Source organism: Capricornis sumatraensis, chromosome 13, assembly GCF_032405125.1.
Source record: "Capricornis sumatraensis isolate serow.1 chromosome 13, serow.2, whole genome shotgun sequence".
Taxonomy (NCBI): domain Eukaryota; kingdom Metazoa; phylum Chordata; class Mammalia; order Artiodactyla; family Bovidae; genus Capricornis; species Capricornis sumatraensis.
In genome coordinates this window covers 37,576,876-37,648,964 of record NC_091081.1, presented here as the reverse complement: position 1 = coordinate 37,648,964, position 72,089 = coordinate 37,576,876, and the positions used below count along the sequence as shown (strand labels likewise).

Below are 72,089 nucleotides of genomic sequence, written 5' to 3'. Positions count from 1 at the left end.
ATCTCTCTCTTCTTTTCTCTGGAACCCCTCCTTCCATCTCTGCGTTGTGACCTGGAATCCCAAAATGCTTTTCATTTTGTAAAGCAATTGGCATTCTCCTTGTTTTCAACTTTCCTAAAGGTCGTCTTTTTGGAAGCAAATGGTGCAGTGAGGTGTTTTGTTAAATAAAACACCATCTCCCCTAGAGGAAAACATGAGGGGATAGAAATAGTTGCAGTTAACTGAGCAAGAGTTTGTGTGTGGAGGGGTGTGTGTGTGTGTGTGTGTGTGTGTGCATGCACCCACTGGGATTACACTCTATGTTTAAAGCCCTGTGATGCATATTTTAAAATATCATTTTCTAAACTTTCAGAAAAGATTTTTTAAACTACGGAAGGAACATAGTTTACTTTACAGTCTATAAAATGTCTTTATATATACATATCTTGAATATATATCAATATAAGTGTACAAATATTTAATATGCATACACAAATACACATATGCCTATATTTTACTCAAGCAATGTGTTTATTGGAATAGCTATATTCTAATATTTCCCATTCTATTTTATTATTTTAAAAAGCACTAGTCCTGACCCTCTAACTTGATTTCATGACCCCTAATGAGTCATTACCCGAAGTTTGAACAACATGGTTTTGAGATATTTTAAAGGATTCCCTGGTAGTCTAGTGGTAAAGAATCTGCCTGCCAATGCAGCAGACACAGGAGATGCATGTTTGATCCCTGGATGGAAAAGATCCCCTGGAGAAGGAAATGGCAACGCACTGCAGTATTCTTGCCTGGCAAACCCCATGGAGAGAAGAGCCTGATGGGCTACAGTCCATGGGGTCACAAAGAGAGAACACACCTTAGCGATTGAGCAGGCAGCCAAGATCTGTAAAACTGGGAATTCCACTCTTGAGCCCATAAAAACCACATTATACTTTGCCAATTTCCATGCTTTAATCTGACATGAATACAACTCCATACCTTTCATTTAGAAACTCATCCTACAGACACAGTCAGTCCTAAACGTGTGCACTCTACTTGTACTGCCCTAATAAATAACCTAAATCAGCATTTGATAACTTCAGTGAGAGCTCTTATTCTGGAATTTCTTAAAATAGTGTTTTAAAGATGTTTTAGTGTAACATGGTGGTAAATTTGGAAGTAGAGGCCATAGAAACACAATCCGTACCAACTCCCATTGTGACCTTTGTTAGCATCTTACGGCATTTCACTGCAGCCTTTCTTGCTATGCATATCCAAATTAGCTTTTTATTGTAGGGCCTTTTTTTAAAAACTGGAAAATCTGTTATTTTCCTTCAAATCTCAAGTAAGAATAAGAACCCACACATAGTACGTACATAGGGATTCCTATGTATGCAGAGGAGCTCAGTGGTACCAGCTCTCACACACATGTCCGCGCACACACATACTCACAGAATGAAAGAGAAAAAATTCACTGCTTAACTTTAATATTAAATCTCACTTTTCTCACATTTCTTATGTTTTCACACCTAGTGTCTGGCTAGTCTATTTTCTAGGCAACTCTCAGCAGAAAAAAAAAATGTGAAAGTGATAGCTGGATTGTAATGTGTGAAAAGCTCTCAGCACAGATTTGAATATATTTGGGAGGGGTCAGAGTATCTTAGGTTGTCGGAAAATGAAGAGATGTGTTTTAAATGACTTCCACGTACCAGCTTTTGAAAGTTTCTCCCAAAACCATTACAATGGCTCAGCTATAAAGTGGGGGGAATATTAATGTTATATCTGAGGACAATGTAAGTCAGACTTAGGTGAGATTTCTAGACTATCTAAAAATTGAGGCCTGAGTTGAATTTGCTCTGGGATTATGTAATGTTATAGCCACACATCCAGCATTTCTTTATATAATGAATAGAACCACTTACTAATGACCTACACTCCTGTTTTATAGAATAGTTTTCACCTTTACTTAATTTAATTATTTATTCTGTAATTAATGTATACTAATATATATTCTTTGTAATCTGGGGCATTTGTCTTCTTGACCTTTTATACTAGACATGGGAGAGGGATTTTATTTCTGGGGAGTGATGCTCACTGCTTGGAGGTCCTAAGACCTACACCTACAGTTAAGATTGAAGATTGTAATCGCAAGCTAATATAACATTGTTGCAAATATAAAATGATTAAAATTCCTACTTAAATTATCACTTTCTGATCTCTTCCATTTTTAATCTAAGCCTTGAAGCTTACCTTTCTGTGTAGGAGAGGATAGCATAATACACAAGAAAGTTAGATCTTTGATTAAGAGAGAGATGGAGAAAGAGAGAGGGCGGGGAAGAGGGAGGGAGGGGAGGAGGGAAGAAGGGAGGGGAGAGAGAGGGAAGGGAAAGAAGATGAAGATATGCTTAATTTTCTTTATTTTGATCTCCCTCTTTAACATATCACGAGGCAGGCTCGATGGCCTTGAATATAGAGTTTTAGAACAGTATACGTGTAAACAGGAAGAGAAAGGAGGAAAGAAGAAAGGCCATCTCTCTTGGGCCCAGGAATCGTAAGAAACAGAAATAGATGTAGAAAGAAGACAAGAGAAGGAAGACAGCTCTCTGCCCCAGGCTTTCAGCCAGAGCACAGATGTTTTTTAAAATTTGAAACAGTTTCAAAGTTAGGAATGACATGCTCACTTCTTGTTTGGGACCCTGTGATGTGTGCCCATGACCAGTGTGTAGCAGCTCGATAGGAGAGTGTGGCCAGACAGCAAGTCTGGTTTGACTGTTGAATTTCCCTCAGTCTCAGTGTGGCATAGACTTTGAGTTGAGAATCAGAAAGCCTTCCTTGAGCCACCATATACCTGTGCAGGGTCAAGGTGATCTCACAGTAGAAGCTGAGGTGGGAATATCCAGGTCTGGGGGACCACATGGAAGATGCACATTGAGAGTCAAGAGGAAGGAGACTGAGTGTTTAAAAATGTAGTGTCTTAATAGAAGATTTGAGATATAGTATCAGGAGACCATGGCCATTGACAAAACAGTTTGTTGCTCACAGTTCGCAAGAGGAAGGGGCATGCTGTGGCGCTGGCAGCCAGGTGGCCAGCAATGACGCAGGTCGGGAGGTGGGCTGGGGGTATGGGAGCTGTGGAGGGGAGAGGAGCAGAGAGGAACTGTGGTTAAGAATTTCTGTGTGTGTGATTTCTGTAGAAAGGAACAGGATGAAAAGCTTAGAATTGGCTAGTTTGAATGATTTCAGCAGTTTTTCATCGCAGAGGCTGTCTCTAGCTATTTAGTGCCTGGCCTTAGGGTGATTAGGACGGATGTACAGTGGCTTAGGGCTTCTCAGGTGGCTCAGTGGTATAGAAACCCCTGGCCAATGCAGGAGACATGGCTTTGATCCCTGGGTCAGGAAGACCCCCTAGAGAAGGAAATGGCAACCCCTGGGAAATCCCATGGACAGAGGAGCCTGGAGGGCTATAGTCCACGTCTTTGCTAAGAATCAGACATGACTTAGTGAGTAAATAAGAACAACACAGTGGCCTGGAGTATGAGAGCCTAATAACGGAGCCCAATAAAGGTTGCAGCTGTGGTCTCTGGGTTGGTTGGATTGTATCTGAACATCCTGACTCCACAACCCCAAGAGGAGGACTCCCTCCCTAGGAGGGGAGAGGTGACAAGTGAGGCAGAAGGCCAAGGTAGGATGACTCAAACCTATAATCGAATTGTCTAAGAGAACGTGTTTTGGCATATGCATATAGGGCAGTTGTTAAAACGTCAAGTTTCCAGAGGCTAGAAATGTGGTTAATATGCTGAGTCAGCAGTAATATCCCACCAGGCCCTGGCCACATCAAGGAAGAAAGTCCACAAATTTACCACTGCAGGTATCAGCATGGAGACCAGCAGAATACCCACAGAGAGAGCTGATCAACCACAGCCCACATGTGTCCCAGACCAGCCATTCACAGTGGGGCCGGCAGGTGTGTAGAGGTCACTGTGAGTTGTGGCGGCCCCTCATCCTGCCTGTATGAGGTCATTCATTCACCCATTCATTCACTGGCTACTGTGAACCCAGAGGTCAGCTTGGAGAGCAGAGTGGTGTGTTCAAATAAGAAAAAGGGAAGGATTAAGATAGATTGAATGTATTCCTTAAAAGATGATACCTAATAAAGGGTTGCTTTGTTTATTAGGTTGGATAATATAATAAATAAGGTTAGACTATTCCTCAGTATATTGTCACTTAGGAGGGAGGCTGTATCAGTTAGAAACAACATGTGTGTGTTTTTGCTGGATAGTGGACGTGGTAATGTGTGAATTCGCATTCCCATTACAGTGACGGCATCTGTTTCTCCCAAGCCCTTGGAATATGAAGGTGGTTTGGGAACTGTGCTGGGAGGGAGCTGAACTAGAGGAAACTGAAATGTAGAACTAGAAAAGAGAAGTCTTTGCTCGTTCCTTTTCATAAAGGATCATTTTAGAGTTAGGCAGGTGATATTCATCCCTAACTCCTGTTGTGTTGTGGGTATCATGGTATGAGCTAAATCTCGTAAGTTCCTATGAGCTTGACAAATGCCTGGCCTTCTTTTTTAAGTAATTACAGGACCCCCGAAGGCCCTATACACTGAAAAGAGGCTTACAGACACTTGTTACATTATTAACTGAGCAACAGCCTCAGTTCAGTCTTTAGGAGTTATTCAGTCAGTTCAGTTCAGTTAAGTCGCTCAGTCGTGTCCAACTCTTTGCAAGCCCATGAATTGCAGCACGCCAGGCCTCCCTGTCCATCACCAACTCCCGGAATTCACTCAGATTCACGTCCATCGAGTCAGTGATGCCATCCAGTCATCTCATCCTCTGTCGTCCCCTTCTCCTCCTGCCCCCAATCCCTCTCATCATCAGAGTCTTTTCCAATGAGTCAACTCTGCATGAGGTGGCCAAAGTACTGGAGTTTCAGCTTCAGCATCAGTCCTATTAGCCACTTTATTATTTAGGCTGGCAAAAGCTGAAACCCTTTTACACAGTCAGATTAAAACACTTTACTTCTTTTCTTAATTACCTTCAGCTAGTTTTGAGGGCCTATTACGGGCTAGGGACCATATTAGACATTGAAATGCAAAGGTGAGACCTGCTCTCAAGGAGTTTATAGTACAATGAAATATACAGAAAAGACAATTATCAAAGATAACGGAAATGGCTCCTGGATTCTATGGGGTGCATTTTTGGAAACTTGGGAATGATTTTCTGGAGGAAGGGCTAATTTGATCTGCGTCATAAAGGCTAGTTGGACTTAACTAGGCAAAGAGTGAAAAGAAAAATGTGGAATGACCTAAAGAGAAAGCATTTAATTCATCTGGACAGGTGGAAGGAGTACTTCTGAAACGTGTAATGACGCCAGCACCAGCATAAACCAGTTTCCATTGGCACTAGCAGGGGTCCTCCACCTCCAGGATCAAATGCCTGATGCTCCGAGGTGGAGCTGATGTAATAATAATAATAGAAATAAAGTGCACAATAAGTGTAATGGGCTTGAATCATCCCCAAACCATCCCACCCCCCACTCCTGGTCCATGGAAAAATTGTCTTTCACAAAACTGGTACTTGGTACCAGAAATGTCAGGGGTTGCTGATATTGCCAAAGATATTCCCCAAATCTTGTGTGTGATTCACTCAAGCATATGTAATTTGGGAATGGATGGACCTAGGGTCATAGTTTAGCTTTGAGACATTAAAGAATTTATTCGGTATCTCTGAGACTGTTACTTCAACTGTAAAATGAGGATAAAAACTTCTTTTAAGAATTATTATGAAGAAAATTGAGATAAGTATGTGGGTATTATGCATTTCCTCCTTTTTCTTTACTTCAAACAATTGCTGGAATTTCTCAGCTTTTATGACATGTTGCCTAACTAAGAGATGTTACTAGGTTTTATCCCGCTTTTTAAGTTTAGAGCAATTAATGGGAAAAAAATTTTTTTTATTTCTATGATTGCCAAAGTAAACTTTAAGACCAAGGGAGTGATAAAGTTGTTTCCCAAGTGATTCTTAGCAGCTAAGACAAGAATGTGTTACCTCAGAGGATCAAGTCATCAAAGGACAGAAGAATTACTCTGGAAAAAGATCAGAAATGACATAATGGGCAGAACTTATACTTGGCATATTCTTGGCATTTTGTGAGCATGGAAGACAGTGACAATTAATTATGACATGCTATCTCCAAGCTGAAATGAGGCCTCAGAGTCCTTCTTAACACTGTGTTCATCAGGGAGAAGCCAAAGAAGGAGACTCCTTTGGGGAAAGAAAGAGATTTCCACCCAGAGGTGTACTCATCAGAGATTCCCTTCCCTCTCATGGAACTGTAGTCAGCTTCCGTGGAGCACCAGCCAAGGGGCCTTCTTCTCAGGTTGGTTCCTACGTTGAAACCTTGATCAGATAAGTAGTCGAAGCAGCTTAAGAAGAGCTTATATTATATTACGGGAATTTTTTTGTCATAGTTGTTTTGGATTTTTATACACTGAAGTCTATTTTTTTTCTACTGCCTGCTAAATAAAAATCTGACTTACAAATAAAAGGCTCAAACAAATGTAAGAAAATTACAAAAGTTACAAAGTTGTTATTATGTTGCAAATCAATTTGCTAGAAGAAAATATCCTAAGGCAAATTATGTTTTTCTTTCCTGTTGATCTATTCATTAAGGTAACAACCTTATAATTGCCTTTCTTATTCTTTGATGAGTGATTAGAACAGATGGCAAAGTTGTCATAGCCTGACACTAATTTATAACCTGTAGTTTCAGATGAATGTGAGTCAAAATAATCCAATGATGATTCCTCTGTTTCTCAGGGGGCAACCACTGAGAAATTTCATAAAGCCAGAAAGTGACAGAACCTTTTGCTAGTTGTTTAGAGTCTTCATGTTTTGAATCTTTAAGGTCACGAAGAAGTCTGAGCATCCAAGAGCCGATGCTTTCAAACTGTGGTGTTGGAGAAGACTCTTTAGAGTCTCTTGGACTGCAAAGAGATCAAACCAGTCAACCCTAAAGGAAATCAACCCTGAATATTCATTGGAAGGACTGATGCTAAAGCTGAAGCTGAAGCTCCAATAGTTTGGCCACCTGATGCAAAGAGCTGACTCATTGGAAAAGACCCTGATGCTGGGAAAGATTGAAGGCAAGAAGAAAAGGGGGTGACAGAGGATGAGATGGTTGGATTGTATCACTAACTCGATGGACATGAGTTTGAGCAAACTTCTGGAGATGGTGAAGGACAGGGAAGCCTGGTGTGCTGCAGTCCATGGGGTTGCAAAGAGTCAGACACGACTGAGCAAATGAACAACAAAGGTCACACAAAGAAAGCTTGTAGTTGTTATTCCCAAAGTGTTATTTAGTTGCTAAATCATGTCCTACTCTTTGTGACCCCCATGGACTGTGACCCCATCAGGCTCCTCTGTCCAAGGGATTCTCGAAGCAAGAATACTGGAGTAGGGTGCCATTTCCTTCTCCATGGGATCTTCCCAACCCAGGGATCCAACCCTCATCTCCTGCATTGGCAGGCAGATTCTTTACCAATGAGCCACCTGGGAATCCCTATTCCCAAGTTTATACATTGATATATGTTCCCATGAACAAATCAGGACCTTGGGCTACTCAGAGGAATTGCTGACATTATTTTCCTATATTTTTGTGGAATACATCATAATTTAATATTTTATATACTGAGAACAAGTGTAATATTCTTATATTCTAATATTCTGGTGATATACACAGTACATGACCGTGTTCCTAGAGTCATGGTTTGCCTGATCCCCAATTCGCCAGGTCTGAGATGCAGCACGATACTTTGTAACAGGTGCTGAACACAGCTCACATGCTTTGCGCAATGAAAGATTCAGCCCTGATCACATGTCTGTTCAGTGTCATAATCAAGCCAGGCACCTTGCCACAGAAAGACAGTATCTAGCCTCATAATTCAGATTAAATAAGATATGCAATTTACCTGGTAAAGTTGAAAAGATAAGTTTTATTTTTGAAGAATGTTGGAATATTTACAAAATAAATCTGATTATTACATCTTTCACACATACCAGTTGCAAGATGTTGATGTCCAATGGAAGACTATATCTGTGTATAAATAGCTAGGACTCATACCACTTATTGTTTATTAATTATATTTTAATTAGGCTTACAACTTTGTGTCAGAGTAGAAATAGTATTTAATTTTGCTAATTTGTTTTTTTCCCTGAAAATTATCCTTCCTGTTATTATACTACATCTTTTTCCTTGTTGGTGTATAGCTGTGGGAGTATTGGCAGAGGTTGATTTCCTTCTTTCCTTTCTTGTTTCCTTTCCTCCCATCTTCCTTCCTTCCATCTTCTTTCCTCCTTCTTTGCTTCCCTCCCTTCCTCTCTCTGCCTCCTTTTCCTTATCTCGCACTTTCCTTTCTCTCACTTTTCCTTTCTACCAACAGAGACTTATTTTGCCGCTGTTTCTTGGTGAGTCTACAAAGGTGAATAGGTTGACATGGATACAGGCTGCTGTAATGTTAAGCCATAAAGTGATGACTGCTTTGAAAGGGTTAACACAATGTGCTTTTGTGATTCTCAGTGTGGCAGAGTTGATTCAAAATAAGCTCCAAGCCAGTGTTATTTAGATTGTTGTCCTGGGGCCAGATTTTGTGCCCTGAGAGATAGATGACACTCCCTCCAACTTAATCATGGCTCAGAAGCAAGGCTGATGAGCTGGTGGCATGGGCCCCAGTGTGCACAGAGCAAATTTGAGTGGCTGTCCTCCCATGGAAGGGACAGCGGGCTGCTGGTGGTGGGAGTGGGGCAGCTTGGGAAGACCATAGAGACCACCATAATGCTGTGAAACAGGTCATGCACTAAAGGAGGCGGGATGCCAGACATTGCTTAATCTCTCAGACCCCGATTTTCTTCATCTCTCAGCAAGATATACTTTTCCTTCATATCACTTATCACAGCTCTATAGTTAATTGTGTGATATTTAATAGTGTTGGTTGCTTTCACTAAGCCATAAGCTCCATGTATACAGGAATTGAATGTGTTCTTGTTCACCTTGGGTATCCCACTTCCTAGAACAGTCTTATATATAGTAGGTAATCAATAAATACTTACTGAAAGCACAAATAAATGAACAATGGAAAATTATTCACCTCGAAGTGTTTTTCTGAGGATTAACACATTATAACTATTTTTGAATGAATGCGTAATATCAGATGCCTAGATGCTCCCTGGCTCAGAGTGTGTACTTAATAACTGGTATGAATTTCAGGTTAACTCCTGCATTTAAGGATAAATAAATACTTAAAATTTTTTTGATTACTTTTTGCCTTGTGTCATTCAGTGACATATCCATATCATGTCATAGAAGCCAAAATTTTCATGTGTTATCATTAGATCATATTTACTTTGAGAAACCAGGGAGAGTTTTAGGGGTATTTGGTCTTTGGCAGGTGCAGAAATTATCTGGATTAGAAGCAGAAATGCTTGTTTTATGAAGACATAGATTGACGTCAGATATTCCATAAATGAATCATTTTACATTTCTAGTTGAACAGCTTGCAGTAACGAAAGCCCTGATTCCAGTCGTATGGCTTAGCAAACAACTGGGAAATATGTGTTGTAATGCAACTTTGGGGCGTCAACTTCTATTTCCCAAATCCCAGGCACTTAGACTGAAAAATCAATTCATAGAACCATCACACAGAACACTGAAGCATTCTCTCACTGGCCCAGCAATCTTTCGGTAATGATGATTGCATAGAAAATTCTGCAGAGGACTGTCAGCTGAGCACTTTCAGCTGTCAGGACTCACAGCGGCTGGGCAATAAGTCCTTCCATCCAACAGCAGAGTCTTGGTCATTAGTGGAGGGTAGGGTGGCAGGATGGAGGGTAGTTGACTGGTGTTCCTGGTGGGTGGTGGTGACTTGGCAGAGTGGCTGGTGGCTGACAATGGGCGGGGTGCACTCAACCCCTAAGTCTCCACTTAGTGCTAAGAGAAATTAGAGTAGGTATGATTTGGAAAGCTGTAGATTGATGCATTCAGCCTCAAAGTAGCCATCTTTATCTTTACTCTCCTTCTTATGACTGTTACCATCACATCTTTTTCAACGATTGGGCCAGGATGGGAGCTGGCCTGAGTCTACACACCGCTTGCCCTGTCCTTTACTCTCCAGTCTTCTCTCACAGTTGGTTTCCTTTGCCGTGGCTCCCCCGCTCCACACCCTCTTAAGTACAAAGGATTCCCATGCAGAGATCTTTCCACATTCACCCCTTCTGGGGGAAAATATTATTTATTCAGGGACTCTTGATTCTGCTCAAGTCCCAAGAGAAAACCAAAGGCATAGTCAAATTACTGTAATTCTAGGAGAGTTTGTTTATGAACTCACTGTGTAGGTGTGAATGTAGTCTAAGAAAACCTCAAGGGATGGTGCAGGAAGATGGGGCTGGAACATGTGGAGCTGTAACCCCTCAGGCCTGAAGGGGCAGGGATGGGAGAGGCTGTTGAAACTCAGAGTGAAAAAGGGGAGTAGATGGAGGAGTGATGACCTTCTTTAAGAGGCATGATATGGCCTGAGATAACCTCATGGGGAGCGAACCCGGGGAATAAACACCCTGACCTTACCTTCCTCCTTCCAGTTTCCTGTTGATCGAACCCAAGGGGAAGCCAGAGGGAACCATGACCCACATTCATCTACGTGGGCTAGGATCCTGGAGCAAGCAGCCACATTTTACTGAGAGTCAACGAAAACTTGTTATAGTCTGGTTTTAGTGAACCACTGTGCAACATTAGGCTGCAGGCTCTCAGATAATACAGGATACAAATGATTGTTTAAACATAGGAGGAAGCTAGATTAGTAACGTACATTTTTACTCAGATTATTTTCAAAACCTAGATTCATGTCAAAATACTTATAAAACAATTTCTCTTCCACAACTGGCTTTCACAGAAAAAAAAAAATTGTGATTTTTTTTTTTTTACAAGAGAAATGACAAGTGTACAAGAGCACAAATCCAAATAAAACTTAAAAGCCAATTTTAATGCTGGGCATCAAAATAAACAGCGTGTATAAAATCTAAAGGCACAGTTGGCAATTTTTTACTTTTTCTTTATGAAGGCAGTGGTTTTCCAGTGGATAGAACCAGGTTTGGCTAGCAACATTTTTCAGTTGTTATTGTTATAACAAAAGCATTGTTATTCAACTATTTTCCAATATAAAATAAATTTTTTTAAAAAGTCAAAAAAATGGGGGTTGGGGGAAGAGACTAGGTCAACATTGACAGTCAAAAATCATGTTAATAACCTGTCTCCTTGACATAAGATGATGAAAGGGGCACTTTACCTCTGTGAACTTCCTTCCCAAATCTCATAACCCCAGTTTAATCTTGAGAAAAACATCAGATTCCAATAGAGAGGCATCCTACAATGTATATTGACTAATACTCAAAATTGTCAAGGTCATCAAAACAAGAAAAATGTAACCATCACAACCAAGAGAAGCCTAGAGAGACACAACAAGTATATGTAATGTGGTCCTGGGTCCAGGGTCCTAGATGGGGTCTTGGAACTGGAAAAAGGACATTAGGTTAAAACTAATGAAATCTGAATAAATGTGAATAGTATATCACTATATCAGTATTGTTTCATGTACCAATATTTGCTCATTGTGGGTATATTATAGTGTAACAGTGTTTAGTTTTATACAGTATGTCAATATAATGTAACAATGTATCAATTTGGCTCAATGTATTTATATTGCAATGATGTATTCCTGTTGGCTCATTAACTGTGACAAGTATATCACACTAATGCAAGATATTAACAAATAAGAGAAACTCTGTGGGAATATATGGGAATCTGTGACCACAACTGACTTAGCAGCTCCCTCCCTCTGTGAAATCTTCAAAGTTTATAGCCTGAAAGTTTTCTTTTGAAAACTCCACTGACAGTCTTATGAGGATTCTTTTGTGCGTGAGTTCTTCTCTTGGTGATTTCAAAATTCTTTCTTGTTCTTTGATCTTGGAAAATTTGGTTATAATGTTGTTGTTGCTCAGTCACTAAGTCATGTCCAACTCATTGTGACCTCATGGACTGCACCGCGCTAGGTGTCCCTGTCCTTCACCATCAACAATGATTTTGGAGCCCAAGAAATTAAAGTCTGTCACTGTCCATTGTTTTCCCATCTATTTGCCATGAAGTGATGGAAACAGATGCCATGATCTTTGTTTTTTGAATGTTGAGTTTTAAGCCAGCTTTTTCACTTTCCTTTTCACTTTCATCAAGAGGCTCTTAAGTTCCTCTTCGCTTTCTGCCATAAGGGTGTTGTCATCTACATATCTGAGGTTATTGATATTTCTCCCAGCAATCTTGATTCCAGCTTGTGCTTCATCCAGCTCGGCATTTCACACGATGTCCTCTGCATATAAGTTAAATAAGCAGGGTAACCATATACAGCCTTGACATACTCCTTTCCTAATTTGGAACCAATCTGTGTTCCATATTCAGTTCTAACTGCTGCCTCTTGACCTGCATACAGGTTTCTCAGGAGGCAGGTAAGACGGTCTGGTATTCCCATTCTCTTTTAAGAATTGTCCACAGTTTGTTGTGATCCACATAGTCATTCCCTAAACAGACTGTGTGGGCCTTAGAGGACTTTGATTTCTCCTTGACTCAGGGCTAAAGCAAGCTGAGTTTCAGCTCTACCAAAATTCAACTCTGGTTCTGGCTTCAACTATGTAGGCATTGTCTTCTGCAAGCAAAGAAGATGGTATAGCAGGCATGCCAAGACATTGGCTTCCTGCTGAGACATTTCACCTCTGCACTCGTTCGGAGTATTTATTCTAGGAAAAAGTGCTCTGTGGTTCTCTACTCTAGTGGAACTTCTGGGTAATCCTCACACCCTGTACAGGGCTCAGAGGATTGACCCCCATGTTACACACAGCCATTCCTCCAACAAGAGAGTTACAGGGTCACACTTGCTTTATTTTCTCCTCTTTACAATGCTGTTTAATAGGGCTCAGAAAAGAATAACCAAGAAAAGATGAAGAAGCTCCATGAGGAATGTACTGGGGTTGGACTAAATGTTCCATTACAGCATGAGAGATTTTAGTTAATCAGAGAAAAGTTGCAAATTACGAGTAAATCGCTTCTGGAACTTCCCTGGTGGTCCAGTGGTTAAGAGTCTGCATTGCAGTGCACGGGCACGTGGGCTTGATCCCTAGTCAAGGAACTAAGATCCCAAGTGCCACAGGGCAACCAGGCCCATGCACTGCAAACAGAGAGCAGCCCATGTGCTGTAACTAGAGGAGTCCACACACCACAACAAAGGATCTCACAAGCTGCAACTGAGAACCAACACAGCCAAATCAACAAATAAAAATTTAAAATCTTTTTCTAAAAAAGAGGAAAAGGCTTCTAATGACAGTCACAAGTTCTCCTTTCCCAGAATTCTCCAAGACAAAAGCAAAGTGCCTTAGATTTTGCTTGTTTCAGACTTTTCTCTACCCTAAAGTGGCAGAAAAACGGAGAAAATACATCCTGAGTACTTCCAACAAGCATGCCCTGAGTTTTGAATTCATGTCAAGGACAGTTCTAAGCACTGGAATCCAAAGGTAAATAAGTCATTGCTCTTAAAATCAAAAGGGGTCATAAAAATCAATCGATTAATCAGACAATGCTATCTCTTGAAGATAAATTCAAGCTGATTTGGGCCACAAAAGATAAGTTTTACTTCTACTTTAGAGTAAGAGTAGAAAAGTCATCATCAAAGATTGCAATATTTGAACTAGCATGTGAGAATTTGAACTAGCATGTGAGAATATGAATGATGCTACGTAAAGTAGCAAGCCATATAGACAGTAAATGATGGAAAAGTCAGTGGAGGGCGTTATCACTGGAGAGTAAAGACAGATTTCATTAACTCATCCTGGAGAGAAAGGCAGAATTTGGACGAATGAAAAGAGCAGAGATCTGTGATGTGGTTTTGAGTATTAACCTGAATACACTGGGAGAATAGATTTTTCCCTCTAGCACAGGTAATGGGGAGACACCTGAGGGAATTTATTCTTACGGTCTCTTTCCCATGTCCACATCATGGGATGGTGATGATCTAGAAATGTGAAAATAAGGAGAGAGATTGTTGAAACATAAAATTTTAATCTGCATACAGTTTACCCCAGTCTTGTCTAGAAAATATTTTATAGCAGAAATGGCCACAAATGAAAAATGTCAGACAAATGAGACTGTGGGCTTGTTGAGAGAACAAGCCATTATATATTATTAGATAAGAACAATGTTAGTGACTTTTGCATGTGCTGTGCTAGGCTGTGCTTATTTGCTCAGTTGTTTCTGACTCTTTGCAACCCCATGGACTGTAGCCCACCAGGCTCCTCTGCCCATGCGGGTTCTCCAGGCAAGAATACTGGAGTGGGTTGCTATGTCCTCCTTCAGGGGATCTTTATGACCCAGGGATCGAACCCAGGACTCCCATGTTGCAGGTGGATTCTTTACCATCTGAGCCACCAGGGAACCCCAAGAATACTGGAGTGGGTATTCTATCCCTTCTCCAGGGAATCTTCCCATCCCAGAAATCAAACCAGGGTCTCCTGAATTGCAGGCAGATTCTTTACCATACCTGTCACTAAAAGGTTTAAATTTGATCAATATTTCTTTGTATCCCATCACTATAAAATTGTATTTCTCTCTAAGCCTCTATTATAATCAGGGGAAAGATCCTTCTTGTAATAAAGAAAGATTTTTAAATAGTTCTCCAAATGGTTGACATATAATCTTTAGAATGTTTATTACAAGAAAATACATTTACTAGAATGTTGTCATATAAAATTGTGTACACTTGAGCTTTACTCATCACTTTTGCTATTTATTAATTTATTATGGTGTTACTAGCTTTGGTAAACTCTGTTACTGTTGTTCATTGTTCAGTGGCTAAGTCGTATGTGACTTATTGTGAACGCATGTACTGTAGTATACCAGAATCCCCTGTCTTCACTATTTCCTGGAGTTTGCTCAAACTCATGGTCATTGAGTCAGTGATGCCATCCAACCATCTCCTCCTCTGTCACCCCCTTCTCCTCCTGCCATCAATCTTTTCCTGGCACCAGGGTTTTTTCTAATGAGGTGGCTCTTCAAATCAGGTGACCAAAGTATTGGAGCATCACCTTCAGCATCAGCCTTCCAATGATTATTCAGGGTTGATTTCCTTTAGGATTGACTGGTTTGATCTCCCTGCTGTCCAAGGGCCTCTCAAGAGTCTTCTTCAGCACCACAGTTCGAAAGCATCAATTCTTTGGTGCTCAGCCTTCTTTATGGTCCAACTCTCACATCTGTACATGACTACTATAAAAACCATAGCTCTGTGGTAACTTTCTTAAAAATAGGCAGAGAGCTGAAGGCATTTATCCCCTTTGAAAATGAGTTCACAGGTCAAATCCAGTGTCTTTCAGACTAATTTTCAATCACAACTCAGAATTTGTAGTCAGAGTGGATTCCGAAGGCCTAGGAAGAGTAAATGACTAGGGTGTGTGATCAACTAACTGTGAGCAGAACATACTCTGAGAATGTTCTGCATGTGGTAACATGTTTCCAAGATTGTTATCCACGTGCTTAAGACAAAATGAGGGTTTCCCTAATAGCTTAGTCGGTAGAGAATCTGCCTGCAATACAGGAGACCCGGGTTTGATTCCTAGGTTGGGAAGATCAACCCAGGGGGAAGATCCCCTGGAGAAGGAAATGGCAACCCACTCCAGTATCCTTGCCTGGAAAATCTCATGAACAGAGAAGCCTGGCAGGCTACAGTCTGTGGGGTCACAAGAGTCAGACATGACTTAGTGACTAAACCACAACCACCAAGACAAAATGAACTGAGCTGGAACTTTTCAGTTCTGATCCTGACTGCTCACTCATCAATGTGGGTAAATCTTTGGATAAAACTTGGATAAATATTGTAATATCTTGAAAAGATTTCTGAAGTTCAGTGATGTTCTAAAATGCCATAATTCATTGATTATTTCATTTTCTTGGGGTGGATAGAATATATTTTCAGGGTGGTTTTTTGCTTTTGAGAGCAGCCCACTGATATGAAACTGAATGCAACTAACTAGTGCTTACAGAGAATGAGACCATGATTCTGTCACTATGCTCTAACAGATTGTTTTCAAATATATCTGATAGTTCAAAGAAAGTCATTAATTGACTCTCAGATTTGTACCATAATCTCTGATTCCTCAGGCAACAACACTGTGAGTTGCTCAATTTTAAACTGGGGTGGGCAAAAAAGATGCCTTTGGGAAATTTAGTATTGTCATTTTTATGAAATTAAACAAAAAATTTTTTTTGTGGTATTAAATTTACAAACTGAACGTTTCATGTTCAACTCCAAATGCATTTAGACTTGGTTTCAATAGATTCAGAGCCCACATGTGTCTCAGAGATAATTTAATACCATATTTCATTTAATGTTCGCTTACGCGGTCAGCTTTTGCCACACTTCCAAGTTAGCGTTCTAAATTGATTCAGAAGAATTAATCTTCAAACACTCTTGCCTCCTTCTGCCAGCTGGTCCCTTTGTAGGTTCTTTGGAAGATATAGGGCTGGTAAAGAATAAAGGTCTTACTTTGTTAAGTGGTTATCCTATCATCAGAAGATCAAAACAGACTGTAGTCAATTTTCAGACCAATCAATGGAAACTCCTTGGGTATAAATGGGCAATATGATAGCTATTTAAGAGTGAGAAAACTAAGGAATAATTTGTTTGGTTAAAGTTTCTTTACTTGTGAAAATGATTGTTTTTTCTTAGGCTATATAATCAAGATAATATTTTTAAACATGTTTGTAAGATAAATGTTTACTCTGCTGGAAAAAGAATCCTTCTAAATCATCGTGAGTAGAAGATGTTTAGCATTAAGCATTCAGCATGGGTGTTCTCTTTTCTCTTTATATAGTCAGAACTACCATGCTAGGTCATGTGGAAAAAAATGTTCAAGATTTTATTTGTGCTCTAAGTGGCTCCTTTGAAATGAGTTGAATATTTTTCTTTTTGTGGAAAAAAGTTAGAATGAAGAATAATTCATTAATTTGTCTCCAACAAACTCTTCCAGTCATACTGTTGCATATAATAAGATGTATTAACACTTGTACTCCAGTGACAAATGTTTCTTGGAGGAAGGATTGGGAAATTATGTAATAAGGGCAGGCTTAGGCAAATGTGCCTGTCCTCAATTCTTTAAAAATTTCCTAGGAGTCCTGTTTTGTTCCTATTAAATTGGAACAAAACATTTAATGTGTAAATTAATAAAATATGAGGAATAAATGAGGGAAAATGAGCTTTGAGGATAAATATTGCCTGTGTTAATTAGGTCCAGTCAGGAAAACAGAAACCAACTTAGGTATTTCAAGTAGAGAGGAATTGATGCAGGGAGTTGGCCACAATTACAGGTTGGAAGGATGGACAAGCAAATAATAAAAGGGCATGTTACCCAGACTTCAGGTGCCACCCCTGTTAACTGCTAATGCAATGGCTGCTGGTGGGACCCTGATGCTGAACTGCTGCTGTTAATTCCAGAGATACTAGCAGGAGGTAAGAAGAGCTGCGATGTCCTAGTTGGGCATCCAAAGATCCACCAAAAGGCATATGTACAGAGTGTGTTGGATGAGTGCTCTGATGATGGACTAGGGCATGATGGCTCCGAATTTCTTATAGATGAGAAATACTAAAGGAGGTAGACTCAGTGGTGACTGAGTTCAGTTCAGTCGCTCAGCTCAGTTCAGTTCAGTTCAGTCGCTCAGTCGTGTCCGACTCTTTGTGACTCCATGAACTGCAGCACGCCAGGCCTCCCAACTGGTGATGGAAGGATGGACAACTGTTGGCCTCCATCACCAAATCCTGGAGTCCACCCAACCCATGTCCATCAAGTCGATGATGCCATCCAACCATCTCATCTTCTGTCATCCCCTTCTCCTCCTGCCCTTAATCTTTCCCAGCATTAGGGCCTTTTCAAATGAGTCAGCTCTTTGCATCAGGTGGCCAAAGTATCAGAATTTCAGCTTCAGATCAGTCCTTCCAATGAAAACCCAGGACTGATCTCCTTTAGGATGGACTGGTTGGATCTCCTTGCATTCCAAGGGACTCTCAGGAGGCTTCTCCAACACCACAGTTCTAAAGCACCAATTCTTCAGCGCTCAGCTTTCTTTATAGTCCAACTGTTACATCCATACATGACCACTGGAAAAACCATAGCCTTGACTAGATGGACCTTTGTTGGCAAACTAATGTCTCTGCTTTTCAATATGCTGTCTAGGTTGGTCATAACTTTCCTTCCAAGGAGTAAGCGTCTTTTAATGTCATGGCTGCCATCACCTTCTGCAGTGATTTTGGAGCCCAAAAAAGTAAAGTCAGCCACTGTTTCCACTGTTTCCCCGTATATCTGCCATGAAGTGATGGGACCGGATGCCATGATCTTCGTTTTCTGAATGTTGAGCTTTAAGCCAACTTTTTCACCCTCCTCTTTCACGTTCATCAAGAGGCTTTTGAGTTCCTCTTCACTTTCTGCCATAAGGGTGGTGTCATCTGCATATCTGAGGTTATTGATATTTCTCCCGGCAATCTTGATTCCAGCTTGTGCTTCTTCCAGTCCAGCGTTTCTCATGATGTACTCTACATAGAAGTTAAATAAGCAGGGTGACAATATACAACCTTGATGTACTCCTTTTCCTATTTGGAACCAGTCTGTTGTTCCATGTCCAGTTCTAACTGTTGCTTTTTGACCTGCATATAGGTTTCTCAAGAGGCAGGTTAGGTGGTCTAGTATTCCCATCTCTCTCAGAATTTTCCACAGTTGATTGTGATCCACAAGTCAAAGGCTTTAGCATAGTCAATAAAGCAGAAATAGATGTTTTTCTGGAACTCTCTTGCTTTTTCCATGATCCAGTGGATGTTGGCAATTTGATCTCTGGTTTCTCTGCCTTTTCTAAATCCAGCTTGAACATCTGGAAGTTCATGGTTCACGTATTGCTGAAGGCTGGCTTGGAGAATTTTGAGCATTACTTTACTAGCGTGTGAGATGAGTGCAATTGTGCAGTAGTTTGAGCATTCTTTGGCATTGCCTTTCCTTGGGATTAGAATGAAACTGACCTTTTCCAGTCTTGTGGCCACTGATGAGTTGTGCAAATTTCCTGGCATACTGAGTGCAGCACTTTCAAGCATCATCTTTCAGGATTGAAATAGCTTAACTGGAATTCCATCACCTCCACTAGCTTTGTTCATAGTGATGCTTTCTAAGGCCCACTAGACTTCACATTCCAGGATGTCTGGCTCTAGGTGAGTGATCACACCATTGTGATTATCTTGGTCGTGAAGATCTTTTTTGTATAGTTCTCCTGTGTATTCTTGCCACCTCTTGTTAATCTCTTCTGCTTCTGTTAGGTGCATACCATTTCTGTCCTTTATCAAGCCCATCTTAGCATGAAATGTTCCCTTGGTATCTCCAGTTCTCTTGAAGAGATCTCTAGTCTTTCCCATTCTGTTTTTTTCCTCTATTTCTTTGCATTGATCACTGAGGAAGTTTTTCTTATCTCTCCTTGTTATTCTTTGGAACTCTGCATTCAAATGGGTATATCTTTCCTTTTCTCCTTTGCTTTTCACTTCTCGTCTTTTCGCAGCTATTTGTAAGGCCTCCTCAGACAACTATTTTGCTTTTTTGCATTTCTTTTTCTTGGGGATGGTCTTGATTCCTGTCTCCTGTACAGTGTCACAGACCTCCATCCATAGTTCATCAGGTACTCTGTCTATTAGATCTAGTCCCTTAAATCTATTTCCAAGACATAATACGTTTTTACTCAAACTGTTGAATCAAGGATGTTGTAGCCCACCTGAAGAATTTGGAAAATTGATTTGCCTACTATAATCAAGATGTTTTCTTTCACCAGTGTGGGACTGATATATTTCCTTTAGTTACAGAATGCTAGCCTTCTCATGAATCCAAAGTCTAATCTTTTCTTAGAGTTTCAATCTTTATATAATTCAAAGCATAACTTACTGGTTTATGAATTAGTCCTTATTCATCTGCTGCAGCTGTTCAGGAGAGAAGAAACTCCAATACATCCTTGGAGACAAACAAACACATCTCTGAAGTCCTCATAACTGACTGGGCAATCTGCCTGCTGGTCCCTTCTGCCTCTATAACCCTTTTCTATGAAAATCTCTCCTTCCTGGATTATTCCTTTTTCATTCCATGTATTGGTCCTGAAAAATTGGTGTGAACACCCCACATCCCTGCTCACACTTTGTAGAACTGGACCTAATACATCAGAAGTAAATGCTATGAAATGAACCCTTGCTTTCTTAATTTTTGGAGGTGGCCGAGAGACAGCTCTATGTAGAACAAAGGAATCAGCATTTAAACTGGCCTAATTAGTTGAGCCAAATAACTACTTGTTTATTTTTCCTTTCAATAAATTGGCCAGAACTTTTTTCTTCCCCTGTTTGTTACTTGAAAAGTATTTTTTATTGTAACCAGTGAATTGCTGGAAACTGGTTTGGAAACAGTTGCTTTATATGACAAGAGAACTACCTACCTGCCACTTAAACCTCCTACCATTTAAAATGTATTCAAATATTTTTGCATCTCACAATAAAGTCTTTTAAATTTTATTATTTATTTCCCATGTTTTATTATGTTCTTTTAAGTGTTCTTTTTAATTTTTCTCTATTTTATATTTTACAGCAAAATTGCCTTTTGGCCAGCAAGTTACATGGCAAAAATTCTTATGTCAAAGGTGCTTATGACAAAAGTACTGAGAACTACAGAGCTTGGCAGAAATCTACTTACTATGGAAGGCCAGGCATGGAGTCAGATGGAAAGTAGGGTAGTCTAATCAGAGGCTCAGTCAGACAAGTCTAAGGTAGTGATCCAGGAAGTTAGATTCTCGGCTGTGGTTTAAGCAAGCATTTGGCAAGTTATTTCCACACCAAAGAGGTAAGAGAAGCATGGTGATGGAGAATACATGTACAATCCCTAGTTGGTTTTTTTTTTTTTTTGGAGAAATTTATGTGAATAATTCACACTGAAGATAGTCCACTTCCAGCTAACTGAGACATGGCTATTGAGAGACAAAAGTTAAGAAGGCACACTGTTACATAGATGGTATTTTATGCTTTCTGAGTCTGTGCCTTGACCTGGGCTAAAATGTTATCATTGGAAATAAATTACTGCTGACATTTCATTTTTAGTCCCTACTCTGAAGTCTTACTCTATGTTCTTGAAACATCTTTGATTTGGCAAATAAAAATTGGCAGCAAGCTCTTGTAGAATTCCATTCCCTTGAGGTGAAGTGTGGTGTTGAAGACTCTTGTGAATCCCTTGGACTGCAAGGAGATCCAACCAGTCCATCCTAAAGGAGATCAGTCCTGGGTGTTCATTGGTAGGACTGATGTTGAAGCTGAAACTCCAATACTTTGGCCACCTGATGCAAAGAGCTGACTCATTGGAAAAGACCCTGATGCTGAGAAAGATTGAGGGCAGGAGGAGAAGGGGATGACAGAGGATGAGATGGTGGGATGACAGAGGATGAGATGGTTGGGTGACATCACTGACTCAATGGACATGAGTTTGGGTGAACTCCGGGGGTTGGTGATGGACAGGGAGGCCTGGTGTGCTGCAGTCCACGGGGTTGCAATGAGTTGGACACGACTGAGCGACTGAACTGAACTGAGCTAAGGTGAGGTTGACAGTGCCATTTAATACAAATCTTATTCTTCCATACAGGAGAGTTGTGAAGATTAATGAAGTCATTAAAAACATTTCTTTGATAGCATATGGTAGAAAACCTTTTTTAAAAAATATAATCATTTCTGGGTTGTGGTTTTATCAGTTATATCAGTGTCATATATAGGGACAGAATCTATTCTTAAATGAGAATCTATCACTCTCTATCATCTATCTATCTAGTCTTTATTTACTCTATAAAAAATGTCTTTCAAACGTATTTGCGTTTGGGTTAGAATAAGAAATGCATTTTATATCACATACTGGTGTATGCATGTGTGCATACCACACACATGTGTATATGCACAACTGTGGTATTTTCTAGACACCAAGGGATAAATAGAAAAACAACTCCTTGAGAGCTACTAACCTGGTTTCATGAATCTCTGATTATGTACAACCTGTAGCTTAAAAAACAATGTTAGTTCATATCCTAAAGACACAGATAAGCATTAAAAAATCTGTTCCTCCAAACCTTTTATAAAAATACTTTAAAGCAGAGCACAAGACTCAGAAAAGTGTTTAACTAGAGCAAAATTTTTTACGTTAGGGACCCAGAGATGGTAGTAAGTTCATCCTAATCCAGCACTGCTCTATGGAATTCTGATTGAAATTTCCTCTCTTGATCATTGTGAGTGATGTAGAAATTAACAGGCTAATTCCCATATCTAGTCTCTATGTTATTTTTGGACAAACCACAAGGACATTATTTTAAAATAAGTATTTAAAGAGATAGAAGTTATTTCATATGTTTTGCATCCATAAGCATATTTATACTTGAAGATAGCTGCGCATTCAGCCCTGCAGGCCTCACCCTCATTGCTTGATAGGACTCTAGCTGACAGTCCATTTTCTCAGTCACAATCTTGGGAGTATTTAGACATTTGCTTGTGTTGGCAATGGGACATTTCTCCAAGTCAAAAAAGAGAATCTCTCTGCCCATGTGTTTAGCTGTGTTAAAATGACGGGACAGATTTGTAAAAATAGCAAGATCTTATGTCTTAATGATCACCTACACAGAAATTAGCTACTAGCCTTGTTTCCCCAAGTTAGGGGGTCTGAACACTAGTACAGTGCATACTTTATGACATGCTTTTTGTAACTTAAATTCTGCCATGATTTTTAAGGAGTACCCTGTATTCAGAATCTCATAGTTTCATAAACCTTTCAGCAAGAATCTGTTAAGAGCAGCAACATGCTGTTTTGATTATGTCTCAGCTCATCCGTTTAAGGAGGCTGAAAAGTTGTTTCAGCAGATTTCCTGCAGGTGGATCTGATTACCTGGACTCCACTGTTTCAGTAAGATAAATGGAAAACTTAGATCTTCATGAAAGAAGGGCTGGAGGGAGAAATTCTGCAATGAATTGTCTCAAGAAGTAAAGAGTTCCCTCTCCCTAAAAATGTTTAATCAGAGACTTGGTGATGGCTGTGGGAGAGAATTTTTGGAGAGGATTCTGATGTAAGACTAAAAGGCTTATAGGCTTGTAAGTTCTTAACCAATTGAGAAATTTTAGAAGTCTAGATTATGTAAAAAGGCTGACATAGGATTTATTGAATTTTTAATGACATATACACGGGCTGGCATCCATGTAAGGCTGGCATCTGGTGTTCTAAGTTATCACTGGTAAAGTTTGAGTTCATCCTGACAGCAACTTCAGTAAAGCTTGTGCTGAATTTATTCCTCAGCTTGAAATCTTCAGTCACTGTTCTTTAGCCTATTCTTTCTTTTCATGGACTGTCAAGCTTTGGATTTGAAGGCAAGTCATTCAAGTTTAAAGACTGGGGAATCCAGATAGTCTCAGACATGAATGTTCTTTGACAAACTTCTAATGATTCTTAAGAATTTTAGAAGTACAGAATCCTCTCAGATCCTACCCAGGAAAGTGGAATATTAAATAGTATAGTCTCAGAGGATTCACCACAAATTAGGAATCCTTCTAAGGAAAAATGTATCCTCCCCAAAGTCTCACATTCTTATTTCTTAGGAGCTGGCAGAACACAACAATTGATCTTTAAGTTATTCTCACTCGGCACTGAATCTCTTTGTGTAAGTTAAACACGTTAACAGATATAAAACCCATAACAAGGACCTACTGTACAGCACAGGAAACTCTACTTAACAGTGTATAAATGGCCTGTATGGGAAAAAAAAAATCTAAAAAAGAGTAGGTATCTATATATGTATAACTGATTACTTTGCTGTACATGTGAAACTAACACAATATTGTAAATCAAATATATTTTAATAAAATTTTTTTAAAAAACCTCCATCACTTAAAAAAAAACCCCACATTAACAGCAAGTAATAAATACCACCCCCCCCAACAATAAAGGTGAATTATGTTTACATGAGAAAATCATCTCAGAATTGGTGACTCAGAGGTTAAAGTGTCTGCCTACAATACAGGAGACCCAGAGTAGATCCCTGGGTCAGGAAGATCCCCTGGAAAAGGAAATGGTAACCCACTCCAGTATTCTTGCCTGGAGAATCCTATGGACGGAGAAGCCTGGTAGGCTACAGTCCAGGGGGTCGCAAAGAGTCGGACACGACTGAGCGACTTCACTTTCATAAAACATAAAAGCAATGGATGAAGTCACTCTCAGAACTGTAAATAGAAATAGAATAAAAGAAAGTAAAAAGGCCAGTGGGCAATTACATAAAAATGAAAGACTGTTCACAAAAAAATACCATAAACAACATTTAAAGGAAAATGAGAAATTGGGGGAAAATAATTGCAATAAACATTTAGGATGAAAAAGGGTTTTAGAAGTCAGCAATAAAAACATTAAAAACCATTGTAACAAATGCTCAAAGTATATAAAATATTATTTTTATAGCAGTTATTGAGTAATTATGATGTGACAGACAAGGGGGGCCTTGGGACAGACAAACACTCTTGTTTTGAAGGAGCTTGCTGCTGCTAAGTCACTTCAGTCGAGTCTGACTCTGTGTGACCCCATGGATGGCAGCCCACCAGGCTCCCCCGTCCCTGGGATTCTCCAGGCAAGAACACTGGAGTGGGTTGCCATTTCCTCCTCCAATACATGAAAGTGAAAAGTGAAAGTGAAGTCGCTCAGTTGTGTCTGACTCTTCGTGATCCCATGGATTGCAGCCTACCAGGCTCTTCCGTCCATGGGATTTTCCAGGCAAGAGTACTGGAGTGGGGTGCCATTGCCTTCTCCTCAAGGAGCTTAATTGACAATAAATAAAGAGCAAATGGTCAATTAACATGTGAAAAAATGCCAAACTTCAGTTCATAATAAAAGAAATCACAAAACTGTTCAGAAACAACTTTGGCCTCTCATACTAAGAGAGATGAAAAATAATATTACTGAATATTATTGAGGAGATGGGAAACAGATGCTTTTATCTTTCGTAGTAGGACAGTCCATGGTGGCAAGTTTTTGGAAAGTACTTTTGCAACACGTGTTAAAAGTCTTCAAAAGTAAGTGCTTTTTTGATCTATTTATTTCTCTTCTATATCTGTTCCAAAACAGTAGTTGAAAACTCAAATACATACAAGTCCACTGCAGTATTAATTATTATCTCAAAAAACTAGGACTAACCTAAATTCTGTTTACAAATATATACTATGGTACAAATTGTGTTAAAATAACATACATACTTAGAAAATAATGTAGAAAAATTATCCTATATTTTATTTTTAGCTTTTGTATTTCTAAATTTTTTATGTATATTATTTTTCTAATGAAACATTATTATGATAAAATATTAGCAATAATTATCTTAGACTGCTGAATTTGGGGTGATTTTTATTTTCTTTTAAAGAAAATTATTTATTTATTTTTCAAGAATCTCTACAATGAATGCTTTTATATCTTTTATAAGTTTAGAGAAAAACTAAATTTTATTTAAAAACACATCTTGACTGGACGAATGTATTTAAATCCATCTTCAAATACCCATCAAATTATAAGAATTCTATGGAAGCAGGAAAGAAGTTACATAGAGAAAATACCAGGTAGAACTAGCTGTCTTTAGAAATTGTGGTTATTTGCTTGATTACATTTATGGGATTTTGATTTAAAAAGAAAAAGACAGAAATGAGTATTTTCCACTTGATACCTGATGTAATTGTATAATTTTGAAAAGGTCACTTGATCTTAAAATGTAGTAGACATTTTTGAAGTTTAGAAATTGGTTTACAGGGTGCAAGCTTTAAGTTAAGCACTTATATATTTATTAAATATTATTCTCATAGATTTGCAGTAAGCCATTTAAAGTCATATTAAATCTTTTAATCTTATTTTTAAAAAATATTTTTCACATTTAATCTTGAGGGGTACAAATTAATTGCTTTTTAGAAAACCCCTGCTAAGACCCAGCTAAAGATAAAATCTATTTTAACTGCAAGTATTTTAACTCACAAGTGATATGGCAGTGTTTTATTACTAGGTTCAGTTCAGTTCAGTCACTCAGTCATGTCTGACTCTTTGTGACCCCATGAATTGCAGCACGCAAGGCTCCCTGTCCATCACCAACTCCCAGAATTCACTCAAACTCATGTTCATCCAGTCGGTGATGCCATCCAGCCATCTCATCCTCAGTCGTCCCCTTGTCCTCCTGCCCCCAATCCCTCCCAACATCAGAGTCTTTTCCAATGAGCCAACTCTTTGCATGAGGTGGCTAAAATATTGGAGTTTCAGCTTTAGCATCATTCCTTCCAATGAACACCCAGGACTTCAGAATGGACTGGTTGGCTCTCCCTGCAGTCCAAGTGACGCTCAAGAGTCTTCTCCAACACCACAGTTCAAAAGCATCAATTTTTTGGTGCTCAGCCTTCTTCACAGTCCAACTTTCACATCTATACATGACCACTGGAAAAACCATAGCCTTGACTAGACGGACATTTGTTGGCAAAGTAATGTCTCTGCTTTTCAATATGTTATCTAGGTTGGTCATAACTTTCCTACCAAGGAGTAAGCGTCTTAATTTCATGGCTGCAATCACCATATGCAGTGATTTTGGAGCCCCAAAAAATAAAGTCTGACACTGTTTCCTCATCTATTTCCCATGAAGCGATGGGACTGGATGCCATGATCTTCATTTTCTGAACGTTGAGCTTTAAGCCAACTTTTTCACTCTCCTCTTTCACTTTCATCAAGAGGCTTTGTATTTCCTCTTCACTTTCTGCCATAAGGGTGGTGTCATCTGCATATCTGAGGTGATTGATATTTCTCCTGGCAATCTTGATTCCACCTTGTGTTTCTTCCAGTCCAGCGTTTCTCATGATGTACTCTGCATAGAAGTTAAATAAGCAGGGTGACAATATACAGCCTTGACGTACTCCTTTTCCTATTTGGAACCAGTCTGTTGTTCCATGTCCAATTCTAACTGTTGCTTCCTGACCTGCATATAGGTTTCTCAAGAAGCAGGTCAGGTGGTCTGGTATGCCCATCTCTCTCAGAATTGTCCACAGTTGATTGTGAGAGTCAAAGGCTTTGGCATAGTCAATAAAGCAGAAATAGATGTTTTTCTGAACTCTCTTGCTTTTTCGATAATCCAACGGATGTTATCAATTTGACCTCTGGTTCCTCTGCCTTTTCTAAAACCAGATTGAACATCTGGAATTTCACAGTTCATGTATTGCTGAAGCCTGGCTTGGAGAATTTTGAGCATTACTTTACTAGCATTACTACTTTCAAATAAAAAAATTGTATTCTTGCTGTTTCTTTACTATACACAGCATGTGGATGAACTTCCTGGGGTTGGCACTATTCTGCAGGTTACAACACATGGATGCCAGGGGCGGGGGGAATCACATTCTTGAATACACAAGACTTTGCATTTGGAACCCCCTCAGTTCTAGATTCTGCTGTATGTATCTCTTCTTATGATTCTAATTTGGATCCTTTCAGTGTAATAAAACTATAATAATAAAAAAAAGAAATGAAGAGGTTTAAAGAGCCATCTCAATCACAAAAGTCATCATATAGTTTTAGAAATCTTCCTACTTGTTAACAACTGGATATATTTCTTTCCATACTATGGCTATGGATATAGATAGAAATATACACACTTAACACATGCACACAGAGATACATACCCAGCATTCCTTCAAGTGTTTTCCTTTCTCATCAATTACTTCATTTATTTATTCCATCAGTTGAATGTTTCTTGAATACCTATGTGATAGATACTTCAGTTCAGTTCAGTCACTCAGGCGTATCCAACTCTTTGCAACCTCATGGACTGCAGCACACCAGGTTTCCCTGTCCATCACCAACTCCCAGAGCCTACTCAAACTCATGTCTATCATGTCAGTGATGCCATCCAACCATGCATCCTCTGTCATCCCCTTCTCCTCCTGCCTTCAATCTTTCCCAGCATCAGAGTCTTTTCTAATGAGTTGGTTCTTCATATCAGGTGGCCAAAGTATTGGACTTTCAGCTTCAGCATCAGATACTTAAGCACCATCAATACCAAAGATGAGTCAGACACATCTGAGAGGCTTACAGTGTCTGACAGATAGTGAAAGTTGCTCAGTTGTGTCCAACTCTTTTTGTCTCCATGGACTATACAGTGTATGAAATTTTCCAGGCCAGAATACTGGAGTGGGTAGCTGTTCCCTTCTCCAGGGGATCTTCCCAACTCAGGGATCAAACTCAGGTCTTCCAAATTGCAGGAGGATGTTTTTACCAGCTGAGCCACCAGGGAATCCCCACAGTGTCTGAAGACTTTACGAAATAGTGAGTAAGACAAAATCGTAAGTGTTATTGCTGGTTATGCTATAGTAAAGGGAGCCACAGAGTAGCAAGTACTAACAAGGGGATGAGTAATTTGGCTTCCTTGGGGCGAGCATATAAAGAAATAACACTTAAATTGGGTCTAAAGAGTGGGAGGTTTTGAGATAGAAGAGACTAGGATATTCTAGGTAGCAGGAATTATTCATGTTAAAAAACCTTGGATTTGTGAATACTTACCCTATCCATCTAGTCAAGGCTATGGTTTTTCCAGTGGTCATGTATGGATGTGAAAGTTGGACTGTGAAGAAAGCTGAGTGCCGAAGAATTGATGCTTTTGAACTGTGGTGCTGGAGAAGACTCTTGAGACTCCCTTGGACTGCAAGGAGATCCAACCAGTCCATTCTAAAGGAGATCAGCCCTGGGTGTTCTTTGGAAGGACTGATGCTAAAGCTGAAACTCCAATACTTTAGCCATCTCATGCGAAGAGTTGACTCACTGGAAAAGACTGATGCTGGGAGGGATTGGGGGCAGGAGGAGAAGGGGACAACAGAGGATGAGATGGCTGGATGGTATCATTGACTCACTAGACGTGAATTTGAGTGAACTCCGGGAGTTGGTGATGGATAGGGAGGCCTGGTGTGCTGCAATTCATGGGGTCGCAAAGAGTCAGACACGACTGAGCGACTGAACTGAACTGAACCCTATGTGTAGGCATTTCCTCTTATGGCACAAAGAGAAGAGGAATTAAAGAGCCTCTTGATGAAGGTGAAAGAGGAGAGTGAAAAAGCTGGCTTAAAATTCAACATTCACAAAATGAAGATCATGGCATCCAGTCCCATCACTTCATGGGAAATAGATGGGAAAACAATGGAAACAATGACAGACTTTATTTTCTTGGGTTCCAAAATCACTGTGGATGGTGACTGCAGCCATGAAATTGAAAGACACTTGCTCCTAGGAAGAAAAGCTATGGCAAACCTAAACAGCATATTAAAAAGCAGAGGCATTAACTTTGCTGACAAAGGTCTGTGTAGTCAAAGCTATGCTTTTTCCAGTAGTCATGTATGGATGTGAGAGCTAAACAATAAAAAAGCGTGAACCCGGAAGAATTGGTGCCTTTGAAATGTGATGTTGGAGAAGACTTTTGAGAGTCCTTTGGACAGCAAGGAGATCAAACCAGTCAATCCTTAAGGAAATGAACCCTGAATATTCATTGCAAGGAGTGAGGCTGAAGCTGAAGCTCCAATACTTTGGCCACCTGATGTGAAAAGCTGACTCATTGGAAAAGACCCTGATGCTGGGAAAGATTGAAGGCGGGAGGAGAAGGGGACGACAGAGGATGAAATGGTTGGATGGCATCACCAACTCAGTGGACATGAGTTTGAGCAAGCTCTGGGAGATGGTGAAGGACAGCGAAGCCTAAAGAGCTGCAGTCCATGGGGTTGTAAAGAGCAGAAAATGACTGAGTGACTGAACAACAACGTATGTAGGGCTGATCAAATGAATTCTAAGTGGGTAATGGCTGCTGGGGTTCAAAGGTGAAGGACCTCATACTCCAGGCTCCATTTAAGTCTCAATCACCTGTGGCCTGGCACAGGCCATTATCAACCCCTTCAAGGCCAAGGATCATTTTGTTATCTGCCTGATCAGTTATCCCAGGGCGGTCTGTTTGGGTATGCAAAGAAGGCCCCTCTGTGCATTAAGCAAACCTCCATTCTTGCTGAAGCAGTGCTTTGCTTAATTAAGCCCCTGTGTCTCTTCAGGTGTACTTCTTTCAGATTCTAATAGTAAACAACACCCAGATTGCTTCACAAGACCTCATTTGCAATGACCTAGGAAACCCAACTTTGCTAATCAGCAAGGAATAACTCCTCAGGCTGGCAACTGGGTCAAAATGTTAATTACTCCCCAGTTGTCACATTTTTTTTTTCTTTTTTCATTTGCTCTTTCACCTTTTCAGAGACTTTAATGGAGTTTGAATTTTCCTTACTGCTGAAACTACTATGGTGTTAAAAATAAGTTAGCCCTTTGCCTGTCTCCTGGGCACCTATGATCTCAGCCATCCTTGTCTTCTCTTTCCAAGTTAATTATATTCAGTGTGAGCTTGAATTTTCAGATCCATCTGTTTTCTTCATATCTGTAGACAATTTATTTATATCTACTCTTTTAAATAGAAAAGAGATGGAACAACAGTTTCCTCGTACTTTAAGCCTTTTGAGTTCTATGCCATAACCATTTCTTTTAGAATAAAATCAAGGGGAGAGAAATTATTTCACAGCTGCTCTGTGTCTAAGCACTGGTGAAAAACTTCCCAATACAGCTAAGGTCTGTGTCTGTGATTCTCTTCTCTAAGCACCTATCACGCTTTATAGTTAAGTATGTATTTATGTATTAGCATTTTTAATGCTAGCTGGCTCATAAACATTGCAAAGGCAGGAAAATATTTTGTTTGTCAATCTATGTCTAAAACAATGTATTACCTGGAATATGCTAGGTGCTCAATAAATATTTATAGAATGAAGGAAGAAAGGGAGGACTCAAGATTTCTAATAACTCTAACACTTCAGAGACTCACACTTGTTTTTATCACCAAGTACCATTTTATTAATTTTTACTTTCATGGATGCTGTTTCGGTTACCTATTGCTTCAGAACAAATTGCCCCAAAGGTGATGGTTTAAAATGTAAACAATTTCTTATTTTTCACTGTTCTGTGGCTTGGCTGGATGGTTCCTCTGTTGCCCTCTTCTGGGTCACTCACTGTAAATGCTGGACAGTCAGCTGGGCTGTCAGATCCAAGATGGTTCGGTTGTGTCTGGCAGTTGGTGTTAGCTACCAGCTGGGTTATCTCAGTTCTGTTCTGGGTAGCCTCTCATCCTCCACTAGGCTAGACTGGCTCTCGTACACAGTGTCTTGGTGCAGGATTCCAAGAGAGCAAATGTGGAAGTTTCAAGGCCTTTTGAGGCCTAGACTTTGGAAAACTTTTCCTCTAAGATTCAGTACAGGGATGTCCGCTCTGGCCACTTCTGTTTGATTTAGTACTAAAAGTCTAATTAGGCAAGAAAAAGGAATAAAAGACACCAACTTGGAAAGGAAGAAGTAAATTTTTTTCTGTTTGCAGATGACATGATCATATATGTAGAAAATCCTAGACTCAACAAAAAACTATTAGAACTAATAAATGAATTCAGTAAAGTCTCAGGAACATACAAAATCAATACCCAAAAATGAGTGAAATTTCAATGCGCTAACAACAAACTATCTGAAGAAATTAAGAAAACAATCTCATTTATAATACCAACTGAAAGAAAAAAATAGGAATAAACTTAACCAAGGAGGTGAAAGACTTGTATATTGTAAATTAAAAACATTGATGAAAGATATTAAATGAAACACCAGTAGAAACATATCCTGGGTTCATGAATTGGAAACAGTAATATTGTTAAAATATCCATATCACCCAAAGTGATCTATACATTCAGTGCAATTCCTACCAAAATCCCAATGACATTCTTTACAGAAATGGAAAAAACAACACTGAAATTCATATGGAAATACCAAAGATCCCCCATAGCTAAGGCACTCAATTAAGAACAAAGCTGGTGGCATCATAACTACTGATTTCAAAATATATTAAAGGCTATAATAGTCAAAACAATATGGTACTTGTACCAATGAAACAGAATAGAGAACCCAGAAATAGATCTATGCATTTATTGTCAACTGATATTTGACAAGGTGCTGAGAATACACAGTGGGGAAAGGACAACCTCTTCAATAAACAGTATTGGAAAAGCTGGATACCTACATGCAGGAAAATGAAACTGGGCTCTTATCTCACACCATATACAAGTATCGACTCAAAATGGATTATATATTTAAATCTAAGACCTGAAGCTGTAAAACTAGAAGAAGAAAACATGCGGGAAAATTATCTTGACATTGGTCTTGGCATTGGTTTCATGGATATGACATCAAAAGCACAGGCAATTGATGACTGATTAAATAAAAATGCTTCTGCAAAGCAAACAAAATAAAAACAAACAAAAAACCACCACCACCACAAAAAAACAAAGACAAACCAACAAACCCAATCAACAGAGTGAAGAAACAACCTATTAAATGAGAGAGAACATTTTCAAACCATGTATCTAATGGGAGGGTTAATGTCCAAGATATAGAAGGAATTCAAATAACTCAAAACAACCTGATTAAAAAATGAACAATGGACCTGAATAGACATTTCTGCAAAGAAGACATACAAATAATTAACAGATAGAGGATAAATTGCTCAACATCATTAGTCACCACGGAAATCCAAATCCAAATGACAGTGAGATACCACTTCACACCTGTTAAAATCGCTATTACCAAAATGATAAATGATAAATGTTGGCAAGAATGTGGTGAAAAGGGAACCCTTATACACTGTTGGTGGGAATGTTAATTGGTCCAGCCATTATGGACAGCAGTATGGTGATTCCTCAAAGTGAGATGGATGAACCTGGTGCCTCTTAATACAGAGTGAAAGAAGTCAGAAAAAAGAAAAACAAGTATCATGTATTAATACATATATATGGAATCTAGAAAAATGGTACTGATTAATGTAGTAGAGAGTGGACTTGTGGGCACAGTGGGGGAAGGTGAGGGTGGAATGAATTGAAAAAGTAGCATTGGCATATATACATGATCATGTGTAAAACAGATAATGGGAAGTTGCTGACTTACACAAGGAGCCAACCTGTTGCTCTGTGATGACCTAGAGGGGTGGGATGGGGAGAGGAGGGAGGCTCGGGAGGGAAGGGATATTTATATATAATTATGGCTGATTCACGTTGTATGGCAGAAACCAACACAAAATTGTAAAGCAATTTTCCACCAGTTAAAAAATAAACAAAATTTAAAAAAGAAATACAAAAAATAAAATTGTTATAAAGAAAAAATAGAATTGCCACATGATCTATCAGTCCCACTTCTGAGTACATATCCAAAAAAACGAAGTGTTCAGTATTAATTAAATTTGTTAGCAAAAGATAGATATTTGCTTTGAAGTTTTTCAGGGAGGTAGCAAATGTATTCAGTTTTGTAAGTTAAGGAAAGCACCCCACTTTATTTAAGATGCTACAGAAACAAATGCATTCTCAGTAGAAATCAGGCAGTACTTTAGAATTGTTTTTTGCTTTTGATTAGGGGGTGACTTTACACTTTTAAATAGGATTTTGATAGAAGAGTATACCTTTAAAGCTGTATCCCAGAATTGCATTCCTAATAATAGTGTGATGAAACCCAGGATAGCTTTTCATCCTCAAGAAACTCAAAGCTTTATTTTCAGGATGTAGTGTTAAGATTTTCTGTTGTTAAAGTAGCAAGTGCTTGTGGCTTTGTTGCTATAGAAATATAATTTATTTCAAAATTATTTACATTTTTTCCCTCAAACTTGTGCCTAAAAAAAGTAAAACATTTTATGAGGTGTTTAAATCAATTTTGATCCTTTTATATGATTTATTTATGTTTTTGGATTGAGTATTTATTAGCAGTGAGGAAATCACTTGATGGACAATTCTTTCATTGAATAATAGAGATGAGCACATGTAATCTTAGAAGAAAATGCGTCAAATGTTGATTGTCAATCTTGTTTTTTTCCCTCAACTTTGTGATGTGCATTTTCCCATGTTAATGTTTCTGATGGAGTGCAGTATACTAGTAATGTGAACATTTATTGTTGTATTTTAGTTTCCCAAAGGCACATCAATGGCACATTTTACAAATCCATTGAATTTTTAAATTTATTCTTGGCTGTGCTAGGACTTCACTGCTGTGTGGGCTTTTCTCTAGCTGCAGTGTGAGTGGAGGTTACTCTCTAGGTGTGGTGCACATGGGTTTCAGTAGTTGTGGTGTGTGGATTCAGTTGTTGCGGTTCCCAGTCTCTGGAGCACAGGCTCAAGAGTTGTAGCACACAGGCTTAGTTGCTCCACCGCATGTGGGATTGTCCCAAACTAGGAATAGAGCCAGTGTCTCCTGTATTGGCAGGGGGACTGTTCACCACTGAGCCACCAGGCATGCTCTTCCACTATAATTTAGAGTTGAGAAACTGCTGTAGATTGTTTTCTGGTTCACCCAGGAAGGTAGAGTTGATCTGCAGGAAACAGGAGACACTGGATATCCAGTCCTTGAGACTGGATGATGTCTTGCTGCTGCTGCTGCTGCAGCTAAGTCACTTCAGTCGTGTCCGACTCTGTGCGACCCCATAGATGGCAGCCCACCAGGCTCCCCCATCCCTGGGACTCTCCAGGCAAGAACACTGGAGTGGGTTGCCATTTCCTTCTCCAGTGCATGAAAGTGAAAAGTGAAAGTGAAGTTGCTCAGTCGTGTCTGACTCTTAGCAACCTCATGGACTGCAGCCTTTCAGGCTCCTCCGCCCATGGGATTTTCCAGGCAAGAGTACTGGAGTGGGGTGCCATTAAGCCATTACAAATTTTTTCATTTCATTGGAGCCTAACATGGGTGTAAATTGTTCTGTAAATGTTGTTGTTGTTTAGTTGTTAAGTCTATTGCAACCCCATGGACTGTAGCCAACCAAGTTCCTTTATACGTGAGATTTCCCAGGCAAGAATACTGGAGGGGGTTGCTATTTCCTTCTTCAGGGATATTCCTGACCCAGGGATCGAACCTGCCTCTCCTGTGTTGGCAGGAGGATTCTTTACTACTGAGCTTCTAGGGAAGCCCCTCTGTAAATGCATATTAAATGATAAATTTGCAAACACCAAAAATCAAAATACCAGTTTAGCCTAGTGTTTTGCATGGACTATAGCTGTGTATGAGCTAATAGCTGAAAGGGCAAATGAAACAATTTGCTACTATCCCTTGTGGGTGAAGTCAGAAAGGAGTTATAGCTGTAGGCTTAACCTTAGGTGAGGGAGGAGGCTACCTATAGAAGGAACCAAATTCTTGGCATAGAGAGGTGTAAACAAAAAATGGAATATTAAAAGAAAATACTGTTAAATTTTATATTTTGCTCTGGGCTTATTCCATTGAGCTCTTTGAAGTAAATGGAAAATTAATCTTTGCCTTCCTGACAAGAAGTCCAAAGCAATCAGGAAGACTTGGATATTTTTTAAAAAGTGTACAACTTCTAAAACATAATTCAATCCAGTCTTAATTCGCTCACTGAAGTCTCAGCAATTTGTTAAGCCCATTTGGTGTGGATTTTTTCTTACTAGTTCTATGAAAATCTCAGGGCTGGTTTCTCTCTGCTCACATTAGGTACAGGCCTCTGGGCACACACTGCTGCTGCTGCTGCTGCTGCTGCTGCGCCAAATTCAGTCGTGTCCAACTCTGTGTGACCCTATAGACGGCAGCTCAACAGGCTCCTCCGTCTCTGGGATTCTCCAGGCAAGAACACCGGAGCTGGTTGCCATTTCCTTCTCCAATGCTTGAAAGGAAAAGTGAAAGTGAAGTCACTCAGTCGTGTCCGACTCTTAGTGACCCCATGGACTGCAGCCTTCCAGGTATCTCCATCCGTGGGATTTCCACTGTTGCTGCTACTGCTGCTAAGTCGCTTCAGTAGTGTCCGACTCTGTGCAACCCCATAGATGGCAGCCCAACAGGCTCCCCTGTCCCTGGGATTCTCCAGGCAAGAACACTGGAGTGGGTTGCATTTCCTTCTCCAGTGCATGAAAGTGAAAAGTGAAAGTGAAGTCCAACTCTGCGACCCCATGGACTGCAGCCTACCAGGCTCCTCCGTCCTTGGGATTTTCCAGGCAAGAGTACTGGAGTGGGGTGCCATTGCCTTCTCCAGAGTGCACTGGACTGTGTTAAAAATAATTTGATCTAACTGAGGTTCATTTGATAGTCTCTAAAATATCTTTCAGGTCCAAGGTTCCATGATCACTGTGATATCATACTTTTAAGAGGTAGGATTAATATACAGTAATCCCTGGGATGGCAAATGTAATGCAAGTGCCTAGGTTTCTGAGAATCTGGTGTGATGAGTGCCTTCAGACAATTAGCCATATTCTATACAGTCAGCAAAAACAAGACCGGGAGCTGACTGTGGCTCAGTACATGAACTCCTTATTGCGAAATTCAGATTTAAATGGAAGAAAGTAGGGAAAACCACTAGACCATTCAGGTATGACCTAAATCAAATCCCTTATGTTTATACAGTGGAAGTGAGAAATAGATTTAAGGGACTAGATCTGATAGACAGAGTGCCTGATAAATTATGGACGGAGATTCATCACACTGTACAGGAGATAGGGATCAAGACCATCCCCATGGAAAAGAAATGCAAAAAAGCAAAATGGCTGCCTGAGGAGGCCTTACAAATAGCTGTGAAAAGAAGAGAAGCAAAAAGCAAAGGAGAAAAGGAAAGATATAAGCATCTGAATGCAGAGTTCCAAACAATAGCAAGGAGAGATAAGAAAGTCTTCCTCAACGATCAATGCAAGGAAATAGAGGGAAAAAAAAACAGAATGGGAAAGATTAGAGATCTTTTCAAGAAAATTAGAGATACCAAGGGAACATTTCATGCAAAGATGGGCTCAATAAAGGACAGAAATGGTATGGACCTAACAGAAGCAGAAGAGATTAACAAGAGGTGGCAAGAATACACAGAACTGTACAAAAAAAGCTTCACGACCCGGATAATCCCGATGGTGTGATCACTCACCTAGAGCCAGACATCCTGGAATGTGAAGTCAAGTGGGCCTTAGAAAGCATCACTACGAACAAAGCTAGTGGAGGTGATGGAATTCCAGTTGAGCTGTTTCAATCCTGAAAGATGATGCTGTGAAAGTGCTGCACTCAATATGCAAGCAAATTTGGAAAACTCAGCAGTGGCCACAGGACTGGAAAAGGTCAGTTTTCATTCTAATCCCAAAGAAAGGCAATGCCAAGGAATGCTCAAACTACCGCACAATTGCACTCATCTCACAAGCTAGTAATGTTCAAAATTCTCCAAGCCAGGCTTCAGTAACACGTGAACCGTGAACTTCCAGATGTTCAAGCTGGATGTGGAAAAGGCAGAGGAACCAGAGATCAAATTGCCAACATCCGCTGGATCATGGAGAAAGCAAGAGAGTTCCAGAAAAACGTCTATTTCTGCTTTATTGACTATGCCAAAGCCTTTGACTGTGTGGATCACAATAAACTGTGGAAAATTCTTCAAGAGATGGGCATACCAGACCCCCTGACCTTCCTCTTGAGAAACCTATATGCAGGTCAGGAAGCAACAGTTAGAACTGGACATGGAACAACAGATTGGTTCCAAATAGGAAAAGGAGTACGTCAAGGCTGTATATTGTCACCCTGCTTATTTAACTTCTATGCAGAGTGAAAGTGAAAGTGAAAGTGAAGTCGCTTAGTCGTGTCTGACTTTTTGCGACCCCATGGACTGTAGCCTACCAGGCTCCTCAGTCCATGTGATTTTCCAGGCAAGAATACTGGAGTGGGTTGCCATTTCCTTCTCCAGGGTACATCATGAGAAATGCTTGGCTGGAAGAAGCACAAGCTGGAATCAAGATTGCCGGGAGAAATATTAATAACCTCAGATATGCAGATGACACCACCCTTATGGCAGAAAGTGAAGAAGAACTAAAGAGCCTCTTGATGAAAGTGAAAGAGGAGAGTGGAAAAGTTGGCTTAAAGCTCAACATTCAGAAAACTAAGATCATGGCATCTGGTCTCATCACTTCATGGCAAATAGTTGGGGAAACAGTGGAAACAGTGGCAGACTTTTTTTTTTTGGGCTCCAAAATCACTGCATATGGTGATTGCAGCCATGAAATTAAAAGACGCTTACTCCTTGGAAGGAAAGTTATGACCAACCTAGATAGCATATTGAAAAGCAGAGACATTACTTTGCCAACAAAAGTCTGTCTAGTCAAGGCTATGGTTTTTCCAGTGGTCATGTATGGATGTGAGAGTTGGACTGTGAAAAAAGCTGAGAATCAGCAGAAAAAAGCTGATGCTTTTGAACTGTGGTGCTGGAGAAGACTCTTAAGAGTCTCTTGGACTGCAAGGAGATCCAACCAGTCCATTCTAAAGGAGATCAGTCCTGGGTATTCATTGGAAGGAATGATGCTAAAGCTGAAACTCCAATCCTTTGGCCACCTCATGCGAAGAGTTGACTCATTGGAAAAGACTCTGATGCTGGGAGGAATTGAGGGCAGGAGGAGAAGGGGACGACTGAGGATGAGATGGCTGGATGGCATCACAGACTCGATGGATGTGAGTTTGAGTGAACTCGGGATTTGGTGATGGACAGGGAGGCCTGGCGTGCTGCGATTCATGGGCTTGCAAAGAGTCAGACATGACTGAGTGGCTGAACTGAACAGAACTGATAACATATTTTACTAATTATTAAATCTTTACTAATTCTTCATTTTTTGTTCAGGAGAAACTATGTTAAGAAAATATGAAATATTTTTACACAAGAAAATATTAAGAATAGAAGTGACAAACTACAAATAAATTAATATACAAGCAATTTTTATTCACAAATTGATTTGTATTAATCAAAATTTAAATGTTTCACCTAAAATTGAATAAGTATGGAGGAGGGATACAATTATGAGTTTTTTTTTTACCTTTTTTTTCTAAGTCGCTTCAGTCGTGTCCGACTCTGTGTGACCCCATAGACGGCAGCCCACCAGGCTCCGCCATCCCTGGGATTCTCCAGGCAAAAACACTGAAGTGGGTTGCCATTTCCTTCTCCAGTGCATGAAAGTGAAGTGAAAGTGAAGTCGATCAGATGTGTCCAACTCTTAGCGACCCCATGGACTGCAGCCTACCAGGCTCCTCCGTCCATGGGATTTTCCAGGCAAGAGTACTGGAGTGGGGTGCCATTTCCTTCTCCAAGGTATGAGTTTACATAATGACAAATACCTAAATATTAATTAAATAAATGAAACTGATCATTGATTTCTCTTGAAAGGAAGCATGTAAACATATCATGAACACAAATACAAAATACACAGAAAAATCTCTGTCAGACAATCTCTGCCAATCTGCATGTATATGTTTATGCATAGAAAAGCTAAGTAAATGCACAAAAATAAATTTAATAGTCACGCTTTTTCTTTTATACTTTGATTAAGTGCTATTTAAATATAATCATAATAAATTTAAATTAAAATAATTCAGTGACCACTTTATATACTGGACTTATGTGAGGCATGTTGGTAATGTTATTAGAAAAATGTCTGTTGGTTTAAAGCCATTTACATTTTTAGAATCATATATTTTCCATATTAAAAAGACAACAGAGGTAAACTCTTCCATTGCTTTTCAGTTATCAAATAATAACTTCTGTTTATGGTGACAGACCCTGTTTATTTATAAGACCCATTGTGTTGGGTCTTCAGATGTCAGGGTTGTTCACTGAACCCTGACTGCTTAGAGAATCGAGAATGAAAGTTCCAGGCATTGTAGCCGTAGCACAGCTTTTGATGGAAACTATAAAAGAACACCCAGCCTTTGTGTGTGGCTCTCTAGATCTCAGTTACTGAACTGAAATAGCTCAGATATGGCCTGTCTCCATTTGTAGTTCTCACACTGTTTATACAGCCTTTCATCCAGATATGCGTTTGGATATTGCCTTGCTCCAGAATGGTCTCTAAAAGATCTAGAACCAAGTACATTGGGTTAAAAGTCATCTGTCTTGATAACTGAGATATAAAAGTGGAGATCAAGTTATTAAAAACCTGGTTTCCATGACTTTTATATAAAGGGCTGATTATTACTAAAAATTAGCATCAGTTTTAAATGGCCATGAAACAAGCAGTTTTAAGTATTTAGACAAAGGGGGTGGGCTTACAGATTCAGCCCCAAATAAAATAAAATATTTACCTTTGTTGAGAGTGTTGGCTTTAAAAGCATTTTTTCTTACTGTATCAAAGGGCATATTTTATACAAATCAAAAAAGGAAAATACAGACATAATGAATATCTATGAGATTAAAAGCTCATTGCTTTCTGCAGTCTTGACCAAATATTCACTCTAACCTAAAGAGAATGTGCCTGAGTGGGCTTAATACCTTGAAAAGTGAAAGTGAAAGTTACTCAGTTGTGTCCGACTCTTTGCAATCCCATGGACTGTAGCCTGCCAGGCTCCTGTCTCCATGGAATTTTCCAGGCAAGAATACTGGAGTGGGCTGCCATTTCTTTCTCCAGGGGATTTTCCTGACCTAGGAATCGAACTGGGGTCTCCTGCATTGCAGGAAGATTCTTTACTGTCTGAGCCACTAGGGAAGCCCAAATATAATGCAGATGCTGGTCTCTATCACTTGTAGATAAGAGAACAAAGCTAAATACAAAATAATATGCATAAACTTATTTCTTTAAGAATATGAACTGATTTCTTTCAGACTTAGTTCTTTTCCTGTAGGGGTGTAGGAAAATGCAAAAAACCTAATAACAATAAAACCCAATTATTGGCTCTTTTCAAGATGATGGGTACAGGTTGCCAAGGGATGCAGTAAGAAGAAACAGGTAGACTTGGATGTCAGTCTAGCTCTCATGTGCTGTGCAGTGTTACAACCACTGCTTAACCTTTCTGAGCCTGAGTAAAATGAGGTAATACTTAAGCTCACAGGTGTGTCACATGTAATCTTACACATCAGGGTTTCCCAGGTGGCGCTAGTGGTAAAGACCCTTCCTGTCAATGCAGGAGATACAAGAGATGTGGGTTTGATCCCTGAGTCGGGAAGATTCCCTAGAGGAAGGGGTTGCAACCTGCCCCAGTATTCTTGCCTGGAGGATCCCATGGACAGAGGAGCTTGGCAGGCTATAGTTCATAGGGTCGCAAAGAGTTGGATACAACTGAAGTGACTTAGCACAGATGCAGTCTTACTTGTTATATGTGTTCATTACATGCTTACGGTCATGCTAACAGATACGGCTGATTATTGAAGACATTAGATTAGACCACATGAAATTGACATTTTTATAGATTTTAAAAATGGCCAAATTTCAGGTCTCACTGTAAGGTGCTCCCCTCTTAGGAACCTCAAGGGCACTGGTGCAGTGAGGCCATAGTGTACACGGCAAGGTCAATTTCCTTGGTGAGTTTTCACCTGATGATCAGGGATGGCCATATCCATCAGTGACGAGTTTATAAGATACGGAAATAACATTCACAGGCATGGAACTCTGGTCTCTTTGACTATCACACTTCCTAATGTCTACACAGACATTTATTTTATATGTCACTAAGGTTATATTAAACTCACTGCATTTGAGTGGTTACAGCACTGTTTCTGAGTCACAGGGACACAAGAATCATGGACCACAAGCACACTGCTTAACCTGCTCTTTCTAATAATACCAATGACACAGGCAAGCCTGTCTAGACTTTTTTTTTCTATTTTTTTTTAAAAAATTTAATTGGAGAAGAATTGCTTTACAATATGGTGTTGGCTTCTGCCATACAACAACATGAGTCAGCCACAAGTACGCATATGTCCCTTCTCTCCTGAACCTCTCCCCCAACCCGCACCCCCATCCCACCCCGCTTGGTTTTCACAGACACCAGGCTGAGCTCCCTGCGCCCGTCCAGCAGCTTGCCACTAGCTAGCTCTTTTACACACAGCCGTACACATATGTCAGTGCTGTTCTCTCGGTTCGTCCTACCCTCTCCTTCCCCGGCTGTATCCAAAATCTGTTCTTTACATCTGCGTCTCTTCTCCTGCTGTGCAAACAGGTTCAACAGTACCCTAAAACACTAGGAATAAAACTACCATATGACCCAGCAATCTCACTACTGGGCAGATACCCTAAGAAAACCATAACTGAAAAAGACACATGTATGCCAGTGTTCATAGCAGCACTATTAACAATAGCTAGGACATAGAAGCAAAGGAGATGTTCATCAGCAGATGAATGGATGAAGCAGTTGTGGTACACAGATACAGTGGAATATTACTCAGTCGTAAAAAAGGATGCGTTTGAGTCAGTTCTAGTGAGGTGGATGAAGCTGGAGTCTGTTATACAGAGTGAAGTGAGTCAGAAAGAGAAAAACAAGTTTTGTATATTAACACATATTACAGAATCTAAAAAATGGTACTGTCTAGACTTTTATGATCCACGTACTCTCCTCAAAACTCTGTTTCAAGATGTTTTCCATATTGTTGATTTCCCTCTCAGTCACTCTCCTTTGCAACTGAGACAGGCATTTCTGGAAATTTCCACTCAGCAGGATGTAAAGAAAAGGGTTGATGCTACTGCTGGCATAGCTGAGACAAATGGAGAGGTGATATCTCAGATAGAAAGCCAGTGAGGGCTGCTCCACCTGTAAGTTCACCAGTTGCATCACGTGATAGGGGGCAGCACTCAGGATAAAGATCGCCGCCAGCACCATCATGGTCAGCTTCATCACTCTCTGCCTTGGAACACTGGGATTGTAGCTGTAGAGGAAAAGTTTGGAAAGACAGAACATAACCATAGAAATTATGGGCAATGATTTCCCAGAACTCGTTGGACAGTCCATAACAGCTCTGCAGTGAAATGCAAAGCTCGTTTTTCTTCCTACTTATTCAGAGTGCTATAAAAATACCCTTTTTCTTCCCATTAGAAATTTCCCTGATTTTCCAAAGCTGGAGAATTTTGAGAAACAAAATAAATAACATAGGACTTAATTATAATCCAGAGTATCAAATAAAGATGTATGAATCTACATTGATATAAATAATTGAATAATATGTGGGAGAAGAGACAAATCTTCTTTACAGAAAAATTCCAAATAATGTATATAGATATTCCCCTTTCCAGGAGTCCAAGGTTAATTCTCACCCTCCTTCTTTTTCCCTTTGAGGGTAGACTATACTTAATGACTCATTTTCAAATAATAGAATAGAGGAAGAGATAAATACTAACTTTGTATCAGAGAAGCCTGGCAAATACTACCTTACCAGGTGATCAAGATTAACATCAATAGAGCTGTCGTGTAGTTATCACATACCCCCTGACATGTTGTGAGGAGACTTCTCCTAAAATACATAACTAAAGTCTAATCGTGATACACTATCAGTCAAACCCAGATTGGGGGACATTCTGCAGGATACCTACTCAAGTGCTTACTTAAGATAATCAAGGTTATGAAAAACAAGGGAAGACCAGAGGAGACAGCTAAATGCAGTGTGATCTCCTGGATTGAGTCTTGGAGCAGAAAGAGGACTTTAATGGTAAAACTGGTGCAGTTCAATATAGAGTAGAGTTTAGTTAATAGTAACATACCAAGGGAGAAGGCAATGGCACCCCACTCCAGTACTCTTGCCTGGGAAATCCCATGGATGGAGGAGCCTGGTAGGCTGCAGTCTATGGGGTCGCTGAGTCGGATACGACTGAGCAACTTCACTTTCACTTTTCACTTTCATGCATTGGAGAAGGAAATGGCAACCCACTCCAGTGTTCTTGCCTGGAGAATCCCAGGGACGGGGGAGCCTGGTGGGCTGCCATCTATGGGGTTGCACAGAATCGGACACGACTGAAGCGATTTAGCAGCAGCAGCAACATACCAATGCCATTTTCTTTGTTTTGACAAATGCATCATGGTAAGATGTTAAAGGGGAAACTGGGTGAGGAATATATGGGAACTCTCTGTACTATTTTTGCAACTTTTCTGTAAATTTAAATTTATTCTAAAATTTAAAAATACTTAAAATTTCCTAATTTTGTCCTGTTCTGTCATATTTAGACATTTCATAGAGATTTCTCTGGGACATAACTGAAACAGATGAATAAGCCTGGAGAATATTATAAAATAAAAGCATGGTAGCTGAAAGTCATTCTAAGATAGTGATTCTTCTGCAGCTCATCAGAGTAGGCACCATTATTCCTCTAACTTATTGCATCTGAAGGATAACTGGACAGTATGAACTTTGTTTCATAAGATGCTCTTCACATTTCTGAGAAAAGTGTTAGGAGCAAAGTGATCTGATTTGGAGAACTGTTTTAAAAGAGTTTGAGTATCCTCTCCAGCTGTCAATGTTATAGTATTCCATATGCTTCCATTTCAACCTTTTCACCAACTTAGCTCCCCATGATACATTTAGAAACTATTTTTTTTTCCTGTAACTGTGGCTGCTTCCTGTTCCCATTCTAAATAGTCTACTTATAAAATAATATAATATATCCAAAGAATTTAAAGAAGTCAATAAAACTGTCATGGGCCAATAGACCACCTAAACCTCTGGTTCCAGGTTCTGCCACAAATTTTGACTAATGGTGGTAAAATTGTTCACATATTCTTTTTTTAAAAAAATCTTCACCATGTTATGTATCGTGTATGGGGAAACTCAGCAACTTGTCTTTTCAAAAGAAATACAATGATATATTCTAAAGACAAATTTTAATAATGATCTTTAGCCTAACATACAATCACTGACTCATTTGAACAACTTGTTATATACAATTTCAGTGGAAAATAATTCAGATTTATTCATGTAGCTTTAGAGATAAGTTTATTTAAAGGTGGACTTCCCCAGTGGTTCAGTGGTAAAGAATCCACCTGCCAATGCAGGAGATGTGGGTTTGATGCCTGGGTTGTGAAGATCTGGAGAAGGAAATGGCAACCTACTCCAGTATTCTTGCCTGGAAAATTTCATGGACAGAAGGAGCCTGGTGGGCTATAGTCCATGGGGTCACAAAAGAGCCAGACACAACTTAGTTACTAAATGGCAGACAACAACAAATAATTCAAGATCCTTCCTAAGTTTATTATCTTTAGGTAAGTTTTTGGCTTTGTTTAGTCCTAATTGACTTTATTCTAAGTATTCAAATATTAATGAAATCCTGCTTCTCTACACTAAAAACGTCACAAAAGTGAAAAGGCTATAAATTATACACAATATCTAGGATCTTTACATATGTACACAAGTCTGTAAAATATACAAAATAAAACATTTAAATAACAGTGCTGATGACAAACATACATTTTTATGAAACCATTGCATCATTAATTTCAATATTTATCACTGAGAGATCCTCAAATCTCAGAACATGACTTATTTTCATGAAATAAGTCTTCAGAATATGACTTATTTTCTGCTTTAGAACATGACTTATTTTCTGAAAATGCCTTATATAGACATTAATGCCCATATGTCTGAGCTTGGCATGTTTCAAGTGACTGTTGCTTAAGTTTCTTTTGTAGATATCTTAGATTTCTGAATTGTTCTTTTAACAAATAAGGCATACACTTACCATCTGGCATCCTTATTCTGTTGATATATGTCCCAAGTATAGCATAAAATTAAAATATAGAACATCAAAATCAAGGGCCAAGGGAAAAAGAAACTTGTTATCATCAAATACAGAGTATACCTATAAAATGAGAGAGAGGACATGACATGACTGTTACAGTCACAATGCTAGAACTGACTCTCATGGTTTATGATTCTCTGATTTTTCGGGGCCCAGAATAACAGTGCTTGGAGCAAAAGTTAAGGATCTCTGGGTCCTTTCACATCCAGAGGTGTGAAGTTATGCTTTTCATTATTCACAGACAACGACTCTTCCCTCACCAGCCCTTCTCAGCAGCCAACGCTACTGAGTACAGAACTAGTGAGCGTGCTTATTGTTATTATATTTAGTGTTATAAACAACAAGAGGCCATAAGTGGCATTTGTTCTGTAGCAGGCGCTGTTCTGGGTGTTTTACTTATTTTAACCCACTGAATCTGTGCATCCCCATGAATACAATGCCAGTACCATCTTCATGTTGCAGAAGAGGAAACTAAGGCACAAGTTACTAGCTGAGTCAATTAGGTGGCTTGCCTAAGGTGACTCACATGGTAAGTGGCAGAGGTGAGATTTGAACCCAGTGGTAACTGAGGCTCCAGATGGCCTCTCCATGGGCACTCAGGAGGTGGGTGTGCATGCTTACGTGCTCAGTCTTTCTTCCTCTTGTGACAGCATGCACTGTAGCCTGCCAGGCTCCTCTGTCCACGGGATTCTCCAGTCAAGATTACTGGAGTGGGCTGCCATTCCCTTCTCCAGGTGAATCTTCTCTACCCAAGGAGTGAACCCAGGTCTCCTGCAGATTCTTTATCTTCTGAGCCACCAGGGAAGCCCCAGGAGGACCTGTTGTCAAATCCGCTATTGCTTCCCTATTCTTCACCAGGGGGCGCTCTTGCGTGCACCACTCCGTTTCTGCATAGACACCAGGTGTCTTTGCTGGCAGAACTCTGGTGTCCTGTGCTGTCTGCTGTGCTTGGTTGCTCAGTCATGTCCAACTCTTTGTGACCGCATGGACTGTAGCCCTCCGGGCTCCTCTGTCCATACAGGCAAGAATAATGGAGTGGGTTGCCATGCCCTCCTCCAGGGGATCTTCCCGACCCAGGGATCAAACTCAGGTCTCCCACATTACAGGCAGATTCTTTACCGTCTGAGCCGCCAGGGAAGCCCAAGAACACTGGGAGTGGATAACCTATCCCTTCTCCAGGGGATCTTCCCGACCCAGGAATTGAATCCTGCATTGCAGGCAGATTCTTTACCAGCTGAGCTACCAGCGAAGCTCTGGAAGAAGGCAACCCGGATTGGGTGGGTGTGGACAGGGTGGCAGAGAAAGAGCTCTGGGACCACAGGGCTTCTGAACACAGCACACTAGTCCCAGCCTTTTGTTCATCTTGAGGACTTAATTCTGAGAGAAACAATAGAGTCTGAAACCTCAGAATATCCCTTACTATAACTAACATTAAGGAGCAGAAACAGCTGTAGGTGCAAAATAGTCTTTGTTTATTTGACATAGGCCGAAGTCTTGTAGTCGTATGGTGAGCTTCAGGTCCTGCCCTCCTTTTAGACAGGTGGGGCGCAGGTTAATCTATCAGCCCACCATAATTAAACATCACTTTACCTTGAGATGGGCTGATGGTTTCTGTCTGTGAGTGGAGCCAGTGCTGGTGTGAGAAATAGCAAATAAATAATCATGGTATTAATTTTACTGTTGCATTCCTCTGGAAATTTCTTGCTGCTGGTTTCTTGGCCTTGTCAGGCCTCTGGCTCCATCCCTCTCAGGCTGTGTCTGTGTGATGCAGAAATGACTTCTCTATTTGACAAGTGGCGGTATGGGAAAAAGGAATCTGCCAGGCTGACTTGCCATAATGTATGTAAAAAGCACCAGCACAATACCTGGCCCTTAGCAGGAGATCGAAACATTTCAGTTAGGGATTCCAAATGCTCTGTTGAAAGTTTCAGCTAGAAAAATTTTGACCTGGGTTCGATCCCTGGTGCAGGGAAATCCCACATACTTTGAAGCAACTAAGGCTGCTAGCCTCAACTACTGAGCCCTGTGCATCTAGAGCTCATGGTCCTCAATGAGAAGCCACCACAGTGAGAAGCCTGCGCACTGTACCTAGAGAGTAGCCCCCACTCTCTGCAACTAAAGAAAGCCCGTGTGCAGCAACAAAGACCCAGCACAGCCAAAAATAAATACATGAATCAATAAAAAATCAACACATAAGATGTGCCTGTGTTGGTTGCTGTATTGGTTTCCTAGAACTGCCTGTAACAAATTACCACACACTGGATGGCTTAAAAGGACAGAAATTTGTTTCTCAGTTCTAGAAGCTGGAAGTCTTAAATCAAGGTGATGGCAGAGCTGTTCCTTTTTGAGGTTTTGAGCATGTGATCTCCCAGCCTCCCTGGAGTTTTATGGTCATGCCTGGTGTTCCTGGCTTGCAGACACATCACTCCAGTCCCTGCCTCTGTCTTCACCTGCTTGCTCTCTGTGTGTCTCTGTAAATCTTCCTCTCCTTATCAGGCCTCAGTCATTGTATTTAGGGCCCACCCTAATCCAGTAAAACGTCATCTCAAATTGATCATATCTGCAAAGACCCCATTTCTATGTAAGATCATATCCACAAGTGCTGGGAATTAGCACTCAGATAGATCTTTTCCAGGGACCCAACCAAACTCCAGCTGCATGTTGACAAGGATTGAGTCTCAGAACTCTAGACGCTTTTGTGATGTCCACCTGTCCCTTGATTGCTATTTTCCCACTGAAACTGGCTTCCATGGATCTTTAAAATGCATATTTAAATATAGTTGCACCTGTTGAGGTTACATGATTAAGTGCAAAATTTTTTTCTAAAGGTTGGTGCTGCTGCTGCTGCTAAGTCGATTCAGTTGTGTCCGACTCAGTGTGACCCCGTAGACGGCAGCCCACCAGGCTCCCCCGTCCCTGGGATTCTCCAGGCAAGAACGCTGGAGTGGGTTGTCATTTCCTTCTCCAATGCATGAAAGTGAAAAGTGAAAGTGAAGTCGCCTAGTCGTGTCAGACGCTCAGCGACCCCATGGACTGCAGCCTTCCAGGCTCCTCCTTCCATGGGATTTCCCAGGCAAGAGTACTGGAGTGGGGTACCACTGCTTTCTCCGTTTTCTAAAGGTTACCCTATCCTTAAAAATCAAACTATCATCGACTTAATGGTGGGAAGCAGGGAACTTAAGTGGAGACACTGGCCCGGAGAGGCTCCCCAAGGACGCTCCCCAAGGAACATGTGTGGCTGCTCACATGTTCACAAGGAGGATGAAGCACTTCACAACTTAATTCAACTCTATTTTTCTTAAGTTTTAACAGCCTACCAGAGTACATCATGAGGGGATGTTAAATCAAAAGCACAACTCTCAGCGCTGTCTTTAAATTTGATGACCTTCGAGTAGACCCAGACAGGCAACACCAGAATGAAGGAAGCTACCCAGAGGCCCAGATTGATGCAGATTGTCTTGTACCTGGTTCTCTAGCTTGTCAGTTGAAATGGCTGGACAAGAGCCAAGTACCTGCAAAGCCAGTGGAGAAGGGTTTGGGAACAATCAATAAAAGCACTGAGCTCTAAGGATGAAAGGTTCATGACAAGAGTAAATTATTAGTATTATGATCCTCCCTGAAGCACACCTCTATCAGGGTGAAAGAAAGTTATATTTTTAAAGAGCTGGCCAGTACTTGTAGAGAAAACAATTCTTGACCCTGTAAGTCTGAATAAACCACTCACTGATACACAGCAGTCACTTCCATAAAGACCCTGAAAATGGTACATTGCTATGCAAACTTTTTTAGGTTTGCTGACCCTTTCATGTTTATTTACTTATTTGGCTGTACTGGGTTTTAGTTGTGGTCTTAGTTGTGGAACATGGGATGTGGCATGCAAGATCTTTAGTTACAGCATCCAAAATCCTCATTTGCAGCATGTGGGGTCTAGTTCCCTGACTAGGGATCGAACCCTGGCCCCCTGTGTTGGGAGCACGGAGTCTCAGCCACTGGGACCACCAGGGAAGTCCCACAACCCTTTTCTTTACAAAGGTGCTTCCCTTGTTGCAAGAGGCTCTGGAAAACTGTCTCTGAACGAGGGTAGGGAGATTCCCTCCAGATGGGAGTGGTCTACTTCCCAGGATGGTATACGGATATAGGACAGGAAGGAGGCTGGTGGGAGGATCCCCAGCAGCATGAGGTTCGGGCACCCAGGACAGACATCCTGCTTAGATGTCGTTAGAGTCAGGGCCAAAGGCTCTTAGAGGTTCAGGTCACAGAATTAACAGAATAATCAAACATGACTAGTACAGACAATGCAAATTCCTCAGAGAACTGAGGCTTGAGGCTGATGGGGGTGCGGAAATGGACTGATTTCATGGGGAAAGAGTTCTATTTTTCTTTTTTTCCCCCATTTTGATCCAGAAAAAAAGATAATCATTAATTAGACTTGAAAATCCTGATAGAACAAGCATGTTTGGTCCTCCGGCAAATCCAAGAATAATTTTTCAGAGACAAGCTAAAGCATGAAAAAGAGAGCTCAGATCCAAAGGAGGGGATTTGAGAAAGCACAGTTTTGAGGGGGCTGGGGGCTGTAGGAAAGCAGGATTAGTGGACGTACAATAAATGTGAAATGTGGTCTATGGTCCATTAATTTTCTCCAAGATTTTGTAGAGCTACTTAATGAAGATTTATGAAAATGGAAAAGTCTCTGTCTCCTCGCTTTTCAATTTTGCACTCAGTTAAGGGAGCCCTTGGCATGCAGGGACAGGCTTGTGGCCCCGGGTGCCTCAGTCACCCCCCTTCCCTACACTGCACCTGCGTTACCAGTCACCCGTCGCTAACGAGACGAAGTCCTCTTCCCTCCCTGCTGAAGAAGGGAATAGGCAGTGATTGTGCAGCAGCCCCGCCATCTTTCTGTCTGGGATTAAAGACAGTGGAGTCGTGGCATCAATGGGCTAGGGAATCGTCTCTGATGACCTTCCCAGCTGAAAACCCTTCAGTGACTTTTCTTTGCCTTTCAGATAAAATTCAGAATTCTCAGCATGACCCTTGAGGTCTTTTCCCACCTGGCCTTCCTGTCACTCAGGCTGAAGTTTGTGCTTGTCTCTGACCTTCCCTCAAGTTCTGTGTCTTTCAGTACCAGGTACCTGCTATTCAGCCCATCTGGCGGGACCTGCCTCTAGTTCCCCCTTTCCTCTGATCCCCATTAGATCTCCCTCTTGGAGAAGCTTCCCCTGGGTTCACTCTATACGAGGGCCCACGACTATAAATTTGGATATTAGGGGACTCTACTTTTCCTTCCTAGGATGTATCATTGTGCGGAAATAATAATACACATTTACCCATGTGACTTTTCACAGAATGTCTGCCTACACCTCCAGAATGGAAGCACCATGAAGGCAGGAGCCTTGGCTATTAGTTTAATGCTGCTGTATCTCATGTGTCTTACATGGTTCCTGGCATATGGTCCACGCTCAAGAAATATTTGTTAAATGAATGAATAGGGAATTTTGGCTTCTATTTACTGACTTGGTTGTTGTTCCAGAAAATTTAATTTAAAAAGTAACCACTAACAAAAGTCTAGGTAGCTTTCACCTGGAGGCAAATATTTTTAATATTTTGGGTGTCTAAAATTTTTTTCATATGGCTTTCAAGATAGGAACCCACTATTAAAATATTTCACATACTTGCAATTATTAACTAATCAGAGAAAGGAAAATGAAAGAGTTTGGGGAAACACTTCATATTTATGGTCTACTAAATTGGAGATCAAACCAGTCAATCCTAAAGGAAGTCAGCTGTGAATATCCATTGGAAGCACTGATGACTGAAGCTGAAGCTCCAACACTTTGGCCACCTGATGCAAAGAGCTGACTCATTGGAAAAGACACTGACGCTTGGGAAAAATTGAGGGCAGGAGGAGAAGAGGAGAGAGGACAAGATGGTTGCATAGCATCACTGACTCAATGGATATGAGTTTAAGCAAACTCCAGGAGATGGTTAAGGACAGGCAAGCCTGGCATGCTGCATTCCATAGGGTCACAAAGAGTTGGACATGGACTTAGGGACTGAACAAGCTGAAAATTAAAATAAATGTATAAATAATATCACATACTGATGCACTGACATTTAGCTTTGGAATTACAGAGAAAACTTCATTTCTGTTTTACAAAATCACACATTTTCTTGAATTTTTATGAATTTAGTAGAGTTAGAACTACAAGAAATTCCAGAGGCTGGGGAAAAAGTTCAGTGTTACAAAATCTTCATTTGTCTCCCTCTGGCTATATGATCCTCTGGGAGAAAGATAAAGGCCTGAGTGTCTTTATTTGAAAGTAAAATTTTAGCATTTTGTGGCCGTAAGGTTAAAAAAAAATACATGCTATTCAATTGTGTAAGATACACACACACACACATATACACACTAAGAAAAACCCTGTGAAGATTCTGTGGTCTGTTCTAAGGCAGACAATGTGCTTTCACTTTATTTGCAGTGAGAGGTTTGCAGAAGAGGTTTGGCTTCCCCCTCTTAAGAGAAAAAGCCAGTACTCTTCTTCCTTCATGGCACGTACGTGGCATGGAGAAGCTTTTCGTTCTCCCAAGAATGGGATTACAACAGTGAGGCTCGTATTTTAAGCTGCTTATCTGCAGCGGTTCCTGCCCAGCACAGGGCCCTGGCCCCGGTGTTGGAACCTTAAACTTACCAGGCTTTATTCCACACACTGTGAGCTTTGGTGGCATCAGCTGAACTAACCAGATATACCTACCTAGCATGTAGATTAAAAAATGTGATGTTAATTATAAGTTGAGAAATATACTCTACATATTCTGAGAATTCTTTTGTAGAAAAGCAGCAGGATTTAAAAAAATACATTAAACATTACCATCATTATTCATGCTTGAATAATAATGATCCAGCAAATTTGATTTATATGAACACTGCTATTCCTTTGTTCAGCCGTCTGATGAACTGCTCATCACTTCCCAACCCTAAAAGGCCCTGTTGGAAGGGTAAAAGAAGCAGAGCTCAAGAAAGAGTCCTCCATGGACTCAGAGGAATTTAAGACTAGCATTCATTCATTCATAATAGCGTTTGAGTGCCCATATGCCAGGCACTGTTACACAGACACTCGGAATGTACTGGTGATCAAAGACCCTGCTTTTGTGTAATTCACATTCGATGCATGGGGGAAGTTAGATAATAAACAACACACACTTATCTCTGTATACCAAAGAAATTAAAGTCTGTAATATGTTTAAAGCAAGAGAGAAATAAAAAGTAGAGCAGAGCAAGAGGGACTAAGTGTGCTGGGTTGGGACTGGGGTGGAAAGAAGGTGAATGGAGATTTTACATGGGTTTTTCTCTGAGTGGGCATATTACTGTTGTGCTTTTTACTGTTGTCTTCAGGATTTGTTTCTGTTTGGGGCATGCTGCTAAGACCTGGTGTGAAAGTCCATACTATCTAGATGCCACAGGGAACATCCTAATATCCTAGCTCACATACTCCCTAAAAGAAGCCAGAGGGTGAGGTAGTTGCCAGCTACCTGCCATCTCTAGAGTTGGACAGCCTGGTTCTGAACTGGTCTTCACCATTCACTGGCTCCATAAACATCTCACCATCACCATCATCTCCTTGAGTAACATTAGCTTACGAGCTTGGTAAACATGGCTATGACATGTTCTGGGATTGTTGTTCAGTTGCTAAGTCGGGTCCAACTCTTGGCAACCCCATGGACTGCAGCAGTCCAGGCTTCCCTCTCCTTCACTATCTCCCCAACTTTGCTCAAATTCATATCCATTGAGCTGGTGATACAATCTAATCATCTCATCCTCTGTTGTTCCCTTCTCCTTTTGCCTTCAATCAATGTTCCGGGATATGTCTGATGATGTAAAATGGCAGCATTTGCATTAATTGAGCCTAACAGTGAGTGCAAAGGATGGTCTTCTTGTAACTCTGACTTCTCTTCATAGCGGTAAAGGAGCCCTCTTGTTCATGTATTCTCTAAAGGTGCTAGGTGATAACAAGGGTATTGAGATGTGAAACTTACCAAAAAGAACCCTGAACAGGGAATGAGGAGAGCCACCTCAATTCTCAGCTCTGCCACTGACTCTGTGTGTTTAGCCCTTTCTTTTACTTCTCAGGACTTTGGCTTCCTTCTTGCAATAATGATGGGCAGGGGTTGGGGGAGTGAATTCATTCTGGTTTCTGGTATGTCATGAGTTTGTGGGCTTTTTTCTTGCAGTCAATTGTAAATAAAACTGAGTTGGAAAGAATGATTGGGGAAGAGGAAATGTTCAGTGTTTTAAGTTTTCCATTAAAAAATGGACCTCTGTGAAAGTTGGAAAATATTAACTGATTTGTCCTACAGTGAAACAAATGAATGGAGAGGAGCTTTGCTATTACAAACCAGCACTGATGTTGCTGAAATTGGGATGAGCTCAGGGAAGTACAGGAACCTCTAAATTAGGTTGAGATATTTCAGAATCTCTTCACTTACCTGTCCACACTCATGACAGTCATGATGGCAATACAGGCAAACTGGTTGCAGGTATCCAGGGATGTGATGGTCCTGCAGAGAGGCCCCCCAAACACCCACTGTCCTCCTTGGGCCCACTGGTGAATAAGAAATGGCATTCCAGTGATGTGGACCAGACCAGCCACAGCCAGGCTGCAGATAAAAATGTCATGAATCGTTTATTTCCTGGACCCAAAAGATATGGAGGGAAAGCTGAGGATTGACATTGAGAGGGCATACCTTCAGTTTACGCCATCTGTTAACAGATTTTCAACTGCTAAACTTAAGTTTAAAAGTTAAAAGGAAACTGCCACATATGCACATATGAATGCCTTGTCTTGTGTATACTCAAATGTTTTAAACTATTTGTTTGATAACTGCCTGCCGTGGTTTAAAAATATGTCTACAAATCAAATTCTTTGATATTGCTTTCAGGACGGCATGGCCTAATTCCCTCCCTTTGAGTGTGGGTTGAACTTAATAACTCACTTTTAGTGAATAGGATATGGTGGAATGGACAGTATGACATTCGAAATTTGGACATAAAGGCATGGAGGGGTAGTCTCCTTGCTGTCTCTTGGATTGCTTTCTCTGGGGGAAGCCAGCTGCCATCTTGTGAGATAATTCAAGTATCACTATAAAGAGGTCCACGTGGAAAGGAACTGAGGCCTCCTGCCACCAACCAGCACCAGCTTGCCAGATCTGTAAGGGAGCTAGCTACCTGGGAATGGATGCTCCAGTTGCAGCCAAGCCTGTGGATAGTCATCTAAAGATGCACAGCTCGACTGCAACAGCAAGAGGGACCCTGAGCCAGAGTCAACCAGCTAGGTTGTTCTTGACCCTCAAAACTGTGTGAGATAACAATGTTGATTGTTTTAAGCCACTAAGTTTTTTTTTTTAATATAACCATGTTTATTTAAGAATGCATTCCAGTATCAAATGGCAAAGTTCAACAATGCAAAATTGAAATTATTTTTGCACCAGCCTAATAATTTTACACATGGTAATACATATGTTTCAGTGCTACTCTCTCAGTTCTTCCCACCCTCTTCTTTCCCCGCTGTATCCATTAGTCCATTCTCTGTGTCTACGGTCTCCACTGCTGCCTCGAAGATCGGTTCATCAGTACCATCTTCCTAAATTCCATATACAATATTTGTCTTTCTCTTTCTGATTTACTTCACTCTGTATAATACACTCTAAGTTCATCCAGCTCTTTAGAACTGACTCAAATGTATTCCTTTTTTATGGCTGAGATATTCCATTGTGTATATATATGTGTGTATATATATATATCTCCACACACACACACACCACAACCTCTTTATTCGTTAATCTGTCAATGGACATCTAGATTGCTTCCATGTCTTAGTTATTGTAAACAGTGCTGCAGTGAACATTGGAGTACATGTGTCTTTTTCAGTTATGGTTTCTTCAGGGTATATGCCCCATAGTGGGACTGTTGTCATATGGTAGTTTTATTCCTAGTTTTTTAAGGAGTCTCCATACTGTTCTCCATAGTAAGCCACTAAGTTTTGAAGTAATTTCTACACAGCATCAAATTATACCAACTCTAAACTCACTCATGCAATAGGCTGTCTTTACCTATCCCTAGCATCAAATACAACTAAACATGAGAAGTACATGTTTCCACTGTGCATTTTTTTCCCCTCCACTGAAGCTGTTAAGTTCAAATCTTAACTGAAGCCATTGTTAAAAAAATGTCAACCATGACTTAAAAATATTCCAATAAAATCTAACTCAAAGAAAAGCCTATTAATTAAGATCTTGAAATGCAGACAGTGTAGAGAAGACATATGAAATGACTGAACTGGTGGAGGGCACTGAGAGAGATCTCCTCTGTCCTGTTTGGGGAAATGAAAGCAAAAGAATTTTCTGAGAGCAGAAATTTTAATGTAAAATTCACTTGATCCCTATCATCAGAGTTGGGACATTCAGTAATAAACATGTATCATCTTTATCTGGGAGATATTATTCATTAATTCAACAAATATTTTATTGAACACCAGTTATATGTCAGGCATAATATTGTGCTTTGGGCTGCAAAGCTAAATAACCTATAAACCCTAATATCAAGAAGCGTATAGTCTGCTACAGCTAAGTCACTTTAGTCGTGTCTGACTCTGTGCAACCCCATAGATGGCAGCCCACCAGGCTCCCCCATCCCTGGGATTCTCCAGGCAAGAACACTGGAGTGGGTTGCTTATAATCTGCTGCTGCTGCTGCTAAGTCACTTCAGTCGTGTCCGACTCTCTGCAACCCCATAGAGGGCAACCCACTGGGCTCCCCCATCCCTAGACATAGGTAAATAAATGATGACTTTACAATGTTATGAAAGAAAGCTAGAAAAAGCAAAAGGAGCACATAAAAATAGTCTCTCCTCTCTCCTCTGGAGGTGGTCAAGGCATATTTCTTGGAAGAAGTGGCATATGTACTGAGAACATATAAAGATTTAAATAGCACAGATGAATTAGCCTTAAGATTATACCACAATTACTAGTTCTGGGGCTATTGCTCTGTTGTTTGAGAGCTAGTGGGTATCTTCGTTATTCAGGGACTGCAAATTCTACAGCCTGTGAACTTTATGTCTAAGCCATCAAAGCCTCATGTGAGGCATCAGTCAGGGCCAGGATATTTTACCCAGGCCCTGGCCCCACACACCATGTGAAGAAGTTTCTGCCTTCAAATCCTTACTCAGCAACAGACTCTGGGCCTTGTTGAGTGACTCATATCAGGAAAGTCAAGACGAAGAGTGTTGAGGAAAAGACCATGTCAGCCAGAAGAGCTGCCAAGTGGCTGCTCTCGGTCTCTGCTTCTTTGTCCTCCCCAGGTCTTCCTCCAGGAGAAGGGTCAGTGGGGAGGAACTGACACTAGAGGTCAGCTGGAAAAAACAGCAGAAACACGATAATATAAAGTCCTATAAATCTTAGTCTGTTAAATAGATATTATTTCCATGTGAATTGGGATATAACCCATAAGTGGTTGCATAGGTCCTAATTGCAGCAATTAGACTTGTTACCCTTGCTCTCCTTCAGGCAGGTGCCCAACATTGACTGTTTAGGAATTATGGTAATTCCCTTGTTGAGGATGGTGCAGGTCATTACCTGGCAATTCAAAAGAATTGAAGTGATTCTAGATGACACTGTCTATAGCAAAAGAGAATTCTGAAGCAAGTGATGTATTTATCTGGTCATAGATACTAGGGCAACAAGTATAACATTCTATTATTGCGTTTTGTTTTTTACTGAAAGTAATAACATACAAACTAAAAGTAATTAAATAGGAACGGTAAATTTTCCAAGTATGTAACTTGTATTCTCTTTATAGGTCTAATTAATCTTCAGATTTCCTGTTGCCAGACTTCATTAGATTTTTGTTTCTTATGAACCAAACATTTAAAATAAAAAGATGTAAACCAATGATCATTTCAGCTAACACGTTTTCCATATGGTTAATATGACTGTGTCTAAATATGATGATAAATAAAGGTATACCACAATACCACGCAATAAATGATATTGTTGTTGTTCAGTCGCTCAGTCATGCCTGACTCTTGCCACCCCATGGACTGCAGCACTCCAGGCTTCCCTGTCCTTCACTGTCTCCCAGAGTTTGCTCAAACTCATGTCCATTGAGTCAAGGATGCCATCCAACCATCTCATCCTCTGTCACCCTCTTCTCCTGCCTTTAATTTTTTCCAGCATCAGGGTCATTTCCAGTGAGTCGGTTCTTCACATCAGTTGGCCAAAGGATTGGAGCTTCAGCTTCAGCATCAGTTCTTCCAATGAATATTCAGGGTTGATTTCCTTTAAGATTGACTGGTTTGATCTCCTTGCTGTCCAAGGGACTCTCAAGAGTCTTCTCCAGTATCACAATTTGAAAGAATCAATTCTTTGGCGCTCAGCCTTCTTTATTGTCCAGCTCTCACATCCATACATGATTACCGGAAAAACCATAGCTTTGACAATATGGACCTTTGTTGGCAAAGTAATATCTCTGCTTTTTAATACACTGTCTAGGTTTATCATAGCATTTCTAGCATGTGTCTTTTAATTTCATGACTGCAGTCATGATATAGTTGTTACAAATCATACTTTGGAAGAATATTTAATCAAATAGGAAAATGAAAATGAAAATGTTAGTTGTTCAGACATGTCTGACTGTTTGCCACCCAATGGACTGTAGCCCGCTAGGCTCCGCTGTCCTTGGAACTTCCCAGGCAGGAATATTGGAGTGGATTGCCATTCCCTCCTCCACAGATCTTCCCAACCTAGAGATCTAATCTGGGTATCCTGCACTGCAGGCAGATTCTTTACTATCTGAGCCACAGGGAAGCCCAAATGGGAAAATACTTACTGAGTAAAAAATCAACTATGTAACTAGTTATGACCCCAAACTTATTTAAATATTAGTTTAAAAGTACACTGAAATAGTATGTCTGAGTAATCATAGTAATTATCTGTTTGGTAGTAGTTGTATGATTGATTTTTGACTTATTCTTTATATGTTTAATGTATAAGAGAAATTCTATTAAAGACATGTTTTCTTTTTGCAGCCAGGAATAACCATATATCAGTTCAGTTCAGTTGCTCAGACATGTCTGACTCTTTGTGAACCCATGGACTACAGCATGCCAGGCTTCTCTGTCGATCACCAACTCTTGGAGTTTACTCAAACTCATGTCCATTGAGTTGGTGATACCATCCAACCATCTCGTCCTCTGTCATCCCCTTCTTCTCCTGCCTTCAATCTTTCCCAGCATCAGGGTCTTTTCAAATAAGTTAGTTCTTCACATCAGGTGGCCAAAGTATTGGAGTTCCAGCTTCAGCATCAGTCCTTCGAATGAATATTCAGGACTGATACTGGTTGGATCTCCTTGCTGTCCAAGGGACTCTCAAGAGTCTTCTCCAACACCAAGGTTCAAAAGAATCAGTGCTCCGGCACTCAGCTTTCTTTATAGTCCAACTCTCACATCCATACATGGCTACTAGAAAAACCATAGCTTTGACAAGATGGACCTTTGTTGGCAAAGTAATATCTCTGCTTTTTAACATGCTGTCTAGGTTGGTCATAACTTTTCTTAGAAGGAACAAGTATCTTTTAATTTCATGTCTACAGTCACCATCTGCAGTGATTTTGGAGCCCCCAAAAATAAAGTCTGTCACTGTTTCCACTGTTTCCCCATCTATTTGCCATGAAGTGATGGGACCAGATGCCATGATCTTCGTTTTCTGAATGTTGAGTCTTAAGCCAACTTTTTCACTCTCCTCTTTCACTTTCATCAAGAGGCTCTTTACTTCCTCTTTGCTTTCTGCCATAAGGGTGGTGTCATCTGCATATCTGAGGTTATTGATATTTCTCCGGCAATCTCGATTCCAGCTTGTGTTTCATCCAGCCTGGCATTTCACATTATGTACTCTGAATATAAATTAAATAAACAGGGTGACAATATACAGCCTTGACGTACTCCTTTCCTGATTTGGACCCAGTCTATTGTTCCATGTCCAGTTCTAACTGTTGCTTTTGGACCTGCATACGGATTTCTCAGGAGGCAAGGTGGTCTGGTATTCTCATCCCTTGAAGAATTTTCCACAGTTTGTTGTGATCCACACAGTCAAAGGCTTTGGCACTGTCAATAAAGCAGAAGTCAATGTTTTTCTGGAATTCTCTTGCTTTTTCGATGATTCAGTGGATATTGGCAATTTGATCTCTGGCTTCTCTGCCTTTTCTAAACTTGAACATCTGGAATTTAATGGTTCACGTACTGTTGAAGCCTGGCTTGGAGAATTTAGAGCATTACTTTACTAGCTTGTGAGATGAGTGCAATTGTGTGGTAGTTTGAGCATTCTTTGGCATTGCCTTTCTTTGGGATTGGAATGAAAACTGACCTTTTCCAGTCCTGTGGCCACTGCTGAGTTGTCCAAATTTGCTCTCATACTGAGTGCAGCACTTTCACAGCATCATCTTTTAGGATTTGAAATAGCTCAACTGGAATTCCATCCCTTCCACTAGCTTTGTTTGTAGTGATGCTTCTTAAGGCCCACTTTACTTCGCATTCCAGGATGTCTGACTCTAGGTAAATGATCACACCATCGTGGTTATCTGGGTCATGAAGCTCTTTTTTGTACAGTTCTTCTGTGTATTCTTGCCACCTCTTGTTAATCTCTTCCGCCTCTATTAGGTCCACACCGTTTCTGTCCTTTATTGAGCCCATCTTTGCATGAAATGTCCCCTTGGTATCTCTAATTTTCTTGAAGAGATCTTTAGTCTTTCCCATTCTATTGTTTTCCTCTATTTCTTTGCATTGGTCACTGAGGAAGGCTTTCTTATCTCTCCTCGCTATTCTTTGAAACTCTGCATTCAAATCGGTAAATCTTTCCTTTTCTCCTTTGCGTTTCATTTCTCTTCTTTTCACAGCTATTTGTAAGGCCTTCTCAGACAACCATTCTGCCTTTTTGCATTTCTTTTTCTTGGAAATGGTCTTGATCAGTGCCTCTTGTACAGTGTCATGAACTTCCGTCCATAGTTCTTCAGGCACTCTCTCTATCAGATCTAATCCCTTGAATCTATTCTCACTTCCACTGTACAAGCATAAGGGATTTGATTTAGGTCGTACCTGGATGGTCTAGTGGTTTTCCCTCCTTTCTTCAATTTAAGTCTGAATTTGGCAATAAGGAGTTCATTATCTGAGCACATATATGCAATAAGTTAAATAAAACCAGAAAATCATGTAACATCACACATGTAGGATGATGCTTTGCTGATCAGCTTATTCTGCCCTTTATTTTTAGGTCTCCTTGCTAACTGGCATTTGGTTTATTTGGCCAATAGGAAGCACTGTTGGAGGGAAACTGGAGGGTGAGAAGAGAGGATAGGCAGAGTATTTCCTTCTGCTTTGTGCTGTTGGCACCTGTGGCAGTGGCTGCCTCCCTCCCATGGCTCCACCTCCTCCCTTGCAGACTCTGTTCCTTGGGCCCAGATCCCACTGTGGTTGCAGCCCCCAGGAGGCAGCCCACATTTCCAGGATTTGTTAAGCCACTTTTTTCCGCTTCCATCCAGCCTAGGGCCAGGAATGGGGTGGTGGCCTTGGGGTAGCTTTCTAATTTTGTTTATTTTTGAGTATCCTCACCAGTCCCTGTTTGGCATTTAACTCTCATTGAATTAAATTCCTCCTGTGAGTGTAAAAATTAATAAACTGAAACCTCAATTAAAATGGAGTCAGGGAGCCAGAAGGGGATGCTCTCACGCTCTGCAATAGCAGAGCTTGAAGAGAAGAAAGACTTCCTCTTCTTGCCTGGCAAAAGCTTAGCTAATGAGAGACTATGCTTCCCTTGTTGGATGGGTCTTGCCCATGGCTTGCCATAGCTGCAGATTCCAAGTTACTATACTTTGGTGAGCCCGAGCAAAAACTCCAGCAAAACTCTCCAGCAAAAACTCCATGTTTGCTGGAGAAATAAATGGCAGTCCATTTGTTTTGAGGTCAGCATGCGCCAACTCCAATGGATTAGCAGTGATTTCATAAAGAACTGAGCTGAAAAAGAACTTTGAGTCATCATATAGGCCCTAGGAAAGGGCAGAGCTGTGTGATTAGAGATGACTGCCAAGGATGGGAGAGTTTAGAGCAGAGTGACATATTTGCTAACTCTGCATAAAGAGAACCTAATTGGAAATTCTAGTTTCATTTCTGTGCCATTTATTGTGTCCTTGGGGAAGACATTCAACCCCTTTAAGTTCCAGAGTTGTCTTGATGCATTGGACCATAGCAGCGAGGGTCTCCAGCCATCTTTCCAGTTTATTTAAACAGATGTGGCTGTGAGGTTCATAGCATCTAAACATATCATTACGTGTGCAGCCTGGTGGGAGTCAACCCCAACAGCAGCTTACATATGGCTGATACTCGGAGAGCAGTAGAGGGCTGGGTTAGAGGGGGCTTTAGTTATTATTTCAGCTGAGTGGGAAAAAAGAGGAGGCTTCTTTTAAGCATTTCCCATCTTTGTCTTAGCAACTGGAATTCCATCACTGGGACATTAGTATTCCTTCAGGAACACTCACTATCCTTCTTGTAACCTCTGTGTAAATGTAGACATCACTGGGGGGAGGTGGTTAAAAAGTAAGATGTTTCAGTAATTCATGATTAAGTGTAAATTAGTTGACTTGACAGCCAGTTGAGGGCAGGGGATGACAGAATGGGAACATTTTATTCATAGGGAGACAGAGCATGCTTGAGAGCGTCTCTGCCCACTGGGTAACAGTCTGTCGGCAGACAGGAGAAGGATGTGTTCAGGACACTGAGGGTGGGGGGGGGGAGGAGGACCGTGGAGAAAAATGGCTGCTCCTTTATCGAAGTAGTTCCCCAGGACCCACTGTAGCTATGGAGAATTGTTGAGTAATGGGGCCAAGTTCATAAGTCCCTCTCCCAAGAATAAAAGGAGAAAGTCTCATGTTATAATTGGCCCAATTTTCCTCCTACATTTTTAAATCTGGCTCCCTTTTGACCTGCTATGAATTTAAAATATGACAGACCAATAGCGATCTGGCCTTATTACTTAATAGTTACACTCCTAAAGCACAAATCAATTAGTTTTTAAGAAAGCCACATTAGATATCTTATTCCAGAAGCTCCATCTTCTTTAAATCTATTATTTTCATACATGTTTGTAGTCTTCCATCGGCAAAGTCAGAAGTTAGGTTTTTTCTTGCTTCCTAGTGTCACTAATGATCTGACTATTCTGTTCATTCTCTTCTGATACAATATTTATCATAATTGAGAAAGTCCTAAATCTTCTTTAAGTGTATCCATTTCTCCTTATTTTTAGTGTAGTACTGATAATATTTAGTGTAGTCTTAATTGAGCTATCTTCTGTTAAGAAGGTAACAAGTAAAACATCATGGCAAAGCAGGATTAAAAACATTAATGCAAATTGCCTTAAAAATTTTGGAGATTAATTAACAAAAACTGTTAAATTTTAAGCCAAAAATATTAAAACTAATTTACTTTCAAATGACTTTGGACTGATTAATAAATTTTTGGAGAAAAGTTTACAAAGAAAAATATTAACAATTTAGCAATAAAAATAAAAACTAAGCTGCCTTCAAATGATTTTTGAACAAGTAAAAGATTTATCTTAAAAGCTCTATTAATATATATCTTCTGACATGTTATCTATAAAATGGTGATGATATGAAGAAGTAATAGATTTTTCACAATCATTGCAGATAGTTTGTAAGGATGACAGCTCAGGTTTTCCTTCTTTCCTTCTTTTATTTTTTTCAGTTTAATGGCAGTTTACTTACCAAGAATCTGTTTCTAGGAGTTACAGCTCAATATTGACTTTAAGAAGAGTTCACGTTCCAAATTTCTTCTTTTTGCCAGGTTGGTCTCCATGTGGGTGGATGGAATCAGGTCCATTGTCTATTGGTATGATTTGAGAGTGACTAAGAAATTTCTCTGGCTCCAAATGTTTCTTCAGTTGCTTGTCATGGGGCCTGAATTTCACTCGAGTCTTTGCAAATAAAAGTTATCTGTAAAAATGCAACCATTTCTGGAGGACTAACACCTTATAAGAATTTGGCTTCTCAACGGTGGGACCAAGGCTCCAGAGGCATGAGGCACAGGATTTGTATCCTTAGGAGTGACTGAAAGGTGCTCAGTTATGTCTGACTTTGTGATACCCATGGACTATTCAGTCCATAGAATTCTCCAGGCCAGAATAGTGGAGTGGGTAGCCTTTCTCTTCTCCAAGGGATCTTCCCAAACCCAGGGATTGAACCTAGGTCTCCCACATTGCAGGTGGATTCTTTACCAGCAGAGCAGCTAGGGAAGCCTAAGAATACTGGAGTGGGTATCTTATCCCTTTTCCAGTGGATCATCCCAACCCAGGAATCGAACTGGGGTCTCCCTCATTGCAGGTGGATTCTTTATCAGCTGAGCTACCAGGAGATCTTTAGGACAGGATGGCAGAAGTTCTGAGGGGCATGAGGAAAGATGGAAGGAGAAGTGATCAGGTGCAACAGGCAAACAGAGTGAGCTGGAAACTGCACCCCCAACCCTAGGTCTCTATTAACTTTCTTTCATTTTAAAAATTTTATTTATTTACTTATTTTTGGCTGTGCTGGGTCTTTGTTGCTTTGCCCAGATTTTCTCCAGTCACAGGGAGTTGGGGCTACTGTTCATTGTGGTGCTCAGGCCACTCAAACTGGCTACTCTTGTTGCAGAGCGTGGGCTCTGGGGCTCCTGAGCTTCAGTAGTTGTGGTGCACCAGCTTGGTGGTTGCAGCTTGTAGGCTCTAGAGTGTGGTTCAGTAGTTGTGGTACATGGGCTTAGTTGCCCTGAGGCAGGTGGGATCTTCCTGGACCAGGGATCAAACCCATGTCCCCTGCATTGGCAGGCAGATTCTTATCCACTGTACCATCAGGAAAGTCCTCTGACTGTTAACTTTCTACTCCATGCTATTGCCTCCTTAACGTTTTCTGAGACTATTTGATTACTTTCATCTCCCTTCCTGGAACTTATTATTTGAACTACCTTTCCCCCTCCTATTTGATTGTTTTTAATACCTTGTATTATTTTTCAAACGGGTTCATGTATTTGAATCTTATCTCCTCCACTAAATCGTGAACTTTTAGAGACAGATGCTGCCATATTTCTTTGGTATTTACATAACACTTATAAAAGTGCTGGGCATGCAGCAGGTATTTAGTAATACATATTGAGTTGAACTGCTTCCAGAACTTAATAATTTTAAATGCTTCATATTCACAAATGGTTTTACAGGACACAATAAAGGATACCTGAATTTATTAGAAGTAGAATTCCAGTATACCAAATAAACCTTCAATTATGGATGGTATAAAAATACCATTGATATGCAATTTTTAACTACAGAGATAATGACAATAAAAATTTGCAAGTGGCCTGGCTGATAAGCCGAATGGGGAAAGTGACTAGTGATGGGCTTTCTTAGGCATAGTGTCATTCATATTACTCTCCTGAGGGCTGCTCTTGTTTTCAGTTGGTCCTGTGAGGATTCTTCCATGCACATGGGAAATTCACCATCTTTCTAGTTTTAACGATAGTTTTGATGATTTGTTTCATGTGCACTTCCTGCGTACTATGTCCCTTCAGTTGTGTCTGACTCTTTGCGATCCTATAGACTGTAACTCTCCAGACTTCTTTGTTCACGGAATTCTTCAGGCAAGAATACTGGAGTGGGGTTGCCATCTCCTTCTCCAGTTTGATGTCATTAATGTGGGGTCAATAGCCTGGAATTTGGAATCATGGATCTGAATTCAAGTGCCAGGACTGTTACTTTACAGCTGTGTGATGCTGGATAGGTTATTTTGTCTCCTGAGCCTTTTTCTTCAAATGAGTATAATAATAATAATACTGCTGTTTGGGGGGAGTAAATGAGTTTATAATGTGCTTTGTAGTGTAACGTACCACACAAAATTTTGTTGTAGTCATGTGTTATTATAATGCTGAAAAAATGTTTTCTTTAGAAATCTAGAAGATGGTTTTTTAAAAAAATAATTTTATTTAACTTTGGCTGTGCTGGGTCTGCAAGTGGGCCTACGTTTTGTTGTGGTGCACTGGCTTCTCATTGTGGTGCCTTCTCTTGCTGTGGAGCACAGCTCCAGGATGTGTGGACTTCAGTAGTCGCAGGACATGGGCTCAGTGTTTGCGGTTCCCGGGCTCTAGAGCACAGGCTCCATAGTTGTGACACGTGGGCTGAGTTGCTCCACAGCATGTGTGATCTTCCCAAACCAGGGTTGGAACCCATGTCTCCTTCACTGGCAGGCGGATTCTTTACCCCCGAGGCACAAGGGAAGCCCTAAAATTGCTTTATAGTATATAAATAAGGACAAAAAGATTGAAGGCAGGAGGAGAAGGGGACGAGAGGATGAGATGGTTGGATGCCATCACCGACTCAATGGACATGATCTTGAGTAAACTCCGGGAGTTGGTGATGGACAGGGAGGCCTGGCGTGCTGCAGTGCTTGGGGTCACAAAAAGTTGGACATGACTGAGTGACTGAACTGAACTGAGAACAAAAATCTTTTAAAATGGTGGCTATAAGCATGATCATAGACCAGGACAAAAAAGTTTTAACATCTTGTATGTATTAAAACAAGTAAAACTTAAATGTGAAAATAATCAGTAGAGCAAAGATAATCATGTAATAATCCGGCTGCTGCTGCTAAGTCACTTCAGTCCTGTCTGACTCTGTGCGACCCCATAGATGGCAGCCCACCAGGCTCCCCCCGTCCCTGGGATTCTCCAGGCAAGAACACTGGAGTGGGTTGCCATTTCCTCCTCCAGTGCATGAAAGTGAAAAGTGAAAGTGAAAAGTGAAAGTGAAGTCGCTCAGTTGTGTCCGACTCTTTGCGACGCCATGGACTGCAGCCTACCAGGCTCCTCCATCCATGGGATTTTCCAGGCAAGAGTACTGGAATGGGGTGCCGTTGCCTTCTCCAATAATGCGGCATGTGTATACAAACTGTTAATCCATTTTCTGAAGCTGGTAGAGAACAAGTACAATCGTCCCTCTATATCCACAAGGGATCATTTCTAGGACAGCCATTGCCCCCACCCCCCATACCAACATCCGAAGATGCTCAAGTCACTTACATAAAATGGTGCCATGTTCTTTATAACCAACACATATTCTCCCTAATACATTGAATCATCTCTAGATTACTTATAGTACCTAATGCTATGAAAATACTATGTAAACAGTATTAAGTACAATGTAAATGCTGTGGAAATAGCTACCAGAGCATGGTCAATTCAAGTTTTGCTTTTTTTGAACTTTCTGGAAATTTTTTCAAGATATTTTTGAAATTGCTTGAATCTGCAGGTGTGGGACCTGCAGATACTGAGCCCATGGATACCGGGGGCCAACTGTAACTTGTTCTTCATGCTCCAAGTTAAACCTTATGCTGTAGGTTTGAGAGGAAGCAGGAAATTAGCTGAATTAGGTGGGTATTGTGACAGAAAGGCAGGAGGTGATAGGGAGCAGATGCCTCTCAGCTTGGCCCACACTGGGGTGGTCTGTATTATAGGGAACAGCCAACCACGCTTGACTGCCTGAATGTTTGGGTGATTGGGGTAGAGTCTCTCTCTTGCCTAAATGAGTGCAAGAAGAGTCTCTTTTACCAGCCAAACCAGATCAGCCTCTTAGGATAACTTTTTTTTTTTTTAATTTAAATTCATTTATTTTAATTGGAGGCTGATTACTTTACAATATTGTATTGGTTTTGCCATACATCAACATGAATCCGCCACAGGCATACACATGTTCCCCATCCTGAACCCCCCTCCCTCCTCCCTCCCCGTACCATCCCTCTGGGTCATCCCAGTGCACCAGCCCCAAGCATCCTGTATCTTGCATCAAACCTGGACTGGCGATTCATTTCTTATATGATATACATGTTTCAATGCCATTCTCCCAAATCATCCCACCCTCTCCCTCTCCCACAGAGTCCAAAAGACTGTTCTATACATCTGTGTCTCTTTTGCTGTCTCGCATAACAGGGTTATCGTTACCATCTTTCTAAATTCCATATATATGCGTTAGTGTACTGTATTGGTGTTTTTCTTTCTGGCTTACTTCATTCTGTATAATCGGCTCCAGTTTCATCCACCTCACTAGAACTAATTCAAATGTATTCTTTTTATTTATTTATTTATTTATTTTTTAAAAATGTATTCTTTTTAAGGGCTGAGAACAACTCATTGCCAGAAAATAAAACAGTTGCCTTGAAATAGTTTCAATCCTTGCCTGGGCTCTGTTGCCTGAGATTCAGAGTTAATTTGTTTGGGGGAGAAACTGTGTATTAGGATTTTTATAAGCTCCATCATGGTTCTAATATGTGGCTAAGAGTAAGAATTGCTGCTCTAAAAATGGACTGACTCAGCAGTCAGCATTGGCCTAGGTTTTTTCATTTTGAAATCTGTGACTCAGCATTTACTTGATGAAGATATTTACATGATGAAAATATTTATAGATCCTCTTTAAGTATATTAAACAAATATTTCCAAAATCTGATTTCATTAGGAAAAATTCTACAAGGGAGAAAGGATTCATTTAGGAAGTATAGAACAAAGTTAATTATGGAAAAGAAAAAAAAGCCCTTTCCTTATTATAGTGAATACAATGAGTATGTTGCCAACCAGCCCTGTTGAACAGAGAATCCCAACATGGAAGGAAGGATGACCGTATCCACCATGCTGAGGGTTTGATAAGCAAACTCTCTATTCCGTGATTTGTTCAAAAGGGCAGCAGAGGTGTTACAACAGGATGAGTGAAGTAAATTCATTGTCCATGAACTCTCAGTAATTAAAGCTGTGAAGGAATAGGATGTGATTTATTTAATGAAATTTTGAGGTAATTTCTTCCATATAAGTTTTTGTTAATTCCAAAAATATTTATTGGGGCTTTCTTTGCACCAAGAAACATAAGATTCCAGGGTGAGTATGATTGCTTCATGTCCATGTGATGTGATGAATTACCAGAGGAGATATGGAAACAGTGAATTATTGAACAGTATATTAGGATAGTGTGCACATGTTCTCCACCTGATTGTAGTACACGCTTCAGTCACAGCTAATATTTTTTCAGGACACACTGGTACTGGTTGTTTACAGCTGGCATCTGTTCTTATTGACTTGCATGTCAATCGTATTGGCTAGAACCCCCACAGTGCCTAGGTTGTTAAGTATATCTTCTCTATCTCTGATAAAAATGAATGGGAGACTCCAACTCTGCTTAGAAGAGCAGTGGGATAAGACTTCCCAAGATGATTCCTGGCCTGTCTTGAGGGATGAGGAAAAGTTAGATCAGTAAAGGACAGTGTGGGAATGGAAGTGTTGTAGCAACTCAGGGGACCATGTTCAAAGCAGAATTATGGCACAGGAAAAAATGTCCAGCAACCAACTTGAAAATAAAAAGTAAACAAACAAAACCAATGGAGCCGGGAAATTATTTGCTTGGTCAACCATCTTGATAAAAGACATTGAAAAAATGCCATCTAAGTGTTGTTTCTGGTAGTAAACTGAGTAACTCAGATTAACCCTCTCACTGAAAGCAATAAAATATTATGAGCAAAATGTATATATGGGTGTGTGTGTGTGTGTGTGTGTGCGCGTATACATAGCAATTTAAAAATATTCAAGATCTGAAAAATTAGTGGGCCCTCCTTGGCTAGTTTTTAGATGAGATCCAGTAACTACAAGGTAAGAGGAGTATTGAATCATCAAAGCTATCTTTCTCCAGAAGGTGCTTAATGCCACAACAATTTGAGCTCTGGTTGAATGTCTGTATTTTGTCCAGGGGGATGTCAAGGCTCTCAGCCTATTGAAGGTGGGGAAGTTTTCAGAAGAACCCTTCTTCTGAGCTGGAGCCCCAGAGGCAACGTCCTTAGCTATGAATGAACCTGATTTACATTTTCCTTTCTTACCTCCACAACCATTGGTAACTCTGAGAGAGCGGCCTTGGTGACTTTGGAATGGAGAAGAGAAAGAGAAGGAAAAGAAAAGCAAATTTTCACTGGGAAGCTCCAGAGGAATCCTTGCAGATTTAGACCATGAGTAGGCAGGCCATGGACTCTCAAGGCCTGAACTTAATCTTAGGTGGTCCAGGTCTGCAAAGCCCCTAGATACCAGGTAGATAGAAATGCAAATCCTTTTTAAAGGGAAAAACAGCTATCCTAAGGTATCAGAAAATCCTCAAAATATTTTTGAGGGCAATGACCAGCAAGCATGCAAAGACACAAGCATTGCTTATATGCTGATTTAAATGCATTCAAGACTTAAATGTAAGACTATACACTATAAAACTAAAAGAATAAAACGGAAAATGTCCATTGACACCTGTCTTGGCAATGATTTTTTGGACATGGCGTCAAAATGAAGGAACAAATGCAAAAATAAACAAATGGGGCTATATCAAACTAAAAAGAGTCTGTACAATAAAAGAAATAATCAGCAAAATCAAAAGACAACCTACCGAATGGGAGGAAATATTTTCAACCAGCCATGTGATAAGTGATTTATATCCAAAATACATAAGCAACTTATACAACTCACTAGCAAAACACAAACAATCCAGTTGGCTCGGATGGTAAAGAATCTGCCTCCAATGTGGGAGACCTGGGTTTGATCCCTGGGTTGGGAAGATCCCCTGGAGGAGGGCATGGCAAATCACTCCAGTGTTCTTTCATGGAGAATCCCCATGGACAGAGGAACCTGGTGCACTACAGTCCATGGGGTCACAAAGAGTCAGACACGACTGAGCAACTAAACACAAAGGAGTTGAATAGACATTTTTTTCCAAAGGAGACACACAAATGGCCAACAGGTATATGACAAGATGTCAACAAAACTGTCAGGGAAATGCAAATCAAACTACAATGAGTTATCTTCTCATACCTGTTGGGATGGCCATTATAAAAAAAGAAAAGAACAAGTGTCGAAGCTGTGGAGAAAAGTGAATCATTTTGCACTATTGGTAGGCATGTAAATTAGTGCAGCCACTATGGAAATCAGAATGGACTTTCCTCAAAAAATTAAAAACTAGAACTACTAGTTTTAATGTATCACTCCTGGGTATACATCTGAAAGAAATGAATCAGTTCAGTCAGTCAGTTCAGTCACTCAGTCGTGTCCGACTCTTTGCAACCCAATGAATCACAGCACGCCAGGCCTCCCTGTCCATCACCAACTCCCAGAGTTTACCCGAACTCATGTCCATCGAGTCGGTGATGCCATCTAGCCATTTCATCCTCTGTTGTCCCCTTCTCCTCCTGCCCCGTCCCTCCCAGCATCAGGGTCTGAATACATCAGTATCATAGGATACGTGTACTCTTATGTTCATTGTAGCATTATTTACATTTGCCAAGACATAGAGATAGTCTCAGTGTGCACTAATGGGAAAAAGAAAATGTGATACATAAACACACAGGAATAATATTGAGCCATAGAAAAGCGTGAAATCTTGTCTTTTGTGATAACATGGATGAGCCTCAAGGGCATTGTGCTAAGTGAAATAAGATGGGAAGGACAAATACTGTATGTTCTCATCTACAAGTATAATCTAAAAATGCTGATCTTATAGAAACAGAGTAAAATAATGGTTATCAGAAGTGATAAATTGACATAATGAAATATTGTATAGCACTAGAAGGGAACTGATACAATATATAACAGATACAATATATACCGACACAATAACATGAGTGAATCTACACAGCTTAAGATTGGGTAAAAAGCAAAAGTTCATTGCCGGGGTCCAGCCCCGGTGGATCCAGGGAATTTGAAGCGGGGACGGCGTTGGCGAGGAGAACTTATTTATTTATTAATATAGAAATATAAGATTAGATTAAGGAGAAATAATGTAGTAGGAAAATTAAGTGGAGAAAGAAGGCTGAATAACTTGGTTTACGTGAGACGCCAATAAAGTTCCAGACAAGGAGCTTGCACCACCTACGTTAGGCCACCGGTGTCCTCTTGAATATCGGGGGGTGCCCCGCCTTGGGCTCCCCCTCGCATGGATCTTAAAAGCTGGGACAAGTAAGTAGACATGGTGAACCTCCACGCCACAGATGGGAATTCAGCCAGAAATTAGAGAGGAGACACGGGGGAAACCAGTCCAGTGACTTGCCCGTCCTCTGTTGTTCAGAGAGCCTTTTATACTTTTTGATTATACATAGAGATCAATGGGTAACACAAAGTTATGCAGTGTTAGCATCCCAGACTCTTATCAAAACCGGGCTTTTCTCTCTGCATACCTAGTTGTATACACAAGTCTTAGGTAATTTACATCATCTTCCGGCCAAAAGGACCAATTAACATT

The 72,089-nt window shown here is 40.4% G+C and overlaps 1 protein-coding gene across 1 annotated transcript; it reads right to left on the bottom strand.

Moving 5' to 3' along the window:
• Window positions 1-42,523: 42,523 nt before the first annotated feature.
• On the bottom strand, window positions 42,524-68,556 carry MCHR2 (melanin concentrating hormone receptor 2). Its single transcript, XM_068984943.1, is given in 6 exon segments — window positions 42,524-42,860; window positions 45,658-45,777; window positions 49,035-49,229; window positions 54,199-54,402; window positions 68,370-68,436; window positions 68,439-68,556. Coding segments are annotated over 6 exon segments (1,041 nt in total).
• Window positions 68,557-72,089: the final 3,533 nt, after the last annotated feature.